Source organism: Pongo abelii, chromosome 9, assembly GCF_028885655.2.
Source record: "Pongo abelii isolate AG06213 chromosome 9, NHGRI_mPonAbe1-v2.0_pri, whole genome shotgun sequence".
NCBI lineage: Eukaryota > Metazoa > Chordata > Mammalia > Primates > Hominidae > Pongo > Pongo abelii.
The window spans coordinates 113,530,959-113,601,100 of NC_071994.2; the positions used below are offsets into that span (position 1 = coordinate 113,530,959).

Below are 70,142 nucleotides of genomic sequence, written 5' to 3' on the forward strand. Positions count from 1 at the left end.
TCTTTAAGAACTGTAACACTCACCGTGAGGGTTCACGGGTTCATTCTTGAAGTCAGCAAGACCAAGAACCCACCAGAAGAAACCAATTCCGGACACAGACTCACTGCAACCTCCACCTCCTGGATTCAAGTGACTCTCCTGCCTCAGCCTCCTGAGTAGCTGTGCCTACAGGCACGAGCCACCATGCATGGCTAATTTTTTGTATTTTTAGTAGAGATGGGGTTTCACCATGTTGCCCAGGCTGGTCTCCAACTCCTGAGCTCAAGTGATCCACCTGCCTTGGCCTCCCAAAGTGTTGGGATACAGGTCTGAGCCACTGTGCCCGGCCTCCCCTGGATTAGTTCTTACAGGAATAGATTAGTTCTTGCTAGAGAAGGTTGTTATAAAAGTGAGATTGCCTCTAGTGTTTTGTATCCTCACATATGTCTGCTTACCTCTTTACCTCTACCTATGTTATGACCCGGCATAAAAGCCCTCACCAGAAGCCAAGCAGATGCTGATGCCACACCCCTTGGACTTCTCAGTCTACAGAGCCATGAAACAAATAAACCTTTCTTTATAAATTATCCAGCTTCAGGTATTCTGTTATAGCAACACAAAATGGATGAAGACAACTACCTTATCATAATAATACTATGATAGTCAAAATAGATAATGTCTGTTAAAATGCTTAAACAGTTTACACATGTAATTTTTACCTCATTAGAGTGATTTATTATTCATTAATATGTAGAGTAGCATTAAGGTATAACAACATAAACATTGAGATCATTAATCAAGGATCCTGAGATTCTACTCTTGTTCTCCATAAATTAGCTGAGTAAATATGGTAAGTCATTTAACATTTGGGCTTCAGGTTTCTTAATCTATAAAAATGACAAAGTATCATTTAGAACCTTCTAGCCAGGAAATATATCATTTTGCGATCTCCTAAATCTAGTTTTTTTCTCACATGCTGGCTCTAAGTTTTTGAGATAGGATCTTGCTCTGTTGCCCAGACTGGAGTGCAGTGGCATGAACATGGCTCACTGCAGCCTTAACCTCCTGGGCTCCAGTGATCCTCCTGCTTCAGTCACTCGAGTAGCAGGGACTACAGGCTCATGTCACCACACCCAGCTATTTAAGAATTTTTTTTTGTAGAGACAGGGTCTCCCTGTATTGCCTAGCCTGATCTCAAAATCCTGAGCTGAAGTGATCCTCCTGCTTGGGACTCTCAAAGTGCTGGGATTGCAGGTGTGAGCCACCATACCCAGCCTTTAAGTTTTCTCCATTAAGAGACTGTTGCATTTTCCCCCTCTGCTCCTGCCTTGCTGAATGAGTTGAGTTCATATACACGATTATTACAAAGTACAACATGCTTAGAAAAATCTGTGACAAATAGAAAGAGGAATCTTTTTTTCTTTTGAAACTTTCACTTATTTTGTTTTGTTTAGTTTTGAGTAGGCAATGCATTTACATTGCCCAAATTTAAAACACTATCACAAGTCACACAATGAGGAGTCCAACTCCCTACCTTACCTGTCTACCCTTTTTCGTGCTCCCATTTTGTTCCTATCTATGCTTCCAGTGTTTTTCTATGCCAAGTTCAAATGATATAAATATAAATTTTCTTATTTTCTCCCTTTTCCTGTTAGACATTTCACTTTTTTCACTTAATAGTATATTCTGGAAATTACCATACATCAGTACGCAGTGAGCCACCTTCTCTCTATTTTTTTTCAGCTTCATATTATTCAGTTGTGGGGCAAAACCATAGTTTATTGAATGAATCTCCTAAAGAAGGACCCTTGTTTCTAACATTTTGCTATTGCAGAAAATGCTGCAAATAAATAACACTGTGCAGACTTCATTTAATATTATGTACAGGTGGATCTGTAGAATACATTCCCAGAAGTGGGAACCCTAGGTTAAAGAGTAAATAAATTTGTGCGTTAAAAAAATGTCATATTGCCCTTAACAAAATTGAGACTATTTTGCACAACTAGCAATGTATCAGAGTGCCTTTTTTCCAACAGCCTCACCAACACAATGTGTTCAAATGTTGAATTTTTAAAAAATCTGGTAGGAAAAATGATATGCAGAGTGATTTTAATTTGCGTGAAGAAGCTTTTAAAGAAAGAGTTGAGAAGCTGAAATTTAAAGTGAGTTTTGACAGAAATAGATTCTTTAAAGTGTCCCCCCAAATAGGAAGCTTCACAGTTAATATTTAAAACCTCTTGTAAATAACAATTGACACTGAAAGAAAGCAAAATATTACTTTGTAATCCAAAGCATATTGTCAGCCAAGTTCAAGGAAGCTTGGTGATTGCTCAATCTTAAATTACTCAATCTTAAACCAGAGAGATGAAATGGTGCATTCGTGAGCAGTGGCCTTGAACTGTTAACTCTCCCAGCACTGTTAACTGGAGTTTCTTCGTTGTTGGGCTCTTATCCATCCTTCATATTAGTAATTCCAAATTAATAACTGCATATTAATAAACTCCAAAGGTGACATTACACATATCTGATGTCTTGAACAAATATCCTAGAGCAAAGTGGCAGAAACAAGATGAGAAACAGAGCTGGAGGAAATTTTGTTTTATATTGAGTCAATTAAACTCCCTCTCTCCCTGTTTCTCTTTCTCTCTCTCTCTCTCTCCACATGCACACACCAGCAGAAGCATTTCTTTCAGATTCAAAGAAATGGAAATGTGTGCATTCCATTCTATTGTCCTCTCAACTCTAAAGGTAAATAAATCAATTTTAAGGAGTTGAATGCTATATAAAATATGTACTATACCTGCTGTGTTTACATGTTATAAAAACTACTATACCAAAGATTATCTAATATCATTTCTTTTGGTAACACCCCAAACCTCATTTAATTTAAATATACACTATACTTTAGTTTATTCATCAGTCAAATGGTAAAGATGCTGATCCCCACCTCATGGGGTTTTTGGTGAAGATTAAATAAGTCAAAACAGCCAGGTGCCGTGGCTCACACCTGTAATCCCAGCACTTTGGGAGGCCAAGATGTGCGGATTGCCTGAGGTCAGGAGTTCAAGACCAGCCTGACCAACATGGAGAAACCCCGTCTCTACTAAAAATACAAAATTAGCTGGACGTGGTGGTGCATGCCTGTAATCCCAGCTACCAGGGAGGCTGAGTCAGGAAAATTGCTTGAAGCTGGGAGGCAGAGGTTGCGGTGAGCCAAGATTGTGCCATTGCACTCCAGCCTGGGTAACAAGAGTGAAACTTTGTCTCAAAAAAAAAAAAAAATTAAGTCAAAACATGTAAAGCATCTAGAAGAATGCATGGCATACAGTAAACACTCAACACATGGTAGCTATTACTATATTTATTCTTTTGTTAGTGAAAATTTTCCTATGACTGCAGACTCTTTGGACATGGCACCTATGGTAGGCATCACACACATTATTTCTAACATGTATGTTGAGGAAAGTCTTGAAACCTTAATTAATGCACAGTTGTCAGAAAAAGCTTGGAAAGTGGAAAAATGAACGAATATACAATTTCGTATATTCGTGTTACAATTCTGTCCTTAGAAAGGACTCTGTCATGGTTAGTGTCAATGCTGAAGTTGTTTGATATATAAACCCAAGTACTGGAAGCAAAATAATGGTCCCCATAGATGTCCATGCCCTAATCCTTGAAATTTGTGAATATGCTCCTTAACATGGCTGAAGGGATTTCACAGATGTGATTCAGGGTAGAGATGGGAGATTATCTTGGGATTATCAGCCTGGGCCCAAATTAATCATAAGCCTTTAAAAGCAGAGAAGTTTTCTTGCTGAGGTCAGAGAGATATGATGACAGAAGAAGGGTCAGGGAGATGTGAGGGGAGGACTTGACTAGCTATTTGGCTTTGAAGATAGAGGAAGCAAGCCAAGAACTCAAATAGCCTCTTGAAGCCAGAAAAGGTAAGGAAACAAAGTCTGTCCTGGAGCCTCCAGAAAGGAGTACAGCCCACCTGATGCCTTGATTTTAGCCCAGTGAGGCCTGTTGCAGATTTCTGACCTACAGAACTGTGAAATAATACATTTGTTACAGCAGCAATAGAGAATGAATACACTACAGTAGCAATCTTTTGCAAGGACATAAAACTTAAGTCCACTTATTACATGTTTTGTACTAAAAAAATTAAAATAAAACATGCCAGGAAGGAATAAACGGCACCACATACTAACATTCATCTGAACTGCAGATGAATTAGATGCACAATATTCTAATTTTTATTCTATAAACAATTTGAGATGGCTTAGTCCAGGTCTGAGGCTAAAGAAAACTTTTGAGCTATGGGCAAGAAAATCAAATCACTGCTATCACTCAAGGGCAATGCCAAATCTGTTTCAACTGGGACTTTCACACTAGATGCACAAATGCGCTGGGTGGTTTTCTTATTCCTGGTGAAAATGGATCTTTGGAAACTCTTGGCAAGAAATAGTTTGGCTCAAATTTCCAAAATTAAAAATATAGCCTAGGCTGGGCGTGGTGGCTCACAATTGTAATCCCAGTGCTTTGGGAGACCAAAGCGGGGTGGATCTCCTGAGGTCTGGAGTTTGAGACCAGCCTGACCAACATGGTGAAACCCCATCTCTACTAAAAATAAAAAATTAGCTGGGCATGGTGCTGTATGCCTGTAATCCCAACTACTAGGGAGGCTGAGGCAGGAGAATCACTTGAACCTGGGAGGCGGAGGTTGCAATGAGCCGAGATCATGCCATTGCCCTCCAGCCTGGGCAACAAGAGTGAAACTCTGTCTCAAAAAAAAAAATATATATACACACACACACACACACACACACACACACACACACGGCCTATGGCCTATACTACATTTCTAAAATTGTTGAGTTAAAGAAGTTTCAGACCTTTTTTTTTTTTTGAGACAGAGTCTTGCTCTTGTCACTCAGCTGGAGTGCAATGGCAGGATCTCGGCTCACTGCAACCTCCGTCTCCCAGGTTCAAGCCATTCTCCTGCCTCAGCCTCCTGAGTAGCTGGGATTACAGGTGCCCACCACCATGCCCGGTTAATTTTTGTATTTTTGGTAGAGACGGGGTTTTGCCATGTTGGCCAGGCTGGTCTTGAACTCCTGACCTTGTGATCTGCCTGCCTCGGCCTCCCAAAGTGCTGGGATTACAGGTGTGAGCCACTGTGCCCGGCCATTTTTTCTGATTTAAATCTTAAATAACATTGTGCAGTTCACTTTTATTAATTAATAATGAGAGTATGAATTAAGAGCTACTCATCCATGTTTCCATGCTGCAGTGCAAGATAGTACTGAAAACATAATATGCCAACCTTAAAATATCAGAACTCTCTACAGAGCTCAGGGGTAGTTAGCCCACATATAAATCCATTTGGAAAATTTCTATCCATTTTCTGAAGTACTTACATTTTAGAATGGAGGTGGGTAAATAGCCTTTATTCTAGCTTATTTCAACTACATTGTGGTCACTATGATACCGATTTTTTGAGACTTACTGAAACTTTATTACCCAGTACATTGTCCATTTTTGTAAGTGTTCCCTTTGTGTTTACTGGGGAATTGGATTATTTGTTAAGTAAACGTTAGTACATGTGTCAAGTTTTCTACATTCTTACTTAATGTTTGATCTATTACTGTGAGTGGTATGTCAAAAAATCTCCGAATGTGATTGTATATTTGTCTATTTTTCCGTGTAATTCTGTCATGTATATGTGTACATACACACAGACACACACACATATAGATTAGATAATTGCAAACTTAGAGTTGCTATATATTCCAGGTTAGTTTAAATGTTTAACATTACATATTAATACATTTATGCTTTATAATGCATTTTCTCTTTGAAAGTCCATTTAATCAGACAGCAATATAGCAAACTAGCTTTATTTTCATTGTATTTACCTAGTATTTCTTTTTCTATTATTTGATATTCAACTTTCTGTGTCTTTATATTTTTGATGTGTCTTTCCTAAATGTGGTAGAGTCAGATTTTTTTTCATCCTAAATGAAAATCAACTTTTCATTGGTGCATTTAACCTACTGACTTTTTATATATTTGACCTTATTTTCAACAATTCATTTCATGCTTTTTAAAATATGTGCTTTTCCTATGATGTTTTTCCTTCCTTTTTTTCTTTCTTTTGGAGTTCAAGTGATGTATTTGTCAGGATAGACGCTGAACTGCTGTAACAAGGAGACTTTAAAATAAATATCTTAACTAGGAGAAATGTTTATTATTCTCTCCCATGCGACAGTTCAGAATAGGGTGGGGCTTGGGCACTGTGCCTTCAACAGTGGTGGGCGGCTCTGCTGCATGAGGTCATACAGGGACCCAGGTTGGTGGATTGACTCTGCCATCTTATTTAGCTTTCATTTTTGGATCTCATTTGATCACTCCAGTTGCCATTTTCTAGCCAATGGGAAAGAAAACTTAGAGGAAAACAAGTAGCTCTCTTGTAAAATGGTTATCTGGTTGCATTCATCACTTCTACTTGCATCCCATTAGCAAAAACTTTGTTATAGGAACACACCTATCTGTAGCAGAAGCTGGGAAAGATGGTCTCTGGCTGGTAAGCCACGTGCTCCACTAAAATTCATGGTATTCCATTATTAAAAGGAGGAAAGGGAGAAAGCATCTTGCCAATAACACTCATTAGCTCTTGTTACTCTGTTCCTGTTCCACATGAATGTTGGTCCAGTAACATAGTTCTATCTTGCTTTTTAAAAAACACCCTCTGATGAGATTATAGTTGTTGTCATTATTTTCCAATTGATCATTGCTTAGATTTACCCACATTGTTGCTAATTTTTTGTATATCATTTTTTCTTGCCTGTTTGTCCCATCTTTTGGGTTCAATTTCACTATTCTTGAAGAATGTTGCATTAGTTATGCGTCTATTACTGCCTAACAAATTACTCCAAAACCTGATGAATTGAAACAGCATTTATTATCTCAGTTTCTGCAGGTTAGAATCTGGCATAGCTTCTCTGGATCCACTGTTTCAGGGTTTTTCTCATAGGCCACAATCAAGGTGTCACCTGGGGACGTGGTCATCTCAAGGCTCAAGTAAGAAAGGAACAGTTTCCTCGCTCACTCCAGTGACTGTTGACAGGATTCGGTTCTTAGACCATTGAAGGGAGGCCTCAGTTTCATTCTGGCTGTTGAGGCCACCCTCAGTTATACCTTTGTTTAGTGAGGGTCTGATGGCAATAAGCTCCATCAGTTTTTAATGTTTTAAAAATATAGCCATGTACTGCATGATGACGTTTTGGTCAACAATGGTCCCATAAGGCTACCATTTTTAGCTCCTCTAATGGAGCTAAAAAATTTCAATCACCTAATGATGTAGCTGTCATCACTGTAGTGCAACACATTACTCACATTTGTGGTGATGCTGTTGTAAATAAACCTACTTCACTGACTTTTTATCACTAATTTAGAGTAATTATAAAAAAGTTGTTTGCTGTAAAACAACCTCAGGCAGGTCCTTCAGAAGGGATTCCAGAAGAAGATATTGTTATCACAGGAGATGACAGCTCCATGCATGTTATTGCACTTGAAGACCTTCCAGTGGGACAAGATGTGGAGGTGGCAGACAGTGATATTGATGATGTTCACCCTGTACAGGCCTAGGCTTATGTGTGTGTGTCTTAGTTTTTTTTTTTTTCTCTGAGACGGATTCTTGCTCTGTCGCTCAGGCTGGAGTGAAGTGGTGCAATCTTGGCTCACTGCAAGCTCCACCTCCTGGGTTCACGCCATTCTCCTGCGTCAGCCTCCCAAGTAGCTGGGACTACAGGTGCCCACAATCACGCCTGGCTAATTTTTTTTTTCCGTATTTTAGTAGAGATGGGGTTTCACCTTGTTAGCCATGAAGGCCTTGATCTCCTGACCTCGTGATGTGCCCGCCTCAGCCTCCCAAAGTGCTGGGATTATAGGCGTGAGCCACAGCACCCGGCCCTGTGTCTTAGTTTTTAACAAAAAAGTTTAAAAAGTAAACCAAAAAAAGTTTTAAAAATAGAAAAAAAGCTTATAGAATAAGAATATAAAGAAATAAAATATTTTTATACTACTGTACAATATGTCTGTGTTTTAACCTGAGTGTTATTACAAACAAGTAAAAAAGCTAGAAAAATGAAAAAAGTATAAAGTAAAAATGTCACAGTAAGCTAAGGTGAATTTGTTATTGAAGAAAGAAAAACATTTTTTATAAATTTGTGTAGCCTAAGTGTACAGTGTTTATAAAGTCTGCAGTAGTGTACTGTAATGTGCCAGGCCTTCACATTCACTCCCACTGGCTCACCCAGAACAATTTCTAGCCATGCAGGCTCTATTCATATTAAGTGACCTGGAAGGTGTACCATATTTAATTTTTTATACTGTATTTTTACTGTACCTTTTCTATATTTAGATATGTTTAAATACACAAATGCTAACTATTGTGTTATAATTACCTACAGTATTCAGTATGGTAACATGCTGAACAGGTTTGTAGCCTAGAATCTATATGCTATTCCATATAGCCTAGTATTCAATAAGCTATATGATCTAGGTTTGTGTAAATACACTCTATGATGTTTGCACAAGGCCAAATAGACTAATGACACATTTCACAGAATGTATCCTCCTCATTAAGTGGCTCAAGACTGTATTTTTTTTTCAGCTTTATTCTAGTTCTTTCTTTCTGGGACTCCAAATAGAAGTAGACCATTTGATTTTGTCCCACAAGTCAATGATGCTAGTTTTTTCTTTTTTCAGTCTTTTTGCTCTTTGTCTATCATTTTGAAAGTTTCTACTGCTGTGTTTTCAAGTTTAGTGACCTTTTCTTCTGTGGTGTTATTGGCTTTCATACATTTTTATACATGCAGAAATTTAAAAACAATTCCAAATAACTCACTGTCAGAATAAACAGAGTGGAAATTTGAAAATATTTAAACTGAAGTCATAAAGATACTGAAATGTAAAGGAAATACATTTCAAACTCATTTGATGTAGCCAAACACACTATTTAAAGGGAATTTAAATTCTCAGAAACATTTAACTATTTTTTTAAAAAAACAAAATTAAAAATTGATGAGCTAAGTACCCAGCTCAAGAAGTTAGAAAAAAAAAGCTGGGTGTAGTGGCACATGCCCGTAGTCCCAGCACACTACAGCCTCAAACTCCTGGGCTTCAGTGATCCTCCCTGCTCAGTTTCCCAAGCAGCTGGGACTACAGGAGTGCACCACAACATTCTGCTAATGTAATTTTTTGGTTTTTTTTTTAGAGAGACAGGGTTTCACTATGTTGCCCAGGCTAGTCTCCAACTCCTAGCCTCATGTGATCCTCCTGTCTCAGCCTCCCAAAGCTGTGGAATTTCAGATGTGAGCCACCATACCCAGACTCAGTTATATCTTTAATTCAAGTTTAGGAAACTCACCAATATCATTAGTTATATTTATAAATAGCCTTGGGGTGGAATGTTAATTTCTTGGGACAAAATCAACTTAGGTCTAATCATATACTTTAAAAAAATTCAGATAATGATATATTCTGACTTTACTCCTAAATTATATAGGTCATGTAGAACCTTAAGCATCTACTATTGAATACAGAGTTGAAAAAATATATACATAAACAATAATAAAATCACAGTGAGAGGTGAAGCCAGCTGGACTTCTGGGTCGGGTGGGGACTTGGAGAACTTTTCTGTCTAGCTAGAGGATTGTAAATGCACCAATCAGCACTCTGTAAAAACACACCAATCAGCGCTCTGTGTCTAGCTAAAGTATTGTAAATTCACCAATCAGCACTCTGTAAAAACGCACCAATCAGTGCTCTGTGTCTAGCTAAAGGATTGTAAATGCACCAATCAGCACTCTGTAAAAGCACACCAATCAGTGCTTTGTGTCTAGCTAAAGGTTTGTTTGTTTGTTTGTTTGTTTTTTGAGATGGAGTCTTGCTCTGTTGCCCAGGCTAGAGTGCAGTGGCGTGATCTTGGCCCACTGCAAGCTCCGCCTCCTGGGTTCACGGCATTCCCCTGCCTCAGCCTCCTGAGTAGGTGGGACTACAGGCGCTTGCTACCATGCCAGGCTAGTTTTTTTTTGCATTTTTAGTGGAGATGGGGTGTCACCGTGTTAGCCTGGATGGTCTCGCTCTCCTGACCTCGTGATCCACCTGCCTCAGCCTCGCAAAGTGCTGGGATTACAGGCATGAGCCACTGTGCCCAGTAGTAGCTAAAGGTTTATAAATGCACTTGTACTGTGTAAAAACGGACCAATCAGCATCTGTAAAATGGACAAATCAGTGCTCTGTAAAATGGACTAATCAGCAGGACATGGGCAGAGCCAAATAAGGAATAAAAGCTGGCCACCCACGCGAGCAGCGGCAACCCGCTTGGGTCTCCTTCCATGTTGCAGAAGCTTTGTTCTTTCGCTCTTCACAATAAATCTTGCTGCTGCCCACTCTTTGGGTCTGCACTAGCTTTATGAGCTGTAACACTCACTGCGGAGGACTGCAGCTTCATTCCTGAAGTCAGTGGGACCACGAACCCAGTGGGAGGAATAAACAACTCTGGATGCACCACCTTTAAGAGCTGTAACACTTACTGCGAAGATCTGTGGCTTCACTCCTGAAATCAGTGAGACCACGAACCCACTGGAAGGATGAAACTCCGGACACATCTGAACATCTGAAGGCACAAACTCCGGACACACCATCTTTAAGAACTGTAACACTCACTGCGAGGTTCTGCAGCTTTATTCTTGAAGTCAGCAAGACCAAGAACCCACCGGAAGGAACCAATTACGGACACAGGAGCATAGTTACACACTTATATCAATAAATATTTATTGACTAAAGGCATATCCAAAGAGTTGCTGTGATAATTAAATGAGATAAATTATTTTTTAACTTTCATTTTAAATTCAGGGTTACATATGCAGCCTTGTTACATAGGTAAACGTGTCATGGGAATTTGTTGTAAATGAGAAAAAAATCATAACGTTCCTAACATAGTTTATAACAAACGTATTAAATGGCTGCTCTATGCAGGGCACTATGCCAGGTGCTGGGGATATGAAGATGACTAAGACAGCATCCCTACTGTTTGGGAGCTTTGGTTTACAGGAGCTATACAAATTACTTGTGATGGAGCAGAAAGTACCATGAAGCTCAGAGTAGATACTCAATAAACATTGAATTTTTATGGCATTATCTTCTTTACAAAGTACTTGCATGAACATTATCACATTCAACACAATGGTTACAAAACGTTTCATGGGAATAAGCAAAAGTTTTAGGTGTTCAGCAGAGGATACGATGACCTGTTGGGATACATAGGCCTGGCTTCCTGGGAAAGACGGCATTTGAGAAGGGTGCTATGGTTCGAATGTTTGTGTCCCCTCCAAAATTCATGTTGAAACTTAATCCCCAATGCAACACTATTAAGAGATAGGGCCTTTAGGAGGTGATTAGGCTATGAAGGCTATACCCTGATAGATGAAATTAATACCTTTGTGAAATGAAATTAAATCTTGGGTTCCCAAACTCATTAAACCAAAGGGAAAAGTCAATCTGGGAAATGTCACTCAAACCTGCCTCCCCCTTTTGGTTCCTAAATAAGATGGCTACAAGATGAAAAGATACACACCAACCTACACACCTCTCCCATATTTTGTCCACAAGGAAATTCCTAGTGAGCTGCACGATCTTTACCCTAAGGTGTTTCTGTTAAAATTTCACCATGGCAATGTAAATCCATAGCTTACATTTACAAGTGCAGTCACCCCCCTGCCAGTCAGACACAATGCACATTTTTTTTTTGAGATGGAGTCTTGCACTGTCACCCAGGCTGGAGTGCAGTGGTGCATTCTTGGCCCACCACAACCTCTGCCTCCTGGGTTCCAGCCATTCTCCTGCCTCAGCCTCCCAGGTAGCTGGGACTACAGTCACATGCCACTATGTTCACTAATTTTTGTATTTTTTAGTAGAGATGGAGTTTCACCATATTGGTCAGGCTGGTCTTGAACTCCTGACCTCATGATCCCCCTGCCTTGGCCTCCCAAAGTGCTGGGATTACAGGCATGAGCCACTGCGCCTGGCCTACAATGCACATCTGATTGTTCCCTTGCCCAATTTCGTCTATGTTATGTTATGTAAAATGCAGATTGCCTGCATCTTTCCTCTGCCGCATTTGTCTATGTCATCTTATGTAAAAAAATGCAGATTCACTGAGCCAGACAAAGGCACGAATGACCATTTTTTCCTACTCCCCTCTTAAATGAGAATTGTGTACTTCTCAATATCCCATGCTTTCCCCTTTAAATTAGGAGCCCTCAACATCATCTTCAGAGAAAGGCATAGACCTCTCTTCCAGGCATGCATCCTTAAATCTGGCAAATAAACCTCTTAAAATGATGGAGATTTGTCTCATCATTTTTCTTGATTGACATCTGGTAACCATGAAGGGACCCTGAGTGAAGGTAGCCCGGCCTGCAGCAACTCTCCTATCTGTGCTTGGTACCAGCTTGGGCATATTATAGCCCAAACTGGTAGGATGACTTGCTGAAGTCCAGGACCTCTCTCCTCCAGGGATCCCTGATCTTCCAGTGTTTTTCAATTGGGGGTCTGATGTTTATTTGCTGTTAAAAAAACTCCTTTTTGTGAGGAGTTTCCACTCACTTCCATCAAGGCAGGCGAGCCTGTCTGCTTCTGCATTGGCGGAGAGCAGTCTTCAGCTTGGGCCCCATCATTAGGTAAGAAACTGGTTTGGAATTCTGTCTTGCAAATTGTTTTTAAGCAAATAAAGTTAGCACTAACAACTAGCTGTTGTTAATTTCTGCTTACACTTGGAGCATTCAGAAATCATATAATTTGTGTGATCATTGCTAGTTTTGCTTAACTGTTTTGTTGTTCGTTTCTGTCTTGTTGGTTTTTGTGTGTGTGTGTTTTGTTCCTTTCCCTTATCAGATTTGACCAGCTCCATACCCTCTAGCTCATGAGTGCAGAATCTTCCACTCTAAAGAAATAAAAGCACCTTGCTTCCTTCAGCCCTTTGGGGCATTCTCAGGCAACTGAGAATCACGTGAGGGTGTCTGGGAAGAATGCTCCCTAAGATGTGCAGCAGCTCTAAGTAGGTTTCCCCCTCAAAAGAACATATTTAGGGTCTAATCTCAGCAAACAGGTGCATATAAGGAGCTGACCCCTCCTGCACCTTGAGCCCCTGACACGCTGTGCCAGGTAGCTGTGACACAGTTTGACTGAACCGGTTCTGGGGGTAATGACCCTGAAAAACTTGGTCTGCAAGCAGCTCACTTTGGGTCCGACACATGTCCTGACTTGGCCAAATCCGAAGGGGAAATCTAAATTATTGGGAATGAATCCTCTAAGTTAGCTAAAACCTCAGCAGCTGTGGAACATAGTTCCACCTTTAGAAACTCTGGCCAGGTATATGCAAAATACTTGTGGTGATTTGTCATGTAAATATTTAACCAAGTGGACCACTATAACTAAAGCAGATTCTAAATTACAGTGGCCTAAATGGGGATTTTTTGAGATGCACAAATTAGTGTACTTGTGAACCAGGATGGAAAATACAGGCACAAAAACTAAACAACCAGAATGAGAGAGCTACTTTCAGTGGTACCTGGAGAGTAAAAGGGGGGAAGATCGCCTCATCTCCCTACAGAAGGCCAACAATCAACTTAGAAAAGATAATCAAGAACTCTCTAATTTTTTCTCTCTCTTAAAGAAACCCCGGGAATCCCTTACTTCCCCCTTGGCACCTCTCCCACCTCCACCAACACCCCAACTGTACCCTGATCTCTCTGAACTTCCCCAACCAGATCTGTACCCTCCTTCTCCTGCATGTTCCAATCTATCATCTTCTCCTCCTTGTCTACCACTGGCTCAAACGAAGACAGTAGAAAGTCTAACTTCAAAGACCCTACCTCCTGCTGATTCTCTCTGGTAGCCCCAGTGGCAGCGCCTCTCATTGGAAGATGTGGAGGAGAGGGACCTTGCAGGGATGTCTCTCATGATCACCCTATTTCAGGAACCCTGGTGATTGTCTACCAACCTAGTCAAAAGCTGAATTATGAGGCATAAAGAATTTCCTGGCTGGGCATGGTGGCTCACACCTGTAATTCCAGCACTTTGGGAGGTCGAGGTGGGTGGATCACGAGGTCAGGAGATTGAGACCATCCTGGCTAACATGGCAAAACCCTGTCTCTACTAAAAATACAAAAAATTAGCCATGTGTGGTGGAACGCACCTGTTATCCCAACTACTCAGGAGGCTGAGGCAGGAGAATCACTTGAACCCAGGAGGTGGAAGTTGCAGTGAACTGAGATTGTGCCACTGCACTCCAGCCTGGGTGACAGAGTGAGACTCTGTCTGAAAAAAAAAAAAAAAAAAAAAGAATTTCCTGACCCCCATAAAGATCCATGTGGGTTTGCCTGAGAATTTGAGCTAATTATTAGAACCTATGACCCAGGTCATTCAGACCTTTATCAGCTAGTCCACATGTTGGTCTCAGAAGTTAAAGCTAAGGAATGGCTGGAAAAATCACAGTGGTCAGACCCTATAGCAGATTTGACCCCTTAAGGCCCAACAGAGTCACAACAACGAGCCCCCCTCAAAATCCAGAAGACAGGCACAAAGATGCACGGAAATGAGCCACTGCTCTGTTAAATATCATTCCTTCAGTGTTCCAAAGCGTTGTGGATTGGAATAAAATCCAACAATGCTGCCAGAACCCAGTTGAATCAGTTTTAGATTATTTTACACATTTTGATAAATGTTGAGACAATATTGCGGGATGTCAGCCGATTGTTTTGAAAACAATAGAAATGGTACATTATTAAGCAAATTTCTTTCTTTCTTTCTTTTTTTTTTTTTTGAGATGGAGTCTCAGTCTGTTGCCCAAGCTGGAGTGCAGTGGCGCTATCTTGGCTCACTGCGACCTCCGGCTTTCGGGTTCAAGCAATTCTCCCGTCTCTGCCTCCCAAGTAGCTGGAATTACAGGCATGCACCATCATGCCTGGCTAATTTTTGTATATTTTTAAAGTAGAGTCGGGGTTTCATGATGTTGGCCAAGCTGGTCTTGAACTCCTGACCTCAGGTGATCCACCGGCCTCTGCCTCCCAAAGTGCTAGGATTACAGGCATGAACCACCATGCCTGGCCAAGTGCAAATTTCTTAAATGAACTACATAATGATTTAGCCACCCTTGTAAAGTGCCACATGACAAATTGGGCCATGGTCAGAACTAATGAACTAGTTAGCTTTGCTGACCAATTATCCCGCACTATGCTAAAAAAGGAAAAACGGAAGATTGCCCGAGTTATGCATTCATAGCTAAAGCAATTAACTTCTCAAACCTCTCAGCCCTGGAAAGATTTTAAGATCCCTCAGTTTGAGGACTCTTCCCACCCTGTCTGTTACTACTGTTAAGAGACCAGGACACCTTAAAAGAGACTACATTATGCGGAAAGGAAAGAAAAGGCAGGTAAGTGCAACTCAGGAAGACTAGGGGTGCTCCAAGGAAGTTCAGGGGTTTCACCTCTCCAAATAGTCTACCCTGACAAAGAAATTGGGAGAGATTAATATAATAATAAACCATGAGCTTACAACTGCCTTAATTGATACAGGAGCAACTATATCTCTTATAAATCCCACCTTATTTAGAAACCCCATTCCTCGGAGTAATGAAAGAATTAACATGGTGGGTGTGTCTAATAAAACTATCTCATGTTTTAAGTCCAAAACTATACCTTACCATTTTGTTAGGTTCAGCTCCCCCGCCACAGGCTCTAAGTGTGACATGCTCAGTCTGTCTCAAGGGTTTCTAATATGCCCTGGGGCCCCTGTCAATCTTTTGGGCCAGGATCTCCTCAACATCCATAATGCCCATATGGCATTATGGCATCATCTTTTTCATCAAAAAGTGAACTCTTTTAAGAATTGGAGCCAGGACACCAAAAATACCAAATTCAAAAACGTCCTGACAATGTACCACAATTTAGTACTAGTAATGTTAAAATGTCACCTTGTGACCAGGAAAGTGAAATGGAGACAGAGAAGGAAATATTAGGGGAGAAGAGAGGACATCGGAATAAAGAGCAGGAAACAGTAAAACTCCTTTTGGCTTCCACAATCTTCCTGTTAACCCCAGAAGCAGAACACTTACTCCAGGATGTCCCCTACCACTTATGGGCTCAGTCACATACAGATATAGAGAAAATATTCTCAGCCACTACTATAAAGGTAGAGATGAACCCAAAGAAACCCCTACCCAACCTTAAACAATATCCCCTATGACAACAAACCATAGACGAAATTGCCCCTATCATATAAGACTATCTGAAAAAGGGGGCTCATTATTCCCTCCACAAGCCCCTGCAACAGCTCTGTGTTTCCTGTAAACAAAACAAAACAAAACAAAAAACAAGTGGGAGAGGATGGAGATTTGTACAGGACTTGAGGGTAATAAAAAATATCATAATACCCAGACACCCAGTAGTCTCCAACCCACATACCTATCGGGGGAACCCGCCCCCGATAATTCACGTAGGTTCTTTTCTATTTTCCCTAAGTGTCAGCTGGTCTGAGAAATAAAGGCAAAGAGTACAAAAGAGAGAAATTTTAAAGCTGGGTGTCCGGGGGAGACATCACATGTCAGCAGGTTCCGTGATGCCCCCTGAGCCGTAAAACCAGCAAGTTTTTGTTACTGATTTTCAAAAGGGGAAGGAGTGTAAGAATAGGGTGTGGGTCACAGAGGTCACATGCTTCACAAGGTAATAAAATATCACAAGGCAAACGGAGGCAGGACGAGATCACAGGACCGGGGTGAAATTAAAATTGCTAATGAAGTTTCGGGCACACATTGTCATTGATAACATCTTATCAGGAAACAGGGTTTGAGAGCAGACAACTGGTCTGACCAAAATTTATTAGGCGGGAATTTCCTCGTCCTAACAATCCTGGGAGCGCTACGGGAGACTGGGGCTTATTTCATCCCTCATCTACAACCGTAAAAGACAGCCATCCCCAAAGCGGCCATTTTAGAGGCCTCCCCTTAGGGACGCATTCTCTTTCTCAGGGATGTTCCTTGCTGAGAAAAAGAATTCAGCGATATTTCTCCTATTTGCTTTTGAAAGAAGAGAAATATGGCTCTGTTCTGCCCGGCCCACAGGCAGCCAGACTTTAAGGTTATCTCCCTTGTTCCCTGAACATTGCTGTTATCCTGTTCTTAAGGTGCCCAGATTTGATATTGTTCAAACACACATGCTCTACAAACAATTTGTGCAGTTAAGGCAATCATCACAGGGTCCTGAGGCGACATACATCCTCCTCAGCTTATAAAGATGACAGGATTAAGAGATTAAAGACAGGCATAGGAAATAATAAGAGTATTGATTGGGGAAGTGATAAATGTCCATGAAATCTTCACAATTTATGTTCAGAGACTGCAGTAAAGACAGGCATAAGAAATTATAAAAGTATTAATTTGGGGAACTAATAAATGTCCATGAAATCTTCACAATCTATGTTCTTCTGCCATGGCTTCAGCTGGTCCCTCCGTTTGGGGTCCCTGACTTCCCACAACACATATCCTTCTATCAGCTCTACCCACCACCAGTCAGTATTTCTCAATTGTGGATCTCTGCAGTGCTTTCTTTAGTACTCCTGTACGTCTGGACAGCCAGTATTTGTTTGCCTTTACTTGGAAAAAATGGCAATATATGTGGACTCTAATCCCCCAAGAGTATACAGAAAGTCCTGTTTACTGTTCTCAAATATTAAAAGTTGATTTAGAGGATTAATTTTTCCCCAGGGCTCAACACTCATCCAGTATGTGCATGACCTTCTCCTTTGTTCAGACATACTCTCTTCCTCTCTGCAAGATAGTCTATATTTAGTCAGCCACCAAGGGACACAAAGTGTCTAAAGACAAACTGCAGCTATGCTTACCGCAATTTAAGTATTTGGGACATATTATCTCAGTCAAAGGACTGAATATTAACCCTGATAGAGTGAGAGGAATTTTAGCTTTCCCAATGCCCACCACCAGGAAACAACTTAGAGGACTTTTGGACCTCGTAGGCTATTGTAGAAACTGGATACCAAATTTCTCCCTTATAGCTCAACCTCTGTATGCATACCTAAAAATTGAACAACCCGATCCCATCATGTGGACTCCAGGGGGAAAATCAGTTGTACAACAATTAAAGGAAATTCTAATGCCCCAGTCTTAGGGCACCCAAACTACAAATTGCCTTTCTCCCTTTTCATACATGAAATCAAAGGTACTGCATCTAGGGTACTGACCCAGAAACTTGGTGATCAGCAGAGACCTAGAGGCTATCATAGCCAACAGCTGGACCCTGTGGCTCAAGGGCTGCCTCCTTGTGTGAGAGCAATAGCAACCATGGCCCTTCTGTACAAGTCTGTTGAAGAAACAAATATGGGTTCCCCCTTTACCATTTTTGTGCTGCATTCTCTTGAAACCCTTCTAAACTGTCATCATACTCAACATCTCTCTGTCAACTGGTTAGCCTCTTATGAAATTCTTCTTTTATCATCTCCCAATATTACCATTTCCCACTGTAATAATCTTAACCTGGCCACTCTTGCTGGGCCCTTCCAACAAAACCTGTCATGACTGTGTTCTGGTAACTGACCTATTTCTCACACCCAGGACAGCCCTACAAGAGATGCCACTGGATAATGCTGAGATAGAATGGTATACAGATGGGTCTTATTTAAGAGGAGAGAATGGAAATTTTAGACCAGGATATGCTGTGGTTTCCTTACTAGAGGTAATTGAAGCCAGTCCTCTTCCCCAAGCCAGATCAGCTCAAGTGGCCAAATTGATTGTCCTGATCTGAACTTGTCAATTAGCAAAAGACAAGGCTGCAAACATTTATACTGACAGTGCTAGGCTTCTGGGGTTGCATATGACTTTGTAAGGCTATGGAAAGAGAGAGGATACTTTAACTTCCTCAGGGCAACTCATAAAAAATGGACAACAAGTATCAGAGCTGTTAGAAGCTATTCTAAAACCAAAACGTTGGCAGTTATAAAAATCCCAGGTCACTGTCAGACACCACAGAAAGTCGGGGTAACCAATTGGCTGATATCACAGTTAAAAGGGCAGCATTTGATCCACCAGCCCCAATTTGGGAAATGGCCATAAAACCTGAAACACTTAAAAACATGTTGAAAGAAACCCAGAACATAGCTCCTACAAAAGAGAAATCTACTTGGAAACAGGCAGGGGGATTTTTGTCTCCTGAAACTAAAATATGGTGTGGACCTAATAATAAACCCATTATTCCAATAGGATGTCAGATGTCCCTTATGGAATATGTTCACAACCTAACCCACTGGAATCCAGATAAAATTACATCCTGGTATAAACAATATTACTGGAAACCATTCTTCACAGTGGCACAAAAAGCTTACTCTTGATGTGCTATTTGTCCCAAATATAATCCAGGAAAACCCCTCCATGGGGCCCAGGGTCATTTTCCCCTTCCGGCCGGACCTTTTGAGATATGGCAGCATGATTTCATCCAGCTGTCATCATCTCAAGGTTATCAGTGTTTTAGTAATGGTCTGCATGTTTTCCCATTGGGTTGAAGCTTTTCCCTGCAGGCAAGCAACAGCCATGGCAGTTGGAAAAATCCTACTAGAAAAAATTACTCCACTATGGGGAGTCCCCTGTGAACTTCACGGTGATAGGAGAACTCACTTTACTGGCTAGATTTTTCAAAATATTTGTACAATTTGGGCATATTTCAACATTTTCAGGGTGCCTACCATCCCCAGTCCTCAGGCCTGGTGGAGAGGACCAATGGAATAATTAAAACACAATTGGCTAAGTTCACAGAGGCATTTCACCTCCCCTGGCCCAAAGCACTCGCCCTAGTGCTGCTTATACTCCAATCCACCCTTCTTGGAAAACATCAACAGTCCCCTTACGAAATTATAACTGGAAGGCCCATATGTATGGGAATGAAAATAACCAATCCAACTTTTCTCAAGGGAGATATATCACAATATTGGGAGGGATTCATTTATCATCTTAAAAAAGCCAAGATTTGGTAAAGAATTCCTTTCACAGTGTGCTCCCTGAAGATAAGGTGCCTGGTCAAGATCTGCAGCCTGGAGATTTTGTCTATTGAAAAAGACATTTAATAAGGGATTCTCTTCAACCTCGATGGAAAGGCCCATACTAGGTACTATTAACTAATCTACGTGCCACAAAATTAGAGAGTATAGCCTTATGGATTCACATCTCTCATCTTAAAAAGACACAAACTCCGGAGTGGACTCTAACTCCTATCAAAGACCTTCACCTCCAGTTCACTAAACATTGACCTTCAACCCAGCATAGAAGCCGATGACAGCTGTGTCGACTGTTTAACCCCAAGATACAGGACCAGGCCTGTATACAAAAGAATGCCTATGTTTATTGTATAATAACCATTACAATTATTGTCCTGGAGCTACTGGCAACTGCTGTCTTACAAAGAACAGGACACTTGCCTTGTCTGATTTAACGTCCTTTTAGTAGCTAAATGAATTTTACAACCTTGCTATTATTGACCCTATATCCCTACACGTTCTTGCCATTTTCACCCACTGACTCCAATGAAACAAACCTGTTTCTACAATGGGCTCAGGATTATGCAGACAGATTCTAAAAGGACACCTGCTGGATATGCAGACTCATGCCTCTTTCCAGTGGCTTCAGCCTGCCATGGTGGGTATCCTCCTTCCAAGGTTAGGACTGAATAGAATACCAAAAATTTATTATATCACAGAAATGGTCTAGTATTCTTAGTGCTGGCATAAGAGAACAAGGAAGATGGGAAAAGTTTTTCAATGGAAAGGACCAGCTCATTAGCTCTCACTTTAGCATCCCCCACAACTAAAAAAAAAGGTGGTAATTATGCCCCAAACAACAGCCCATTTCAAAATGGAATAATGCAAATTTGGGATGAATTTCTCTGGCCCACCCCTTCATTTGGCCAACTCAGCCAAAATGCTGGGAGCAAAGAAACCACACCAAGGGTTTATGGCCAGAAAGTACGAGAAATGTGGGGTGGATACTGGGAGAATGCTGTGACCACATTATCATATTACAAGACACTGACTGGCATGCCACTGATTGGTTGTAGCAACTAGGTATTTATTGGCTAGCTCCAAAGGGGACATATTGGCTGTGTGGTACTAACTTATGGCTGTGGTCACCTCCAGGGTGATTAGGAGAATGTTCCCTAGGTTACGCTTCAGCACAAGGGTGAATAATTCAAACCCTGCCAAAACCAGCAAGCCTTTTTCATTTATGATCTCACTGGACATGTTCAGTATTCCAGGGGCATGATCACTTGAAGATTGAAGCTAAGTATTGAAGATGTTATATGGCATATAGAGGCCTTAATGATTACACCAAAAAGGCCCTAAATGATAGCCAGATGAGTATCTCGTTGCTAAACAATGAGGTCATGCTTTTGAGGAAAGCTGTGCTGCAAAACCATATGGCCTCAGATATACTCACAGCAGCACAGCAGGGGCCTGCACCATCATAAAAGCTGAATGTTGTGTGTATATTCCACATGAATCGAAGAACATAACCCGACTTATGACTGATATGAAAACCCAGATAACCAACCTGTCAGATCCAAAACCCTCACTAATCAATTGGTTGAGTGATTGGTTTGCATCCTGGGGAAGGTGGTGGCAGAAGCTGTTGCTTATAATAGGAATAATAATAATAATAATAATAATTTCTGTTCTGTCCTGTTTCTGCTTACAGTGTTGTTATGGTATGTGCTTGCAAATAAGTCCACACACAACTGATAGGGCTAGGGTAATGATTGCCCAGGGAATTGCTCTAATTGAGGAGGCAGTAATATAACCTGACCCACCTTCCAGGTTTGCTTCCTATTTGTTGCTATACATCTGGCCTAGGTCCATATATACATACATATGTGTGTGTGTGTGTGTGTGTGTGTGTATTTTTTTTCTTTTCCTTCTTTTCTCCCATTTTTTTTTTTATCTTCATGGGACATAATGTCTTAGGAATGAGCCTTCCTAGCAACGTGGGACCTGAACTTCTAGGAGTTAACCACCCTAGTGAGGAGAAACCAGCTCAAAAGAAAAGGAAGAAAAAGCAACCCTAGGCCAGAAAGCTGTATTCCTTCTAAAATGCTTTCTCCAAAAGATTTTAAAGAAAAAGAAGGGAAAATGTGAAAGGAAATTAAATCTTGAGGGACCAAACTCATCAAGCCAAAGGGAAAAGTTAAGCTAGCAACTGGGTCATGCAAACCTGCTTCCCCGTTTTGTTTTCTAAATAAGATGGCTACAAGACTAAAAGCTACATGTCTCTTCCATATTTTGCCCACAAAGAAATTCCTAGTGAGCTGCAAGATCTTTTAAGGTATTTCTGTTAAAATTTCACCATGGCAATGTAAATGGATAGATTATCTTTACAGATGCAGTCACCCTGCTGCCCACCAAACACAAATGAATATCTCATTGTTCCCCTGCCCCATTTTGCCTATGCTATCTTACGTAAAAATGTAGATTTCCTGCATTTTTCCTCTACTCCATTTGTCTATGTCATCTTATATATATAAAAAAGCAGATGCACTGAGCTAGACAAGGGCATGAATGACTATTTTTCCTTATCCCCCTCATACATGAAAATTAGGTACTTCTCAATATCCCACCTTTTCCCCTTTAAATTTGGAGCCTTCAAAATCATCTTCAGAGAAAGGCATAGAAGTGTCTCCTGGGCGTGCATCCTTAACTTTGGCAAATCAATCTCCTAAAATGATTGAGAATTGTCTCATCATTTTTCTCGACTGACACCTTTATAAAAGGGTTGGAGGAAATTAGCATGTTTGCCCTTCCTTCTTGCAGCATGTGAGGACACAGAAACAGGACACCATCTTGGAAGCAGAGACTGGGCCTCTCTATCAGACATTAAACCAGCTGGCACCTGGGCGACCCAGTATCCAGAACTGTGAGAAAATAAATTTCTGTTCTTTACACATTACCCAGTCTGTGTGTTATTTTGTTAAAGCATCATAAATAGAATAAGACAAAAGTCTTCAAACAATGAATGGATTTTGAAAGGAGTAAAAGATGGGCTGGGCATGGTGGCTCACGCCTGTAGTCCCAGCACTTTGGAAAGCTGAAGTGGGCAGATTGCTTGAGCTCAGGAGTTCCAGACTAGCTTGGGCAACATGGCAAAACCTCATCTCTAAGGAAAAAAAGAAAAAAGAAAAGGGATGGAGGGGTGGGAGTTTTATAGACAAAGAAATACATAAGCAAACAGATAAGCAAAAGCACGTCCTCAGTAATTCCATGTTGCTTTATCTGTATTCATGACCATGTTTACAAATCCATTCTGGAATTCTGCTGACTACTGATATTTGCAATTTTTGGCATTACCTCTCATCCACCTTAGAAAACTTGGAGAACATTTTTTCTATCTTTAATCTTCATATACATGCTTAATGAATTCTGATGATTATTAATGGAAAATACATAACATCAATTTATTCACCAATATTTATTAGACCCTTGATGTTCAAGACCCTGTAGCTGGTGCTGTCGGAGTTACTAAGATGAAATATATAAACAACTACTCTATGTGTACGAATAACTACCCTACAAAGCAGAAAGCTATCAAGTGCCTTAAGGGAGTTGAAACCGTATTTGCTACAGGAGGGCTGAGAGAAGAGAGAACACCTACGATGTTTTTTCTTTCCAATTCTCTTCCTACAACTAATTCATCCGACCTTGGAAGTTCGGTCTTATTTAAAAAAAAAAGCTGTTCTTTTACAGCCTTCTCTTCAAGATTACTTGTCAGGGTTTGCTGTGCCCTTCGCAGCTTGAAAGACTTTCTCTTCATCCAACGATTTGAGGCAATTAGGAGCCACTGCCTTCTCTCTGTCATTGGGTTCCAGAAAGCACCATACATTGTCCGCAGAGACTTTACTCATGCTTACACTTTCTTGTTCTGAGTCTTTAAAAATTAGCGGTGTGTGGTGGCACACGCCTGTAGTCCTAGCTACTCGGGAGGCTGAGGCAGGAGAATCACTTGAACCTGGGAGGCGGAGGTTGCAGTGAGCCGAGATTGCACCACTGCACTCCAGCCTGGGCAGAAGAGAGAGACCCCACGTCAGAAAAAGAAAAAAAAAGTATCTGATTGTGTTTAGCATATCGGCAATATCCCCTTGACTTTGGCCTTTAGCCTCTTTATGAGTACCCTGATGGAGGAAGGCCCAGGAAGCGGTAGCCTTCCTGGTTTGTGACGCACTGTTTGTATTGCGTATTAGATTAACATCAGAATGGCCCTGAAGGCTGGAACATCTTATCTGTGTTTGAGAGTTATGGAAACTCTGATCCTCCATGAGAATAATTTTTCCAAGGTCTCAGATCTCTAAAGCAGTAGACCTTGGATCTGAAAATTGCTATTTCTGACCTTAAACCCCATGCATTTCCCACAACATATGAACCATGATAAGGTGTATTTTAAAGTTCATCTTTTCTGGTTTTTGTGAAAGTCTTTTAGAAATCTCAGCTCATCACAAAGTTTCCGGTTCAGTCTCGTGGGTTTCATGTACTCAGCCAGCATTTATTTGCCAGTCAAGGTCTAGGATGGCGATGGCTACCTGTCCTCTGCAGCAGCCCCAAGCCTATTCATTACTGTCATTTACAATTTTATAGTCATAATTATTTCCTTGTATAATAGCATTCTGAGATTTTCCAAAATTTCCCACTGTCTTTGTTTTACAGTGCGTAGAATTCACTTCTGCTCTAACTTGACTCCAAGATGACACAATTTCCCAGTTTTTTTTTTTTAACGGCTGGGGGACGGGAGGATGCGGAACAGAACACAGTGGTCTAGCTAACCGGTTTCGCTAGACGTCCAGCTATCTTTCAAAATATTTTGTTTCTGCATGGCAACTTCAGCCGCTAAAAAAGCACCCAGCTTACGACGGAACCTGGAGGGTTGGTAAAGGCCCCCTGCGCTGGCCCCGCCCCGTGGGACCCGGCGGCGTGGGCGGGAGAGGCGGGGCGGGACCGCGCTCCGCTTGCCAATGTCTTTATAGGTCACCCGGAAGGCACGCGGAGCCTCGGCGCGCTGCTCCCACCAGGGTCTCTCCGCCACTCCTGCCCCGCGCCCCTCGCTGCGGCCTTCGGGCGTCTGCGCCGCAGTTGCCGCCCCCGCCTCTTTGGAGTCTCTCGCGGCTGCAAAGCGCGGCCTGCGTCGCTTCCGGCAGTTCCCGACCGCGGGCGATGGCTGCCGCTGGGGGCGCACGGCTGCTGCGCGCAGCTTCTGCTGTCCTCGGCGGTCCGGCCGGCCGGTGGCTGCACCACGCTGGGTCCCGCGCTGGATCCAGCGCCCTGCTGAGGAGCCGGGGGCCAGGCGGGAGCGCGGAGGCGAGCCGGTCGCTGAGCGTGTCGGCGCGGGCCCGGAGCAGGTAGGGCGCCGTGCGGGCGCGATCGCCGGCGCGGGCCGGGGTCCCCAATGGGTGGCGCCTGGCTCGCTGGGCCGAATGTCTGGTTCCAGTGCCTTCTGCGCGCCGGGCCCACACCCCGGAGGCCTGCCTCTCGCCCGCCTCTTCTGGGGTGCTCTCGCGGCTCCGTCTCGTTGCTCGGTGGCGTCACTGCCTCCCTTCCGTCGCACTGCAAAGTTCCTTCCCGCATCACCCACTCCCGGCAGGAATCGGGGACCCTGGACGCCCAGCTCCCTTTCCCAGCGCCTCCGGTGCCATGAGGAAAGCCGGGACTTTGCTGCTGCTTGTTCTCCGTGTGATTTGTCTGGGATCTGACCTTTGCTCTGCCCGAAACTGGCAGTGACCTTCGCGACAGGCTCCCCTCCTGCTGTCCTGGCCTGACACACCTGCCAGCTGTTTTTTTCAGGGCCTTGCCCTGCTTTGAGAGGACACCCAGGTCCCAGGTCTTTGTCAGGGGGTGTCCAGGTAGAATACACCCAGCCCATACCCTCTGCTGCCCTGTAGGCCCTTTGCTAGTTGCTCAAGTGTTGAAAGTCCCTGCGTTGAAGTAATTCGCCGGGACTTGAAACTTGGCTTTGGCACTGATTGTCTGACGTGCCTAACTTGGTCAGTCCTTAGGAACCCAGTTTCCCCATTTGCAAGTTGGAGATAATAACAGTGTAGACCTCCTATGGTTAATTGAAGAATAAATGAGTTAATACAGCGATACAGGTAGTCTTGTGCCTAGCACGTAGTGAGGGCTCAGTAGATGCCACTTGGTAGCAGCAGCAGCAGCAGCACCCTCTTAGGCTCACAATGTTGAGAGGGTTTTGTAGTAAATATTGAAAGAGATGTGAACAATTTATCCCAAATTTGTTGAAGTTTTAGGTTCTTGGGCATATTTGTTTTTCAAAGACACTCCTTAGATATACTAGAGATAACATTTACACATAATTTCTAGCAACATGGTGGCGATTTATATAATGCAGATCTCTCGACAGCTCTTTGACCGCATGATGTAGGGTAGCAGGAATCGAGAACTAGAGGGAGAGTGTGTTGGATTTGTATGCTGCTTTTTCTAGTTTCTTCTTGAGGTCTCTGAGAGCAGGGTCTAAGACTTTCAATCATCTTTTCCCCACTAATTCCGTTATCTAGTGGGTGCTCCATACATTTTTGTTGTGTGAACTTTGGGGGAAATCAGGGAGAAGGCAAACCAGATTTATTTGTTCCTGTTTCCTCTGCATTTCCCTCCCTGTCTTTGACCAGTGTGGGTGCCTTGCTTTCTGTTATACAATGGATGAGTTTTGGACAACTGTATAAATTGGGACAGATATTGAACATGCTTGTGTAACTGGTATAAGGGAACATGAATGTTTTTGTAATAATTGAGAGTTATCTTTCTCAGATTTGTTTTTTGGATTTGGATATGTCAGGTTGTCTCAAAGGGGAGCACGTCTGTTTCCTCATAATCCTGCTGCCCGCTTTATTGGCACAATTTCTATTCATGGTCTTATCATTCCTCTTACAGACTTTGGAGCTACAACTGGATTTTCCAGTTCTTACTGTGTTAGTGAGACTTGTGCTGTAACTATGGTAACTACTAATCACATATGGCTATTGAAGTTTAACATAATTAAAGGTAAATAAACTTAAAGATTCAGTCTTCCAGTTACACTAGCCACATTTCGAGTTCCCAGTAGCCACATGTGGCTAGTGGCTACTGTATTGGACATTGCAGGTATGTGTAGAACATCTTTGTTATGGCACAAAGTTCTTGTGGAGAGACAGAGCAGTTCTAGAAACTGTAGTTCTGTCTTTGAAGTTTAACAACTCGATAAGCTATCAGTAATTGAGAGTCAGAAAAACTCCTTTTACTCTAAAATACCGTGACACAAGGGGGTTTGCAGTGATTCAGGTAGCAAAGATCTTTCACGTGTATTATTTCATATGACTCTTAAGACAATTCTATGAGGTAGGGAGGGTAGATAAATGGGAATAAAAATTTCATATTAAGTAGCTGGCAAAACTAGGACTAGAACTCAAGAAGTTTTTGTGGATTTTTAAAAAATTTTAAATTTCTATTTATTTTTAAAATTTCAGTAGTTTTGGGAGCACAGGTGGTGTTTGGTTAATGGGTTTGTTCTTTAGTGGTGACTTTGGAGGTGTTGGTGTACTCTTCACCTGAGTGCAGTGGTGCCATCATGGCCCACTGCAGCCTACACCTCCCAGGTTAAGCGATTCTCGTGCCTCAGCCACCCGAATATCTGGGATTACAGGCGCGTGCCACCACATTCGGCTAAGTTTTGTAGTTTTAGTAGAGATGAGATTTCACTGTGTTGACCAGCCTGGTCTTGAACCCCTGGCCTCAAGTAATCTGCCTGCCTCAGCCTCCCAAAGTATTGGGATTACAGGTGTGAGTGACCACTCCCTGCATAGTGTCTACATCTTCTGGCTCTTAGGTTCCATACTCTTTCAACTGAAGAATTACCTTTTTCTTTCGTTTCCGCTTCCTCTCCTTTTCTTTGGTAAACCTGTTAATACTCTTACTTGGCAGTTTTTTGTAGGGCTGTTCACCTTTAATACAGACCAACAGGTTGGGCTTCTTAGCAAAAGGGCTTGGTCTTTAAATAACAGTTATTAATCAGTGTGTGTTGAATTCTACTATTTGTTACGTATTTTGCATACATTGTCAGAACTATGATTAATGTTGTCCAATTTTATAGAAGAGGAGGCTGATGTAAAAGAGATTTCGAATTCCTTTGCTGTAAGCTTAGCTCTAGAGTGCTTCAGAAGAACAGCAACGCTAAAACCTCTGGCTTTCAGTAGTGTGTATAAATGATGGAATTCTTTCTAATGTGCTTCCTGTAACTTCAGCTACCAGGCATTTGTTGATGTCAAATCTCTAGACTTCTCTGCTGGGCTCAGACCCATACCCATATTTCCATCTGGCTTTTAGACATTCTCATCTGGCTTTTTCATTATTAAAAATGAAATTTTTAATTCATTATTTCAGCAGGTCTAAGCTTCAACTTATTTCCGTCTTCCCCAAAGTTCCTTTGGTTCCTGTCTTAAACCTAGGTTAAATGGTACCACCTAATTGCGTGAGCTGGAAATCCCAATGTTTTTCTTCCCCGCTTTTCAGTTTGTCTTATGTAGATGGTCACTAAAACCTTTTGGTCTACCTCCTGGATGTCTGTTAAGTCACTGCGTTCTCTGTCCCTGATTAGTTTGTGCTGTTTTGATAACCTCCAAAGTGGCCTCCCTGCCTCTAGGGTATTTTCATTCTCAGCCATTGTACTTTGAAAAAAATGGCAGTTATTCATGTTGAAAATCATGAATAATATGTGGGAATACTAGTTTTAAAGCATGTTTTCGCTGTGAAAAGAAGTTGGAGAGCGCAGGCCCTTTTGAGGAACATTCCAGTACACATGCACACCCTTTTGATGAGTTTTAATGAATAGAATCCTGTTTTTTTTTCCAGTGTTATAATATTAGGGAGGGCATTATCCAGTGGGGCTTCAGTTGCCTCATTTGTGAAATGGGATCACTGGACTTGATAACTTTCAAGATAGTTATGGCTCTGAAATAATATTTAATTCTGAGTTTTACTTATATTAAAGATTTGTTTGATGGGCTATTGCCATCTATTGGTAGTAGTAAGAATAACAACTCATTATTTTAAGTTGAAGAGAATCTTTTCAAGTGTGAGGTAAAAATTAAAATAACCAATGGTGGAGGAATAAGGATCTAGTTGCTAGTATAATGGCTTCTCAGATTTTGGAGGGATGTTTGTGAGAAGTGAAGGAAATTTAAGTCAGCTAGCTGATAGCTAACATACTATCTTAAAAAACATGTAAGGAGGTATTTATCTTACAGATTCAAACAAATAAACTTTTTCTAGTCCCTTTGATTTGTAAGTATACAATGTGGACTGAAATGAGATGTCAAATACGCAGAAAACTATTAAACAACATGTCTCAGCAATAGTATTCTATGTAGCACTGGAACAGCAATCGCCCTACTGAGAGCAGAATGATTTGCTTTTTTTTTTTTTTGGAGACAGAGTTTCACTCTGCCACCCAGGCTGGAGTGCAGTGGTATGATCTCGGCTCACTGCAACCTCCGCCTTCCGGGTTCAAGCGATTCTCCTGCCTCAGCCTCCCGAGTAGCTGGGATTACAGGCATGTACCACTATGCCTAATTTTTGTATTTTTAGTAGAGACAGGGTTTCACCACGTTGGCCAGGCTGGTCTTGAACTTCTGACCTCAGGTGATCCGCCCACCTTGGCCTCCCAAAGTGCTGGGATTACAGGCGTGAGTCACCATGCCCGGCCATGATTTGCTTTTTAGAAGCTCACTTCAACCCTGGTCTAGTCTTTTATGGACACATTCATGTTTTTCAGAGAGCTGTGTGATGACGTTTTTTTGTTTTTTTGGTTTTTTTTTGAGGCAGGGCCTTGAGCTGTTGCCCAGGTTAGAGTGCAATGGTGTAATCACGGCTCACTGCAGCCCTGAACTTCTGGGATCAGGTGATCCACCTCAGCCCCCTGAGTAGCTGGTACTATGGGCAAATACCACCATGCCCTTTATTTTTCACACACCTACAACCATCTCATTTTTATTTTTATTTTTTGTAGCAATAGGGTCTCTCTGTGTTGCTTAGGCTGGTCTCAAACTCCTGGGCTCAAGCAGTCCCCTGCCTCAGCCTCCCAAAGTGCTAGGAGTACAGGTATGAGCCACCACACTTGGCCTTTTCTTTTTTAAATGACAGGGTCTTGCTGTGTTGCCCAGGCTGGAGTGCAGTGGTGCAATCATATCCCATTGCAGCCTCTTCCTCCTCCTGGGCTCAAGGGATCCTCCCGTTTCAGCCTCCCAATTAGCTGGGACTACAGATCACATCACCACACCTGGCTAATTATTTTATTTTTTGTAAAGATGGGATCTTGCCATGTTGCCCAGGCTGGTCTCAAACTTCTGGCGTCAAACGATCTTCCCACTTCAGCTTCTTGAAGTACTGGGGTTACAGGTGCAAGCTACTGCACTGGCTTGTATGAGAATAAAATAGAGTTCATGAGTGATAATAATTCCCAAATGTCACAGTTGTGACTATTAGGGAGACATATACTGAGGTCACCAGGTGGCGTTGACCAGGTAGTCATTGCCATTTCCTGTAAGGTAGTAGAGCTTATTTCCTGGTAGGTGGGTAGATATATATGCCTTTGATTTGTCATGCCTTCTTCCCAAATAAGCTTTGGAAAGAAAAGAAAATACTTTCGGCTAGGCATGGTGGCTCAGGCCTGTAATCTCAGAGTTTTAGGAGGCCAAGTTGAGAAGATTGCTTGAGGCCAGGAATTTGAGACCAGCTTGAGCAACATGGTGACACCCCGTCACTACAAAAAATAAAAATAAAAAAAATTAGCCAGGCGTGGTGCTGGGCACCTGTATTCCCATCTACTCTGGAGGTCTTATAGGCTTTTAAACCAATTATTTTAAATTATGTTTTGAAATTACTAAAAATACTAAAGAACTGCTTTCTTTTCCAGCTCAGAAGATAAAATAACAGTCCACTTTATAAACCGTGATGGTGAAACATTAACAACCAAAGGAAAAGTTGGTGATTCTCTGCTAGATGTTGTGGTTGAAAATAATCTAGATATTGATGGCTTTGGTGAGTATGAAACATTTCTTAAAATGCATAAGTGAAACTGTTAGGTTTCAAATTTTTATTTTGTGTTTTTTTTTTTTTTTGGAAGAAGTTTAACGTATAGCATGCTATGTAAAATATTAACATTCAGGATGTGTTACTGTTATATTCTTGTTTATAAAGAATAATAGAGTGACACCGTTGTTCTGTTCTTTGTACATTTAAATAAGTCATGGCCAGAAATCTGCTGTGGCCTCATTAGCTTACTGTTTATGTGTGTGATGCAAAGCTGACGGTAGGGAGTAGAGTTAAAAGATACCAGGTTAGAGAGAATAAATGTCATAGCACAGAGGGGTACTTAAATATCTTGAATGTCAGCTCACCTTCCTAGGAAAGGTAACTTATCCTAGAAAGTGATTTATTTAGAAAGTTTTCATTTTTAGACTTCTAACCATATGCCTTAACTACACGTGCAAAGCCTGTGTTCCTGCAACTGCCCTTTTACACTTCTTCAGGCGTACCCTGTATATCACCTGTCAGTTTTGTTCAAGCACTGTGTGTTTAGATTAGCAGTTCTCAGAGGGTTTCCTTGACCATTAGCATTAGTGTCACCTGGGAAATGCAGATTCTCAGACACTCCTCCCCGACCCGACACCCCCGCCCCCGCTCCAGACTTACTGAGTCACGAAGTCTGGGATAGTTCCAGCATTGTGTGTTGTAACAGCTGTCTGTGTGATTTTGATGCATGTTCAAGTTTGAGAACCACTGGTCTGGAATAAGGTTCAAGGAGCGTATCTGACTCTGCTTCTTTCAAGGCACTGTTCACATTACCCTTTAAAGAACCATTTCTAGATCAGAATTAATTTATCTTTCTTCTGTTTTCCCATGATGTTTTATATCTACCTCTGTTTGTTAATGCTTATAACAGTTTTCCTTTTTAGAGAGAATGGGTATCTTTCTTATTAGATTATTAGTTTTTGAAAGACTGTACTCCATGAGGTTACCTGAGTCACCTCATGGAGTAGGCTTTGTCCAGAGTTGGCACTCAATAATATTTGCTGAATATCTTTTTAAAAATTTTTTGAGACAGGATCTCGCTCTGTCACCCAGGCTGGAGTGCAGTCGTGCACTCACAGTTCACTGCAGCCTCGACCTCCTGGACTCAAGTGATCCTCCCGACTCCGCCTCCTGAGTAGCTGGGACTGCAGGTGCACCATCACAGCTGGCTGAATTTTGTATTTCTTGTAGAGACAGGGTTTTGCCACATTTCCCAGCCTGGTCTTGAACTCCTGGGCTCAGGAGTTCTTCCTGCCTTGATCAAGATCAAGAGATCTTCCTGCCTTGGCCTCCCAAAGTGCTGGCATTACAGGCATGAGCCACCATGCCCAGCCTTGAATATCTAAATCTAATTTTTTTTTGCTAGTTTTAAAATAATTATAACAACTAGAATTTGAGTGTATACTATATTCCAGCATATGTTAAATGAAGTAGATTTTTTTTTTAACTCTCCATTTGATAGTTGAAGAAACTTGAGTCTCATGGAAATTAAGTTTCCCTGGTTATACATGCAGCAAGTGAGAGGGCTAAGACTCAAACCTGTCTTGAAGTCAAGATGGTATATCTCATTGTGGTTTTGATTTGTATTTCTCTGGTGATTAGTGATGTTGAACATTTTTCCGTATGTATATTGGCTGCCTTTATGTCTGTGTCTTCTTTTGAGAGGTGTCTGTTCATGTCTTTTTATTTTCCAACTTTTATTTAGATTCAGGGAGTACATGTGCAGGTTTGTTAAATGGATGTATCATGTGATGCTGAAGTCTGGAGTATGAGTGATTCTGTCACCTAGGCAGTAGGCTTAGAAACCAATAGGTAGTTTTCTCCTTGCCCCTCTCCCTTCCCCCTCTGGTAGTGCACAGTATCTACTGTTCCCATCTTTGTGTCCATGGGACCCAGTATTTAGCTTGCACTTATAAGTGAGAACACTTTGCTTTTCTGGTTCTGTGTTAATTTACTCGGGATAATGGCCTTGAGCTGTATCCATGTTGCTGGAAAGGACATAGTTTTATTCTTTTTATGGCTCCGTATTCCGTGGTATATGTGTACTACATTTTCTTTATCCAATCCACCATTGACAGGCACCCAGATTGATTCCATATCTTTGCTAGTATGAATAGTGCTGAGGTAAACATACGAGAGCATGTGTCTTTTGGTAGAATGATTTGTTTTCTCTTGGGTATGTACCCAGTACTGGGATTGCTTGGTTGAATGGTAGTTCCATTTTTAGTTCTTTGAGAAATCTCCAAACTGCTTTCCACAGTGGCTTAACTAATTTACATTCCCACCAGCACTGTCTAAGTGTTTCGTTTTCTCCGCAGCCTTGCCAACATCTGTAATTTTTTGACTTTTTAATGATATTCTTTATGACTGGTGCAAGATGGTATCTCATTGTGGTTTTGATTTGCAGAGTATTTTTTCATGTTTCATGTTTGTTGACCACTTGTATGTCTTCTTTTTTTAATATGTATTTATTTATTTTTGAGACGAAGTCTTACTGTCACCCAGGCTGGAGTGCAGTGGCGCAGACTGGGCTCACTGCAACCTTCGCCTCCCAAGTTCAAGCGATTCTCCTGCCTCAGTCTCCTGAGTAGCTGGAATTACAAAGGTGTGCCACCACGGCCAGCAAATTTTTATATTTTTAGTAGTTTTATATTTTTATAATTTTATAATTATTTTAAAATTTTATATTTTTAGTTTTGCTGCATTGACCAGGCTGGTCTTGAATTCCTGACCTCAAATGATCTGCCTACCTCGGCCTCCCAAAGTGCTGGGATTACAGGCGTGAGCCACCATGCCTGACCTCTGCGTGCTTTTTAATGAAGTTATTTTTTTTCGCTTGTTGATCTATTTAAGTTCCCTATTGATTCTGGATATTAGACCTTTGTTGGATGCATAGTTTGTGAATATTTTCTCTCATCCTGTAGGGCGTTTACTTTGTTTTTTTGTTTGTTTTTTGAGACGGAGTCTTGTTCTGTCACCCAGGCTAGAGTGCAATGATGTGATCTCGGCTCACTGAAACCTCCACCTCCTGGGTTCAAGTGATTCTCCTGCCTCAGCCTCTTGAGTAGCTGGGATTACAGGCACTCACTACCACGCCCAGCTAATGTTTGTATTTTTAGTAGAGATAGGGTTTCACCATGTTGGCCAGGCTGGTCTGGAACTCCTGACCTCAAGTGATCTGCCCACCTTGGCCTCCCAAGTGCTGGGATTACAGGTGTCAGCCACCATGCCTGCTCTGCGCACATTTTCCCCCCCCCGAGACAGAGTCTCACTCTGTTGCCCAGGTTGGAGTACAGTGCCACTATCTTGGCTCACTGTACCCTTCCCCTCCCGGGTTAAAGCAATTCTCCTACCTCAGCTTCCTGAGTACCTGGGATTACAGGTGCATGCTACCATGCCCGGCTAATTTTTTTTGTATTTTTAGTAGGGATGGGGTTTCCCATGTTGGCCAGGCTGGTCTCGAACTCCTGACCTCATGATCTGCCCGACTTGGCCTCCCAAAGTGCTGGGATTACAGGTGTGAGCCACCACACCCGGCCCTCTGCCCACTTTTTAATGAGGTTATTTTTTTTTTGCTTGTTGATCTGTTTAAGTTCCCTATAGATTCTGGATATTAGACCTTTGTTGGATGCATAGTTTGTGAATATTTTTTCTCATTTTGTAGGGTGTTTACTTTGTTGATAGTTTCTCTAATGTGTCGAAGCTCTTTAATCAGGTCCCATTTGTCAATTTTTGTTTTTATTGCAATTGATTTTGAGGACTTAGTCATAAAAATTCTTTGCCAAGGCCAATTTCCAGGAGAGCATTTCTGAGGTTTTCTTCTAGGACTTTTGTAGCTTTAGGTCTTACATTTAAGTCTTTAATCTATTTTGAGTTAAATTTTGTATACAGTGATAGGTAGGGGTCTAGTTTCATTCTTCTGCATATAATAGCCAGCAATCCCAGCACTGTTTACTGAATAGGGAGTTCTTTCCTCATTGCTTATTTTTGTTGACTTTGTCAAAGATCAGATTTTCTAGATGTATGGCTTTATTTTTCGGGTCTCTATTCTGTTCCTTTGGTCTGTGTGTCTAGGTTTTCTAGGTTGTGTGCATAGGGGTGCTGATAATAGTCTGTAGGATCTTTGTATCTTTATGGGATTGGTTGTAATGCCATCTTTGTCATTTCTAATTGTGCTTATTTGGATCATCTCTTTTTTTCTTTGTTAATCTAGCTAGTGGTCTATCCATTTTGTTTATTCTTTCAGAAAAGCAACTTTTGGTTTTGTTGGTCCTTTGTATAGATTTTTGGGTCTCAGTTTTGTTCAGTTCTGCTCTGAGTTTAGTTATTTCTTCTGCTAGCTTTGGGTTTTTTGTTTTTCAAGTTCTTCTAGGTTAATTTTAGATTGTTAATTTGAGATCTTTCTAACTTCTCAATATAGGCGTTCAGTGCTCTAAACTTCATCTTAACACTACTTTTGCGGCATCCCAGAGATTTTGGTATCTGTGTCTCTGCTTTTATTTATTTCAAAGAATTTTTTGATTTCTGCCATATGGTGGAGCCGCTTTAGCTGGTAGAAATATTTTCTGATCTTTGACAGAAGTGGGTAAACCATGCTATTATTTGTGTGCATTGGAAGTTGTGGCTGTTGTGCTGTTGAAAAAATTTAAATCTTAATATGTCGTAACAGTGTTAACTAAACTTTCATTTAGTGATGGTGTGGTACTGAAATATGTCCCAAATCAATAACGTTGGAATGGATGCTAAACATGATCTAACACAAAAAAAGGCTAAACAATCAGCCTGATGTTTGGTGCTGTTAATTTAGGTGTAGATACTGTAAAGACAAAAGTACTTAGAAAATAGGATTTTAAAAAGGCATTACAGTAGGAATATTTTTAAGCTCACCAAAAAATCAGTTGGTGAAGGGTAATGGAAAACAATACTGGTGGTCTGGCTGTGTCCACACCCAAATCTCGTCTTGAATTCCCACCTGTTGTAGGAGGGATCCAGTGGGAGGTAATTGAATCCTGGGGGCAGGTCTTTCTTATGCTGTTCTTGTGATAGTGAATAAGTCTCACAAGATCTGACAATTTTATAAGAGGGAGTTTCCCTGCACAAGCTCTCTGCATGCCTGCTGCCATCCGTGTAAGATATGACTTGCTTCTCCTTGCCTTCTGCCAGTATTGTGAGGCTTCCTCAGCCAGTATTGTGTTAAAAAGTCCATTAAACACTTTTTCCTGTATAAATTACCCAGTTTCGGATATGTCTTTGTCAGCAGAGTGAAAATGGACTAATAAAGCAAATTGGTACGAGGAGTAGGGTGCTGCTGAAAAGATACCCCAAATGTGGAAGCGACTTTGGAACTGGGTAACAGGCAGACACTGGAACAGTTTGGAGGGCTCAGGAGAAGATAGGAAAATATGGGAAAGTTTGGAACTCCCTGGAGACTTGTGGAATGGCTTTGGCCAAAATGCTGATAATGATATGGACAATGAAATTCAGGCTGAGGTGGTCTCAGATGGAGATGAGGAACTTGTTGGGAATTGGAGTAAAGGTGACTCTTGCTATGTGTTAGCAAAAAGACTAGCGCATTTTGCCCCTGCCCTAGAGATTTGTGGAACTTTGAACTTAAGAGGTGATAGGGTATCTGGCAGAAGAAATTTCTAAGCAGCAAATCATTCAAGAGGTGACTTGGGTGCTGTTAAAGGCATTCAGTTTTAAAAGGAAACAGAGCATAAAAAAAGTTTGGAAAATTTGCAGCCTGACAATGCGATAGAAAAGAAAACCCCATTTTCTGGGGAGAGATTCAAGCTGGCTGCAGAAATTTGGATAAGGAATGAGGAGCTGAAAGTTAATTCCTGAGATACTGGGGAAAATGTCTCCAGGGCATGTCAGAGATCTTCATGGCAGCCCCTCCCATCACAGGCCTGGAAGCCTAGGAGGAAAAAGTGGTTTTGTGGGCTGGGCCCAGGGCCCCCTTGCTGTGTACAGCCTAGGGACTTGGTGCCCTGTGTCCTAGCTGTCCCAGCTGTGGCTGAAAGGGGCCAATGTAGAGCTAGGGCTGTGGCTTCAGAGTGTGCAAACCTCAAGCCTTGGTAGCTTCCATGTGGTATTGAGCCTGCTAGTGTACAGAAGTCAAGAATTGGGGCTTGGGAACCTCCGCCTAGATTTCAGAGGATGTATGGAAATGCCTAGATGTTCCAGGCAGTAGTTTTCTGCAGGGGCAGGGCTCTCATGGAGAACTTGTGCTAGGGCAGTGCAGAAGGGAAATGTAGGGTTGGAGCCCCCACACAGAGTCCCTATTGGGGCACTGCCTAGTGGAGCTGTGAGAAGAGGGCCACTGCCCTCCAAACCTCAGAATGGTAGATCCACTGACAGCTTGCATGGTATGCCTGGAAAAGCCACAGACACTCAATGCCAGCCCATGAAAGCAGCCAGGAGGGAGGCTGTATCCTGCAAAGCCACAGGGGTGGAGCTGCCCAAGACCACGGGAACCCAGCTCTTGCATCAGTGTGACCTGGATGTGAGACATGGAGTTAAAGGAGATCATTTTGGAGCTTTAAGATTTGACTGCCCCGCTGGATTTTGGACTTGCATGGGGTCTGTAGCTCCTTTGTTTTGGCTGATTTCTCCCATTTGGAATGGCTATATTTACCCAATGCCTGTACCCCCTTTGTATCTAGGAAGTAACTAACTTGCTTTTGATTTTACAGGCTCATAGGCAGAAGGGACTTGCCTTGTCTTGGATGAGACTTTGGACTGTGGACTTTTGAAGTAATGCTGAAATGAGTTAAGACTGTTGGAAAGGCATGATTGGTTTTGAAATGTGAGGATATGAGATTTGGGAGGGACCAGGGGCAGAATGATATGGTCTAGCCGTGTCCCCTCCTATCCAGACCTCATCTTGAATTCCCATGGGTTGTGGGAGGGACCCAGTGGTAGGTAATTGAATCTTGGGGGCAGGTCTTTCCCATGCTGTTCTCCTGATAGTGAATAAGACCTCACAATATCTGACAGTTTTATAAGGGGAGGGGGGTTCCCTGCACAAGCTCTCTGCCTGCTGCCATCCATGTAAGATGTGACTTGTTCCTCCTTGCCTTCCACCAGGATTGTGAGGCTTCCCCAGCCATTGTGGAACTGTAAGTTCATTAAACCCTTTTTCCTGTATAAATTACCCAGTTTCAGGTATGTCTTTATCAGCAGCATGAAAATGGACTAATACAACTGGTTACATAGTTAAAGGCACAAAACTGTGGCAGTGTACCTCGGTCTGCAATGGCTAATGTTTATGGGTGCTGAAAATTCATCTTTACCCCTGCCCTGCCCCGCTACCTTTTTTTTTTTCTGTAGGAAAATTATCTCAACTTAAGTTTTAAATTATGTGAAGCTTTCAGCACTAGCATCTTTTGTATAAAAAAAGATGATTGGATTTAGATTATCTTCCTTCCCCACTACATCATTTAACATGCCATCTGTTGTTTTTTGACTTTTTAATAATATCCTTTTTTTTTTTTTGAGACGTAGTTTCGCTCTTTTTGCCCAGGCTGGAATGCAATGGCACGATCTCGGCTCATTGCAACCTCTGCCTCCCTGGTTCAAGTGATTCTCCTGCCTCAGCCTCCTGAGTAGCTGGGATTACAGGTGTCTACCACCACGCCCACCTAATTTTTAAAATATTTTTAGCAGAGACAGGGTTTCACCATGTTGGGCAGGCTGGTTTCGAACTCCTGACCTCAAGTGATCTGCCTGCCTTGGCCTCCCAAAGTGCTAGAATTACAGGTGTGAGCCACTACGCCTGGCCAACAGCTAATGCCCTTTCTGATTGGTGTGAGATGGTATCTCACTGTGGTTTTGATTTGCGTTTCTCTGATGATTAGTGATGTGCAGCATTTTTTTCATGTTTGTTGGCTGCTTGTATGGCTTTTTTTGAGAAGTGTCTGTTCATGTCCTTTGCCTATTTTTTTAATGAGGTTGTTTTTTGCTTGTTGATTTAAGTTCCCTATAGATTCTGGATATTAGACCTTTGTTAGATGCATAGTTGGTAAATATTTTCTCCCACTCTGTAGGTTGTCTGTTTACTTTGTTGATAGTTTCTTTTGCTGTCTAGAAGCTCTTTGTTTAATTAGATCCCACTTACCAATTTTTGCTTTTGTTGCAATTGCTTTTGGAGACTTAGCCAAAAATCCTTTGCCAATCCAATGTCTAGAAGAGTATTTCCTTGATTGTCTTTTTTATAGTTTGAGGTCTTACATTTAAATCTTTGATCCATTTTGGGTTAATATTTGTATATGGTGAAAGGTAGGGAGTCCAAGTTCAGACTTCTGCCTATGGCTAGCCAGGCATTCCAGCACCATTATTGAATACGGAGTCTCTTAAAAAGAGTAAGTGCTGTCTGGGTGCGTTGGCTCATGCCTGTAATCCTGGCACTTTGGGAGGCCAAGGCAGTCAGATCACTTGAGGTCAGGAGTTTGAGACTAGCCTGGCCAGCATGGTGAAACCCCATCTGTACTAAAAATACAAAAAATTAGCCAGGTGTGGTGGCATACACTTGTAGTCCCAGCTACTTGGGAGGCTGAGGCACCAGAATCACTTGAATCTGGGAGGCGGAGGTTGCAGTGAGCTGAGATCGCGCCTCTGTAATCCACCCTGGGTGACTGAGCAAGACTGTCTCCAAAAAAAAAAAAGAAAAAAAAAAATATATATATTTGCAGAACAACCTCTGAGCTGCTACTCTGGGCACACTGCCTATGGGATAGCCGTGCTCCACAAGGAGTCCTACTTCTGTTGCTGCTGTACGCTGCTGCTTCAATGAAAGTTGCTACTTAACATGACCGACCCGCCCTGAATCATTTCCTGGGCAAAGCTAAGAACCTTCCTGGGCTAAGCCCCAGTTTTGGGGCCTGTCTACCCTGCATCAATTCTATATGAATTTTAGAATAGATTTTTATAATTCTGTGAAAAATGATGTTGGTAGTTTGATAGGAATAGTGTTGAATCTGTAAATTGCTTTGGGCAGTATTATTTGCTTATTTTTCTGATGAGGTATTATTTTTATAGGTTAGCAAAAGCTCTTTAAATGTCCTATTTGATAAAAATTGTGAAGACGAAAATTTTAAACATTTATTTAAATGGCTTCCAACTGCTATTTTACATGAAGTTACATATTCTCAAAATAGTGTAAAATGCTTTTTGCGTAAATAATTTGTGTGGATTGCTTTATATTAATTTCTTCTAAATTAAAACATAAGTATTATGATCTTAATACTTGAACGTATTCTTTTAAGTTTTTAAAAGTATTTTTTTCTTCATCACTTGTGACTATATATTACAGTACAGTTTTTTTAAACCGCAGGTGACAACTATTACAGGGTCATGAAATCAATTTAGTCACTCCCAACTAGCATTTTAAAGAAATCAAAAAGAGCAGAACATATAAAAGCATACCATCTTTTGCGAGGGTATTATCTTAGGAAATGTTTATTTAGCTATTTTACAAGTATATATGTACTGGGTCATGATGTAAAATGAAATTCGTACTGTGAGTCACTGTTAAATAAAGTTTTTTCTGAAAGTCATTGGTTGGAATGGAAGAATGTCCTGCTTGGGCTTCCTTCCCAGCTCTATCACTTTTTCAGCTTTGTGACCTTGGGTTGGGTATCTAACCTACTCATAACTCATCTTTTCATCTGTAAAGCAGGGATAATATTAATATCTACCTCATAAAGTTGCTGTAAAGATCAAATGGGTAAATCCAAGCAAGTCCTAAATAAATATTAGCTAATATTGTTAACATAGGTATTAATACAGATTCATTGTTCATTATAGCAAATTTTAAAAATACATTTAAAAAGAATTTAACACTTCATATCATCACACAGAGATAAGCACTGAAATAATCTTTTTTCCCAATACCCAAGAAATATAGAACATTTAATGTAAATTTTAAAAATTCTGCTGGTATCATAGAAATTCGCATATTCAGACTCAGAAGAAAAGCTTTAAAGATCAAGTATCCTGACTTGTCCACAAATCTTTGTATTTAAAGATAAGTTTGAGATAAGTAAGCTAAACTAGATTCACCAAAGATAGAGTTAAGCCTAAGCTTCTTTCTAGAATAAAGATGAGAGAAATGAAATCAGGAAGGGTGCAATGTTATCGTTATAAAGAAGAGCTTCTTACCACAACATTATGGGGGCAGCTGTTTCATTAATTCCTAAGGCTAAATGCAGGAGCCCATCTAAATATTGCACTTGTCATAAGTCATCCAGATGAACACCGTACTCCAAACATGGATGACTGAAGTATTTAGTTTCTTTACAGTTTCTCCGTGGGTGATCTCATCCGTTCTGTGACCTTAAATCCTTTCTAGATGTTGATAAACTCTTAAATTTACATCCTTAGCTCAGACCTCTCCTCTGAGCCCTGATTTACAGATCTAACTTCTTGCTTTACATCTCTTCTTGGAAATCTAATATATTTAAAACAGCTTTTGGCTTTTTTCCTCCTGATGAAACCTGTGCTTCCTCGAGTCTTTCCTATCTCAGTAATGAGCACCACCTGGCTGCTCGAACCTGAAACCGTAGAGCACCATTCCTTCCTCTTTCTCCCCAACCTGACATCCAGTCCATTGGCACCTCCGGCCAGTTGTGCCCCCAAGATTCGCCTCCAGCACGTCCTGTTGGCTCCATCCCTACAGTCCGCACGTGGGGCTGGCCAGCCACTGTGCGCCTGGAGATGTGCTAACCTGCTTCTGCCCTGGAGTTTAACAGCCAGGTAATTTGTCCTAACAGAAATCAGACATGTCAGTTCCCTGATTAAAAGCCATGAGTGGGCCAGGCACAGTGGCTGACGCCTGTAATCCCAGCACTTTGGGAGGCCTAGGTGGGCGGATCACAAGGTCACCAGTTTGAGACCAGCCTGGGCAACATGGTGAAAACCCGTCTCTACTAAAAATACAAAAATTAGCCAGCTGTGGTGGCATGCACGTGTAATTTCAGCTACTTGGGAGGCCGAGGCAGGAGAATTGCTTTAACCCAGGAGTCAGAGGTTGCAGTGAGCCGAGATTGCACCATTGCACTCCAGCCTGGGTTACAGAGTAAGACTCCATCTTGAAAAAAAAAAAAAAAACCGAGATGGGCGGATCACGAGGTCAAGAGATCAAGACCATCCTGGCCAACATAATGAAACCCCGTCTCTACTAAAAATACAAAAAAAAACCAGCTGGGCATGGTGGTGCATGCCTGTAATCCCAGCTACTTGGGAGGCTGAGGCAGGAGAATTCCTTGAACCAGGGAGTCGGAGGTTGCAGTGAGCCAAGATTGCACCACTGCACTCCAGTCTGGCAGCAAAGTGAGACTCCTTCAAAAAAACAAACAAACAAACAAAAAACCACGAGTGTCTTCCTTTGCACATAGGATAAAATCTGTATTCCCAGCCGTAAAAGTCTCTGCATTATCTGGCCCCATCTGCCACTCTTCCTCTTTTTTGTTTTTTTCTCATTGTTCTTTGTCCCACTTTGGTGATACTGGTCTTTTCTCAAGAGCTTGAACTCACCCAGAATTCCTACTTTTGAGACTTTGTGTATACTTTACCCTCTCCCTGAGACACATCCCTCTCTCTCTCCCATCCCCAAAATTTAGCTTTTCATCTATCGAATCTCAATTTATATACTTCCTTAGCAAGGCTTTGCCCAGCCACCCAGTCCAAAGTAGTGGTTCTCTTGTTACCCTGAACCCATTATCCTCCTTCTCGGCATCTTGTTCACTTGTTTCATAGTATTTGTCAGTTTAGTAATTATGTATTTCTTGTGTATCTTTCCAGTAGACTGCAATGAGGGATAAAGTCATTCCTGTTTAATTCCTCATTATATATGAAATGAAGTAATAAGTGAACAAATGAATAAAAAGGGACAGTCATAAATTTTGGAAACAGTTCAAACTTATAAACATTCTCATTGCCAACTTTTATATTAATATAGATCTTTTGGATGATGCAGGTACCTGTTTTCAGAGTGTATCATAATATTCTGTCACTAGGGGGCAGTTACACACCTGAGATTCAACTTACCTAGTTTACTCTCAAGACATTTTTTTCTTCAATATTACCTATTCATGTGTCTGTTTTAAGGGAAATTATACAAATTGGAAGATCCTGATTGTGTTTGTATAAGTTTATATTTATTCCCCTCATGCTTGAGTCCCTATTGATATAATGTATTTCTGACTACGCTAGATCAATCTTTAGAAAATTAGATTTTGTTTACACATAATTTCCATTTCTAATATATAATATTCCCACACAGCCATCCTCTAGATTTTTGTTTGGGAAAGGGGTTAGGTGTCGGGGTGGGCAATTGTATTGTCAGCATCGTAGTAGATAATACAAAATGATCTTAATATGAGATGCACACACACGAAATGTCTTTTCCCGTTGGCAAACACTCAAGTTACATGAAAGGAAAGGAGCAGCAGTCTGCAGAGATCTGACTTTCTCTAGGAATTAATTTCACAGCTACAACTTCTGAGGATTTGCCCAAGTATTTACTATCATTATTCCTGTTTTAAAAAAATGAAACTTGGTTCATGAGTTCACCAACCTTGAAATTAGTAAGCATGCTTTACTATTCTTCATGTTACTTTATATGCATATATTTGAAATTGTGCAGATTAACAGTATTGAGATTCTTACTCTAGCAAAATCAGAAGGATTGTGAAAACCAAAACTGTTGTCAGGAATCCTATAATTTTAAGCTGGCAGGCTGTGTGAGTTGTAAATTTTACGTTTGTTACTGCAGCTAAAGATGGACCATTTTAGCTAATAAACAAATCCCTGCCATCCTTTGTCAGCACCATGTGAACCGTGCTGTTTATAGACATTTGAATATCTGTTTGATTTTCTTGACTATGGTGATGATATTTTAAACTGTGGTTATAATTTAAAATCATTTTTAAAGCCTGTATCAGTTTCAGCCAAGCATTAAGTGCTAATACTGAAAAATGTATCTGAAAATGAGTTATTTTGGAATAGAGGTTAGATATAACAAAATGCTAGGAAGAAAGCCAAAAACCTGTCATGATACATACTACTGTTATTTTAGGAGAAAGCACTCTGAATTGTTAGCCAGTATGTCAACAAAATCAAAGCAGTACTAAAATGTATATACTTTTAAGTTCATGAAAATTGTTGTATAACCAAGCCAGGATGGTGGCTAAAATGCTGGCACCAGGGGCTAATATCAGTGCTGCTGTAAGGTGTTCCTAAATCCGGTTATTATCTGTGCTAAGGCATGAAGTATGTTATTATTATTAATTTTAGTTGGCAGATCATAATTGTATTTATGGGGTAGGTACAGTGTAATGTTTTGATACATGTATACAATGTGGAATGATTAACTTAAGCTAATAAACATATCCTTCACCTCACTTATTTTTTGTGATGAGACCTCTGAAATTTACTGTTAGTAACTTTTGAAATACACAATACATTATTATTAACTGCAATCACCATGCTGTTGCTATAGATTTTTTAAAATTAATTTTTTATAATATTTTGAGACAGAGTCTCACTCTGTCACTCAGGCTGGAGTGCAGTGGCATGATGTTGGCTCACTGCAGCCTCCACCTCCTGGGTTGAAGTGATTCTTGTGCCTCAGCCTTCCTAGTAGCTGGGATTATAGGTGAGCACCACCACACCTGGCTAATTTTTGTATTTTTAGTAAAGATGGGGTATCACCACGTTGGCCAGGCTGGTCTCGAATACCTGACCTCAAACAGTTTGCCTGCCTCAGCCTCCCAAAGTACTGGGTTTACAGGCATGAGCCACTGTGCTCGCCCTGTGCTAGAGATCTTAAACACAAATTCCTCCTAACTGAAACTTTGTAGCCTTCGAACAGCACATGCTCATTTCATTTCCTCACCCCTACTCCCATCTGCTGGTAACTACCATTCTATTTTCTAAGGCAGTGGCCCCCAACCTTTTTGGCACTAGGGACTGGTTTCGTGGAAGACAAATTTTCCATGGACAAGGTTGGGGTTGGGATGGATTTGGGATGATTCAAGTGCATTACATTTATTGTGCACTTTATTTCTATTATTATTACACTGTATCATATAATGAAATAATTATACAACTCATCATAAGGTAGAATCAGTGGGAGCCCTGAGCTTGTTTTCCTGCAACTAGATCTAGGTCCCATCTGGAGGTGATGGGAGACAGTAACAGATCATCAGGCATTAGATTCTCATAAGGAGGGTGCACCCTAGATCCCCCACATGCACAGTTCACAGTAGGGTTCTCATCCTATGAGAATCTAATGCAGCTGCTGATCTGACAGAGGTGGAGCTCAGACGGTAATGTGAGCAATGGGGAGCGGTTGTAAATACAGATGAAGCTTCCCTCGCTTGCCCTCTGCTCACCTGCTGTGTGGCCTGTGGCCCGGGACTGCTGTAAGACATGATGTATTTTTGGTTATTTGAAAGGTGGACATAGTAATGAAAAGAATTTTACTTCAAACGTTTGTTCTACTTAAGTATATTTTAAAACAAAAATGTTTGAGGATTTTAGATTTTTAAACTTTGGGAATCCATTTTTCTATTTTGTTTCTTTGAGAAAATAATTCTTGAAATATGAGACTTGTACAATTTTCAAAATCTTTGAGAATGCATTTCTCATAAAACATGATCACTTTGTGTTTACATATATGTGTATATCCATGTATATATACACATTTACATACATGTATACACATAGACATACACATTTTCCCTATTCATTTACTTTTATATAGCGAACCACTTACAAAGACACTAAAAGCTGACAGCCACCAATATTACTCTGGGGCTGTGTATATAATAAGCTATGTAACTTTTGCACCTCATTCCTTCATATACATCATATATTAGTATACCCATATTGTGATCAGCTGCAAGTTTGAGCCTTGTAGTTGTTGTTTGTTACTTTTATATCCTTTATTCTTTTATAGTTTTATAGGTTATCTTCCACTGTTTGTTTTGTAGGGTTCTCTGTGTATATGAAAAGCGGAAAAAAAAAAGCTCCCCATTTTGTGAATAGGTTTTGTTTCCATAATCTATTTTCAGGTCAGCTGCTTGTTATTCGGAATTTGTTTTCCCATAAAAATGATGTTGGCTAAATTTTTGAGCCAACACACAGAACGTGTTTCTTCACAACTGACTTAATCACCATTTATAGCTTGTTTTTTGGGATAAAATGCGTTGTACCTTCTAACTCTTGTAATTGTAGCTGCTGCTGCTTCTTTCTTCTACTTTTTTAAAGAGACAGGATCTCATGCCAGTCAGAATGGTGATTATTAAAAAGTCAAGAAACAACAGATGTGGTGAGGTTACAGAGAAATATGAACACTTTTACACTGTTGGTGGGAATGTAAATTAGTTCAACCATTGTGGAAGACAGAGTGGTGATTCCTCCAAGATTTAGAACTGGAAATACCATTTGACCCAGCAATCTCATTACTGGGTATATACCCAAAGGAATATAAATCATTCTGTTATAAAGATACATGCACGTATATGTTCATTGTAGCACTATTCGCAATAGCAAAGACATAGAATCAACCCAAATGCCAATCAATAATGATAGGCTGGATAAAGAATGCACATATCCGTGGAATACTATGCAGCCATAGAAGGAATAAGATCATGTCCTTTGCAGGGACATGGATGGAGCTGGAAGCCATTATCCTCAGCAAACTAATGCAGGAACAGAAAACCAAATACTGCATGTTCTCACTTATAAGTGGGAGCTGAAAAAAGAGAACACATGGACACAAGGAAGGGAACAACACTTATTGGGGCCTGTTGGTGGGAGGGCGCAGAGGGGAGAGCATTAGGGAAAAGAGCTAATGCATGTGGGGCTTAATATCTAGGTGATGGGTTGATAGGTGCAGCAAACCACCATGGCACACATTTACCTGTGTAACCTGCACATCCTGCACATGTACCCCAAAGCTTGAAACAAACAAACAAAAAGAGGTGGGATCTCGCTTTGTCACCCAGGCTGAAGTGTAGTGGCATGATCATAGCTCACTGCAGCCTTGACCTCCTGGGCTCAGGTGATCCTCCTGCCTCAGCCTCCCAAGTAGCTGGGACTGCAGGTGTGAGCCACCACACCCAGCTAATTTTTAAAATTTTTTAGAAATGGGATCTTGGTATGTTGCCCAGGCTGTTCTCAAACTCCTGTCCTCAAGAGATCCTCATACAGTGGCCTCCCAAAGTGCTGGGATTATAGGCATGAACCACCATGCCAAGCCTGTACCTTCTAATCCCAGATCAGGACCCACCCTACACACACGAACACACACACACACACATACACCAGGAACACCTTAACTCCCTGGACCCACCCTACACACACACACACACACACACACACACACAGATACGCACATACGCAAAAAACAGAGACTCCTTTCTCTGTGTTGCACCCGAGTCTGATAGTGGGAATATATGCATGGGTGATTCTTAGTGCAGAAGATATCATGGTGGATAGGAGCCTGGGAATTCTGTGATGCTGAAGAAAACTTAGAAGATGAGGCCTAATAACAATGTTATCTACTTTGTTTCTGCGGATAGCCTTTGGCATCTGAGGCTGTGGCTCTAGTGCGGTTGGGAGCTATAGGGATGCTCATTATGGCTCTGAACTCTCTGTGTCAAAAGAGATAGAGAATTGGTGGCAGTTCTCATGTTTTAACTGGAAATAAGAAGGCAGTGCCAGATCAATTCTGTGCAAAATAAGGTGCTGATAAAGGGAATCTACAAAAAACTCTATAACTAACATCATGCTTAATGGTGAAAAATGGATGTCTTTCCTGTAAAATTGGAGACAAGGCAAGGATGTCTACTTTCACCACTCCTATTTAACATCACACTGGATGTCTTAACCAGTGTGTTAAGGCCAGAGAAAGAAAGAAAAGGCACATAGATTGAAAAAAATAAAACTGGTTTTAGATGACATGATTGTTTATGAAGAAAGTCACAAGGAATCTACAAAAACATTCTTAGAACTAATAAGTAAGTTTAGCAAGGTCCTAGAATATAAGGTCAACACACACACACACACACACACACACACACACATCAGTTGTATTGCTGTGTACTTAACAGTGAATGTTTGGAAATGAAAACTAAAAAAAAAAACCATTTATAATAGCTTCCTGAAATGAAAATTTTAGGTTTAAATCTAACAAAATGTTTATGGAAAAGCAAAGAAACTAGAATAGCCAAAACAATTTTAAAAGAAGAATAGTTAGAAGAAGTACAGTACAGGCCTTCAGACTTACAATGACACCACAGTGATGAAGACGGTATAGTATCAGCAGAGAGACAAGCAAACATGTAGATCAATGAAACAGAATAAAGAGTTCAGTGATGGACCCATAAAAGATGGGCAGTTTTTTTGGTAACAGCTTTATTGAGATATCATTCAAATACCAAACAATTCACCTGTTTAAAGTATACAGTGAATTTTTTTAGTATATTCAGAGTTGTGCAACATCACCTTAAAACATTTTCATCACTTCAAAAGGAAACCCCATACTCTTTAGCTAGCACCTCTCAATCCCCCATTTCCCTAGCCCTGAGCAGCCACTACTTTCTGTATCTATAGATTTGCCTATTCTGGACATTTCACATCAATGGAATCATATAATATGTGGTCCTTTGTGAGCGGCTTTCACTTAACATAATGTTTTCAACGTTCATCTGTGTTTTAGTGTGTATACTTTATTCCTTTTTGTGGCCAAATAATATTTCATTTTATGGATGTATACCACATTTTCTTTATCTCTTTATCACTTGAGAGATATTTGGGTTGTTTCCACCTCTTGGCAATGGCCAATTGGTGTTTGACAGAGGTGCAAAGCAATTAGTGAAGAAAGGGTATTCTTTTCAACAAATGATGTTGAATCAATTGGATATTCATGTGGGAAAAAAAGGTGCATCAACCTAAACCTCACATCTTATAAAAACATTAATGCAAAATTGACTTAGATCTAAATGTAGAACTTAGAACTGTAAACTCCTAAAAGAAAGAACAAGAAAAAATCTTTAGGACCTGTGGGTAGGTAGGCAAAGAATTCTTAGACATGACTGGAAAAGAATTTATATATAAATTCTTATATATAAGAAAAATAAATTAGAGTTAATCAAAATTAAAAACTTTTGTTCTTCCAAAGACACTGTTAAGGGACTGAAAAGCCAAACTACAGACTGGGAGAAAATACTTGTAAATCACATATCCAATGAAAGGACTTGTATCCCGACTATGTAAAAAGCTCTCCAAACTTAACAGTAAGAAAACAACCCAATTAAAAAATGGGCAAAAGATATGAACAGACACTTCACCAAGGAGAATTTAGAGATGGCAAATAAGCTCATGAAAAGATTGAGGGGCATCTGGACCTGGACTTGTATGTGTGAACAACTCTGTGTTGTTTAGAGTTTTCTTCTAGAGGCACAAGAGACTAATGGTGATGCCATTCTCCCAAGTGGCTTTGGGAAAAAAATGAGGCAAAGTTAAAAAAAAAAAAAGACATTTTACACCTTTAATTTCTCGGAGAAAATGTGAATGAAAGTCACAATGTGACACCACCAGATACCTACTAGAAACAAACTATGGGACATTCAAACAGTGGAATGCTTCTTAGCAATGAAAGGGAGCAAACTATAGATACATGCAACACATTGGATGAATCTCAAGGGCATTGTGTTGAGTGAAAGAAGCCAGTTTCAGTCATACACTGTATGATTCTATTTATATGAACATTCTGGAAAAGACTAAACTACAGTGATAGAGAACAGATTAGTGGTTACCAGGGGTTAGGGATGGGGTAGACTGTGACAACAAAGCAACAGCAAAAGGGAATTAAAAGTTTTAGGCTGATGAAGCTGCTCTGTACCCTCAGTGTGGTGGTGGTTACACAAGTCTATACATACATTAAAACTCATAGAACTGGCCAGGTGCGGTGGCTCACGCCTGTAACCCCAGCACTTTGGGAGGCTGAGGCAGGCAGATCACCTGAGGTCAGGAGTTTGAGACCAGCCTGGACAACATGGTGAAACCCCGTCTCTGCTAAAAATACAAAAATTAGCCAGGCGTGGTGGTGGCTCATGCCTGTAATCTCAGCTACTCCAAGAGGCTGAGGCAGGAGAATCACTTGAACTCAGGAGGCGGAGGTTGCTGTGAGCCGAGATCGTACCATTATACTCCAGTCCAGGCAACAAGAGTAAGACTCTGTCTCAAAAAACAAACAAACAAAACAAAACAAAAAACCTCATAGAACTGAACACTGAAAGAGACAACTAGTAATTGGAGGACATAGCTATCATGAAATTGCCAATATTTTATGAGATAAATAAAACAGAAAAGGAGTAACTCTTTTTTTTTTTCTTAAATAGCCTCTTGTTCTTCTTACAGTTTTAGGCTCTTTTTTATACCCAAATATTTACCTTATTTTTGCAGGTTTTTTTTTTTCCTCCTAAATACCCTTTTTGGTTAAGTGTCTCCAATATTCTCTAAAATTCTTTATTTTTTAATAAACCATATAGGTTAAATCTCAAAACAAACTCTAGAAAACTACTCATCTGTCTTCTTATGGGTTTTTGCAAGATTGAAAGTTTCTTTTTACTTTTTTGTTTTTTAAATTTTTCTTTGAGCCCTGACCATGGCAAGGACAGAACAGTTCCTAAGTGCCATCCATGGAGTCTTGGAAACCCTTGCTACAGATCGTTTCTGTAGTGATAGTTGTTCTAACACAGTCTGACCATTAGCTTTCTCTGGTTTAGTGTTAGCTCTCTCACATAGGCTGGTTTCATTCTGAGTCTTATAGTTTCTATTATATTTGAACTTCTTCCTAGTACAAAGAATAAGAAAGGATAAATTGTAGGCAAGTTTTTGTGGCAGAAAAGGTTCAAAAAGGACCATAAAATAATGAGGGATCATGAATGTGATGTGTTCATTTAAAGAATAAATACGGGACTAGAATATATAATAGGAACTTAGTGTGTAGGCACCAAAAGTTAATCTGTAAATATTCAGCATTTTTCAAATTCTTATTAGAATAATCTCTTCAGCGCTGAGCTTAGCAACTTAAGCAAGATGTGGAAATAATTGCCAGGGTTCCTGAGAAGAGCCATGAAATTTAAATAAGAGAATAGAATAATACCTTTAAGAGAAGGTTAAAAGAACTGAAGCTTCCTAGGGAAGAGGGGGAGAATTTGAAGCCTATGAACAGCTAGAACAGGATGGTAACTCTTCATTTTGACTGGCCACTGGTACAAAAAGCAATGTCCTTTGTTTTTCAGGAGGGATTTGTTGGCATATGAGCCTTTTCTCTCCATTTAATATGTAAGTAAGGTAACTTACATTATTGTATGGTGGTACAATAATTATTAGTTGCCTACAGCATTGGGAAACTTTAAGTTGAAGTCATAACTCATCTCTAACTAGTGGTATGACCTTAGTCCATTTCTTTAACTTCTGGGGCTTAATTCTTAATTCCTCTTATGTTTACAAATAAAGTTGAATTACTCTAAGAGTTTCTGTAACTTCCAGATAATAATAATAATGTTTACCAACACTTACATAGTACATACTATCTGCCAGTCATGGTTGCCAGTATATATATTCATATATATTAAGTATACAGTCATGTGTAATTCTTGGAACTACTATGTGAGGTTAGTATAGTTACTCTTGAGGAAACTGAGACATGGAAGGTAAAGTAGCCCAAGGTGACAGGGTTAGTAAAAAGGAAAGCTGTGGTTGAAGGGAGGAAGTCTGGCTAAGAGCCCATGCCCCTAACTCTGAACTTCACTGTATGGTCTCCCTCTCCTATAATTCTATTATTGCTTTGAATTGGATTTAATAAAAATGAAGATTTAGAGAAACTTCACAATGGTGTTTTTTTATTTTTGAGATGCAGTCTCACTCTGTCACCCAGGCTGGAGTGCAGTGGGGCGATTTCGGCTTACTGCATCCTCTGCTTCCCAGGTTCAAGTGATTCTTCTGCCTCAGCCTCCCGAGTAGCTGGGATTACAGGTGTGCACCACCACGCCCAGCTAGTTTTTGTATTTTTAGTAGAGACAGGGTTTCACTGTGTTAGCCAGGCTGGTCTCGAACCTCACGTGATCCATCTGCCTCGGCCTCCCGAAGTGCTGGGTAACAGGTGTGAGCCACCATGCACGGCCTGTTTTTTTTGTTTCCTTACAGTAAAATATGAATAATAAATGCTTAAATTATAAGGAAGGAACAACTCTAGTTAAAATGATCCATTCAGAGGAAAATTAAGAAGGTTACTAGTTGTTAACAGTGGTTGTGTATATTTCATATAATGTTTAGTGACCAAAAGAGAATATAAATCAAAATGAAGTTACTCTGAGAACTCTACATTCTTTGAAATTGTACAGTGGCTTTAAAAAACTATGTAAAAACAAACCCAAATCACTGTTTTTAAAGTCAGATTTAACCAGACTGTGATTCTGCACGCCTCTGTTGTCAGGTCCTCCCCTGGGATACTAATGTGTTCTGGATGCCATATTTTAAGAAAAGCCCAACTGGCCTGAGGGATGGGATTTAGAACTGTGTTATGTAAGAAACAGTGGAAGGACTTAGTGGAAGGACCTGGGGATGCTCAGCTGGGAGAAGGAAGAATGATCTCAAATAAATGAAAAGCTATCCTTTAGAAGGATTAAACTCCATGGGTTAGCGTTGGACCAGTAGGTGCTAGTTACAGAGTGGCAGACTTTAGCTTGGTGGAAGCCAGCCGAATGCAAAATTGGCTGACTTATGTGGTGTCGGTTTCTTTGTCAGGAGATTTTCAAGCGAAGGCTGAGTAATACCAGGAAAGGGATGTTACAGAGCAGATTCGTCCTGGTTTAGTTGGACAAGGTGACGTTTTAGTTCTCTCATCACAGTGTCTGGCATACGATATGTACTCAGTAAACAACTGTTAAATTAATGACTTAAAAAATGGAACAGGATAAATATTCTGATTATTTAAGACCACAGTGACGTATTTTAAAATGACTTGATTCTGTCCAAAGTACAAGGAGAGATTGAGAGGGAAGAACATTTAACTTAATTTAGCTATAGGTTTGATTGCTTTCTAGTTCCTCTTATATACCATAACTTTCATCGCTATTATGTCAGTAATTACTATGTAAGTTTAAAATTGCACACATCTTTATATGTATGCATGTCTCAGCTTATTAACTTGTAAGCTCTCTATTAGGACTATATTTTCATAGGTATTCCTTCACAGCATCAAGCCAGAACCTTTGCGAAATAATATAATGTGAGGGATTTCAAACTCATGCGTGTGTGTGCATGCGCATGTGGCAGGAGATGGAGGGTTGTTGCCCCTCTTCTCTTCATTTTCACCTTTCATTTGTGTACTCTTTTCTTTTTTTTTTTTTTTGAGACAGAGTCTTACTCTGTCACCCCGGCTAGAGTGTAACTTCAGCTCACTGTAACCTCCACCTCCCGGGTTCAAGTATTTCTTCTGCCTCAGCTTCCCTAGTAGCTGGGACTACAAGTGTGTGCCACCATGCCTGGCTAATTTTTGTCTTAATTTTAGTAAAGACGGGATTTCGCCATATTGGTCATGCTGGTCACGAACTCCTGACCTCAAGTGATCTGCCTGCTTTGGCCTCCCAAAGCGCTGGGATTACAGGTGTGAGCCACCGTGCCCGGCCTCACTTATGTATTCTAATGCTGATTCTAACATTTAGAAGCCTTTACTGAACCAGGTTTGAATCGTCTGATGTAGAGGGGACTATGTTCAGTGTTTATTGCTTTTGTCAGGTGCATGTGAGGGAACCCTGGCTTGTTCAACCTGTCACCTCATCTTTGAAGATCACATATATGAGAAGTTAGATGCAATCACTGATGAGGAGAATGACATGCTCGATCTGGCATATGGACTAACAGACAGGTAAGATTTTTGGACTGCTTCAATTGTAATAATAATCTGGGAACATAGATGTTTTATTATGTTGTCTATGTAAGACCAGACCCATGAATGTAATAGTGTTCTACCGGGTTAAATAACAGTCACAGATTTTGAGTATTCAGATATGTGGCATTTCTCTTTGTTTTCACTGTTCTACAGTTTAGACCTTATGAAACTTTACAAAAGTAAAAAAAATTAATTGGAAGTATAAGTTCTAGATCCTAACACCTCTTCTTTAGTCTCTTTTTACTCCAGGAACTAATATGTATCACAACTGAATGGAGGGGTTAAATCTAATGCTTTTATATTTGATATTTTATATTTGATAATTGAACACAATTATAGTGGAAAGTTTCACCTATTTGAGAGAACAGAATTTTTAAAGAAACTTAATATATAATAGTAATTATGTTAAAATGAATAGCTCTTTTTCTAAGTGTACCTTAATCAGAGCTTATTCTTGTTATTAATTAATAGAGTTACTCTTAAAAGTGGTGAGATTTACAGTAGCAAGTGACATCAAGTGATATCTTATTTTTTAAAAAAATTATCTAGTCTTTCGATTGGAGTCAATGAAGGTAGCTAGCCGATATACTGTTTCAAGCAGTAAGATAATGAGGGCATATATTACTTAATTAAGGTTGGCTTTGTTTAACTCTAGTTTGGTGACCTTAATGACAAATAATTTTTAAAAAATTAAAGATAATAGTAATAATAGTTTTATTTCATGTGTATTATATAGCTACAATTTTGTTATACACTTTTAATATAAACTCATTATATTGAGTTATATAATATATATTATACAATATATATAATATATATAATATATATTATATTATAGTATATTATAATATAATCCTCATTATATTATATTAAATGAGGATTAAACCTCATTTAATCCTCACAAACATTTTCAGGTCATCTGTATTTATTTAGAGGAGAAGAATCATTTTGTTCCTTTTATAGTTCATTTTCCTCTTGGTGGATGTGAGACTGATAACCCTGGGAAGAGAAACTGTTGAAATATCTCTTTGGACACCAAAGCAGAGTGGATTGTGGCTACTGTCTGCCTGTCCTCTCACATCTTCAGTGCCGTGTTCTCTGTGAGCACCTCCTTTTTGCCCCTTAACACAGAAACTAAATCCAATGACTGTATTAGTTTGGTTCTGAGAGTTGTGTCTCTTAATAAGAGAGTTCAGTCATAGCTAACTGCTTGCCCTTTTATACAGTTACAATTTGTGGATGCATGTAATAGATAATATTCTAATTGAAAAGAAAGGAAAAAGGGAGAGCTACAGTTAGATACAAAAGGTCTATAATAAATGTAAGCTAGCAAGAGTATTGATGAGAAAATTTCCAAGTTTTAGAGCTACATAATAGCAAGGAATAGCTTTTATAGTGTTTTATAGCTGGTATTCTTAAGTATACAGCATTTTAGTAGAAATACTTTGTGGGAAAGAGTATGATGAGTTTCACAGGTAGCATTTACAAAACACATTGACATATTTGGAATGGAAAGAATTTTGTTCAAAGCTAGTAACCACATGTAAACTTATTTTTAGGGTATCAGAAAGTTTCAGAAAAAGAAATAAGGAAATTCAGCCTTTTAGTTCATATACTTATTTTAAATATGTAAATATTTTTAATTTTTAAGCAAAAGCACCATCATTTCAATTTTTTTTTTTTTTGAGACAGAGTCTTGCTTTGTCACCCTTGTTGGAGTGCAGTGACACGATCTTGGCTCACTGCAACCTCTGCCTCCTGGGTTCAAGCAATTTTCCTGCCTCAGCCTCCCGAGTAGCTGGGATTACAGGTGCCTGCCACCATGCCTGGCTAATTTTTGTATTTTTAGTAGAGATGGGGTTTCACCATGTTGGCCAGGTTGTCTTGAACTCCTGACCTCATGATCTGCCTGCCTTGGCCTCCTGAAGTGCTGGGATTACAGGCGTGAGCCACCGTGCCTGGCTTCAGTGTTTTGTTGGTTGTCCTTAACCTTGATTGTTGATGGATGGATGGATGATACATGGACAGCCTCATTGTTTTTTTTCATACTGGTTACCTCTCTCCCTTTTCCCATTAGAGGAGCAGCCATGTCTTATTTTACCATTGTATCTCCAATGCCAGATTCACAATAGAGGTCACCAACTGCTTGAGGAATTAATAGTTGATGGAAAGGGAGATTCAGGAATTACCTGTGAGTTTACATTGGATGATTGTCATTGCTCCCTGCCACCAGTTTGCATGGATAATCTACACAGAGGCTTCAGATTCCTTATATGTAAGATGAGGATAATAATAGTACCTACCTCACAGTATTGCTGTGTGGAGTTAATGTGGAAATATATGTGAAGCTGTCAGAACAGTGCTTGGTGGAGAAAGCATTCATTAAATGGTAGTTGTTAGCATTGTAACTACCATCATATTGACCTATCCATTGGGAACTTAAGTGCCTAGGCACTTAAATATTATTTCTAACCTTCAGGGTTAGGCAGTACTATCACCATATTGTAGGTGGGGAAACAAGGTTTAGTTATCGCGGATTTGCTTAAGGCTGCACAGCTAGTGGGTAACACCCCTGATTTAAATCCAGCTAGGTTGGGCCCCAAAGCCCTTAGTCTTACTATTTCAAGCTGCTTCTCTGAGTTGAAAACCAAACCCTAGAACTAAAGTAAACCCAATACCCAGTATATTTTCACCATCAGGGATATGTGGCAAGAGTGACTGGAGAAAATACCTTCCAGGTTTGCAGAAGTGTCAAAATGTTGTGGGACTCAAAGTGTGAAATCAGGGGAGCCTTGTCTGTCTCCTTCTCTAGAAGTATGAGACACCGTCTATACTGGTGGATCTTGGAGCCAGAGATCTTTAAGGAGGTAGAAGAAGTAGGAGAGCGAGAAACTAGCCACGGAGCGCCACTGCCTTATTTTCTAGAGTGAGCAGGAGCTTTTTGTTCCGTCTCTTTCTGTGTTCCCATAACAGACTTACTGTTCTTCTATCACCACACTTGTGGTACCCTGCCATGTTTCACTGATAACTGTTTCCATCTCTGTTTCCCTTACAAAAGTAACCATTCCTTGAAGACCAGCATCATCTTGCTCTCTGTATATGAATACCAAGAGTAACCAACACTCTCTAGAGCTCACTGCTGTCTTAATGAATTTGTCCAAATTGGCTTGCCACTTTTTCTCTCTTGCAGACAGAGCTTAATGCGTAATTGAGTATTGTGAAGGCTGTTTCCAATTCTACAAATAAAGAACTCTTGGTAGAGGGGATTTTTTTCTGTTAGTAATCAGTATTTCTCATGGTTAAGCATACTCCTTCACTCCAAAACTTCCTGGTGGTTCCTCCTTGCTCACCAGTGAGACACAAGCCCCTTAACTGATATTCACAGTTGCCTGTGGCTCTGGCCGCTCTTCTGGCCCATCATTCCCCTTGTGCTTGTTTACGCTGTGCGGCAACCAAGCTAAAACACCCATCTTGCCTTAAATATGACTTGAGCTTCTCTGCATTGTGTTGCCTTTGCCTCACATACTTTTCTCCTTTATCTTTTACTAAATAGTAAATAGTAAATCCTACCTATCCTCCAAAGCCCATTGTGGACACCACCTCCGTGGCCAGAAGTAAGCGCTTTCTTCTTAGACCTCTCAGAGCCGTTAGGCTGTCTCCCTCCGTGGCATTTACCACCGTCTCACGTATTAACTATCTGAATGTGTCTCATCTCATCCCTTTGATTGAAAGTTTACTCATTAATGCTGGCATTAGCAACCAATCTTCACAGCAGTCCTGTAAGGAATTCTCCTACTCATCTTGAAGATTAGGTTAGGAAACCAGCATTGGTGAGGTTAAGCAAATTGCCTGTGAACATGGTGTATTAAGTGCTGGATTCTGTACTGCTGGTGTCTTTGGCTGTAACTCTGATGCCGTCTCTTTAGTGTATCCTAATGCCCCGAAAATAAGAGGTGTTCAGTAAGAAAGTGTGGAGTTGAGTTGTTCTTCCTCACTGACGTTTAGTATTGTGCCTTTAGGTGCTCAGTAAATGCTTGATGAATACATTAATAAAACCAAGACCTGAATATCACATTTCATCAAATCGAAGACATGTTGACTGTAAGATTAACATTTCTTTTTATGTGCCACTAAGGAAGAAAAAAGCACTGCTAATTCAAATATGGCACAGTGTTATCACTTACCATATTTTCTGCATATTGAAAGAGTTATTAGACTTATCTAGACATAGATTTGAATTATATATCACTGCTAAGAAAATAAAATGGCTGAGCGCGGTGGCTCATGCCTGTAATCCCAACACTTTGGGAGGCTGAGGTGGATAGATCACTTGAGCCCAGAAGGTTGAGACCAGCCTAAGCAACATGGTGAAACTTTGTCTCTACAAAAAATACAAAAATTATTCAAGCATGGTGGTGCATGCCTGTAGTCCCAGCTACTTAGGAGGATGAGGTGGGAGGATCACCAGGATCTGGGAGGTGGAGGTTGCAGTGAGCTGAAATCATGCCAGTGCACTCCAGCCTGGGTGACAGAGCCAGACCCTGTCTTAAAAAAGAAAAAAAAAAGGAAAATAAACACAAAATAAAATTAGTAGTAATCCTGCAAAAAAAAGGAAATTATAGTCATTCTTAAAGTGACAAATATTTATTAATTCCAAATTTACACCCTGCTTTCTTTCTGTATTCTTCTTCATTTTCATTTTGTAATCTTTTTAGACTTATTTTGAAAAGTAGGTAAATTCGACATGTGGTACTTACATACTTTGCATAACTAAGTTGAAGAGACCCCATATGAATATTGTCACCGAATTTGTAGCTGTGACATGACCATTACCTGACAGTGTAGCAGTGATTGTAAGATTCCATTGATTTTAAGATGCTTCTTGATTTTCAGAGATGGTAAAAATTTAAGAAAAAATATGCTCTTATAATTGATGACTGAAGTCTATGTATTTATTCCAGATTTCTTCTTTTAAAGGCTTTAAAAAGTGTAGCTTTCTTTTGTAGTCTGTGTGGTTTTAATTATCTAGAAATTGATTAATCATTTTCTTGGCCTTGCTAATAACCTCAGTTCTCCACCATTGTGCCTTCTGATTGTTTCCTTGCTTGTCAGCTCTTTGACCAAAAAATATTGGTCTCGTGAAACAGTTAATAGATAATAGGAACCAAAGGCTAAAATGAAGCTTTGGTACACCAGGTTTATTGTATTCATATTTACCTTTTGTTACTCTCTAGTTGATAGGGTTGGTTATATCTGTTTTGACATAAAGAAAATTTAAAAGGTTAATAAGTTCCCTGACTGCTTTGGGTAAGAAAACATAAAGACTATCTTAAACAACTGCATTGCCTTGTGAATATATATACGTAATACTAAACCATACCTTCCCTCTTTTCCATACAGATCACGGTTGGGCTGCCAAATCTGTTTGACAAAATCTATGGACAATATGACTGTTCGAGTGCCTGAAACAGTGGCTGATGCCAGACAATCCATTGATGTGGGCAAGACCTCCTGAACTAGAACAAATGGGAATATTTTCATGGAATTTTACCTATTTTTATAATTATTATTTCTTAAAATGATTAAATGAGAACATGGATGAGTGGACTTCGTATTATGACTAGCTTAACTATTTTAATTCACCTTGCATAACTACTGAATTTTGTCATTCTTGAAAGTATGCAATTTTTATTTTGGTTATATTACAAAAATGTCAATCAAATATTAAAAAATAGTTAATGTGATAGAAAAACCTTACATATTTTTTTCTTATGTTTGTTTAGCGACTTTAGTGAAATGTTTTCATATAATCTCATCTGTTTACCTAGAAGATAAGTTAAGGAAATACATTATTATTCCTGTTTGATGTGGGTGAAGGCAGAGATCTAACCTGGCTTGTTTAGGGCCATACCACTAATTAGAAAATCTGTACTAGAACCTGTGTCTTATTACTATAAGCTATGTGTTCAGACTGAAACTGGAGAAAATTATGACTAGTTTATTTATAGTAGTAGTTAAATCTGAATGTGTATGGACAAAAATATTTAATTGCTCAGTAAACTGCTAAACTTCAAAGATAGTTATTAACCTTATAAATAAATATTTCAAAATTTTGATTCTGAAGTCTAAGTCTGAACGTAGACATTATAACGCTATCAAAGAAGTTTGATCTCTGTTTTGACTAAACTAGAGGAAAAATGATTGGATGTGTTTATTCTTTTCTAAGCAGAATGGTTTAACTTTGTACTCTTTGAAAAATAATGCTGATTTATAAATCTCTGCCTATAACAGAATGGAAACCTTATGAATGAATTGTGTTTCTCTGTCCTGAGCTGGAGAAGGGAATGAGCAGGCTGACATGTTGCACAGCCCCAGGTGGCGCCATTCTCTCACACAAGGATGGAGCTGTAGGGTGAGCAGCGTGGGCTGCAGTGTGTCAGTCCCAGGAGGGAGGGAGTGGCGAGCACCACAGATTACCACGTATGTGTGGAAGACATTCGTATCCTTATCTTTACTGTAAATAAATTCATAAAAGTTAACAAAGCGGTACACAGTATGGTTTTTGGAAATATGATAAAACATCAACTAACTTGGACTAATTGTGAGGAAGAGCAGAACAAATTAGTAGAAAGAGGTTATAAGACAATGGAGTTAGCTTCATGTGTATTATTGCAGCTTGATCATCTATATAAATATTTGTCTAGTACAATGCTTGACATACAGCATTGTGTTATGCCCATTGGGGACACAGAGGTGAACAAGACAAGGAGTGCCATCAGGGAATTCACCTTTTATTAGGAAAATATAAAATATGTATGTATGGGCAGATAATTTGCTTGAACTAAACTGACTAGTTCTGCAAAATAAGATTTTAAACTAATTCATATGTAAAAAGTGATTAGGAAGAACTTGAAGTATCATTTGATGCTTAATAACTATTGAGTAGTTTTTTTTTTTTTTTGTGGGGGGAGGGGGGACAGGGTCTTACTCTGTCACTCAGGCCAGAGTGCAATAGTATGATCTCGGCTCACTGCAACTTCTGCCTCCCAGTTTCAAGGGATTCTCGTGCCTCAGCCTCCCAAGTAGCTGGTACTACAGGCACGGACCACCACGCCTGGCTAATTTTTGTATTTTTTCTAGGGACAGGGTTTTACCACGTTGCCCAGGCTGGTCTTGAACTTTTGAGCTCAAGTGATCCACCCACCTCAGCCTCCCAAAATGCTGGGATTACACAGATGTGAGCCACCATGCTTGGCCATAACTATTGAATGCTTTCTATGTGGAGAGTGCTTGTCTTAATTTTCTGTTGTTATAATAGAATACCACAGACTGGGTAATTTATAAAGAAAAGAGATTTATTTGGATCATGGTTCTGGAGGCTGGGAGGTCCAAGAGCATGGTACCAGCATCTGCTTGGCATCTGGTGATGGCTTTCTTGCTGCATCATTACATGGTGGAAGGGCAAGAGAATGCGAGTGAGAGCAAGTGGGCAAAATGATTATCCTTTTATCAGGAGCCCACTTCTGACATAACTAACCCACACCTGAGATAACGGCATTAATCCATTCATGAGGGCTCTGCTCTTAAAGGAGATCACCTCTTAAAGGACCCACCTTTCAATGCCATTACACTGGCAATTTAATTTCAACATGAGTTTTGGAGGGGACATTCAAACCATAGCAGTGCTACAATTTTAAAGTACTTCAAAGCCAATTTATTCTCTTAATTAGCTTCATTATTCTTGTCTTTGTGTGTGGATTACCTAAACTCTCCTTCCAGAGCTACTTTAATGATTATATTCAACCAAAGCACTCTAAAATTTAGAGTATAAATTGTCTTATATTTCAAATTAGAAAAGTTCAAATGAAGTTTGTGTTATTATATAAAACCTTCTAAAATTATTAAATGGAGGATATAATCTATAATTGGTTTGTATAAAGGTGATTTTTCAGTTTGAAAAAATCCTTCTATATTTGATATATGTGTGTTGTAGGTAAATGTGTTGGTTTATCTATTGCTGCAAAACAAATTCCCCCAAAACTTAGTAACTTAAAACAAGAATCTTGTATTGTTTCAGACAGTTCCTATGAGTCAAGAATTCAGAGTACGGAGCAGGGATAGCTTGTCTCTGCTCCACAATGTATAGGTCTTAAGCCAGATGACTCAAAGGCCAGGTTCTGGAATCATCTTCAGACATATTCTTCATATGACTGGTGTCTGCTGTTGGCATCAGCTGGGGGGTCTAGGAGAAGATACTGGCTGGAACACCCACACATGGCTTCTCTGTGTGGCCTGGACTTCCTCACAACCTGGCTCCTGGGTTCCAAGGACGGGCATCCTCAGAAGAGCATGCATGCCAGGCAGAACTGGATCCTGTTGATGAGCTAGTTGTGGAAGTGACACAGTATCACTCCCAACTATTCTTTTCATTAGAAGTGAAGCACTAAGTCTGGCCCATCATCAGAAGGGAGGGGTTTCCAAGTATTTGGAGATATCAGAGTAACTGTTAACTTATTGGCCCCTTATCTCCTGTGAATATTGGCCTTTTAACTAACAGTGTTCTAAACTTGAGAGGAGCTAGCTTTTTCTCTTATGTTTGAAAGATTCTTGTGTCTGCTTTAATATGATGGCTCACTTGCTTTATTCTATAACTCCCAACATTTTGCTTCCTGACTGCTGATTTAAATGAAAGGAAAAAATAGTGGGCTCTCTTTCAATGCTGTGTAATTTTTTAAAAAATCTTTTGTAGTCATTTTTCCACCAAGAAAGGCATCTTCCTTTGATATAGAGTTCTATGTAATTATTGATTATGTGCTAATACTTAATATTGCATTTGGCTTTCACAGATAAAACCAACCTATAATTAAGTAATTCAGAACCACTGAATTTCTTAAGTGAGCCGTTCTAAGGAATTCTAAACCTTTTGCCTTTAACTGTGAAAATACTGTCTAATTTTTCTGTCTCAAAGGACAGCTTTCCTATTTTCTTACTAGCTATTTAAGTATCATATGATGATCCATGTGGTCACTGTAGCGGTCGTTCAACAGTTACTAGAATGATTATATTTATTTGAAAAGCTGTTTTCTAGGAGAGACTTCGACTACTCATATGTTTCCCCATCTTTTCTTTTTCTTCTTTTGCACAAATCTCTTAATTGTTTTTCCTTCCTTAAACTACCTGAAATTTTGTGGTAAGCCACATTTTGGATCAGAATTTGTTAGATGGCTTTCTTATTTATAGCACAACTTATTGTTCTATTACCCAAAAAAATAGGAATAATGTATTTTACATTACTAAAACTTTATAAAGTAAATAAACCACAGTAAGACATTCAAACATTACATATAAACTTTGTTTTCTATTAGAGAAATATTAAAGAGTAGAAATATGATCTTGGTTAGGCAATGACAGGATTCTTTTAGTGTGTCAGTATGTCACATGATATCAAGTTATTTTTATCAGATTTTTTTCTGTTTATAATTTCTAGAATCTGAAAAATTAGAAAACCAGCTGGCAGGAGGAAGGCATGATCAGTAGCAGTCACAAATACATGTGGCTATAATAGAATAGAAATGGGGAGTTAAAGGATAATTTAAATCTACCAGTAGCAGCTTCCAAGGGGAGTTGATAGAAAGGATCTCACGGTGAGGGGCATCACTGCCTCAGTGACTGTTAGTAGTAAACTATCTAATAGAGGTCTCTTTCCTTTTTCCTTTGACTCCCATTTGCTTATTATCTAAGATATTATTTGTTATTTAATTTTTAGACTTGATTTGATAGTAATATAAAATTAAGCAGAGCCTTTTGCCTTTCTGGCTCCCTTGCTTACTAGTCATTTCTGAAATCATCAGCACTCAGCTTGGTTTACCTCAGTGGCTTTTATCACTCTCTTGTCTGTCCCATTACTCTGCTTCAGGCCGCCCTTTAGAGCATTTACTACATATGGCATATGTAGCATGTACTCCATGTAGCAGTTAGCGCATCAGCAGTTTTCATCATCAGTTTTTCCCTGATAGAATAGCACCTACTTTTTTTTTTTTTTTTTTTAGACAGAGTCTTGCTCTCTTGCCCAGGCTAGAGTGCAGTGGCATGATCTGTGCTCACTGCAACCTCTGCCCCACTTGTTTCAAGCAATTCTCAGGCCTCAGCCTCCCGAGTAGCTGGGACTACAGCCGAACACCACCAAGCCTGGGTAATTTTTTGTATTTTTAGTAGAGATGGGGTTTCACCTTGTTGGCCAGGCTGGTCTCAAACTCCTGACCTCAAGTGATCCACCCTCCTCCGCCTCCCAGAGTGCTGGGATTACAGGCCTGAGCTACTGTGCCTGGCCAGCACTTGCTCTTTTTAAGAATAAGGACTCTGTTGTGTTCAATTTTATAAGTGCAGTGTCTATCATAGTATTTAGCCCACAATAGGTATATAGTAAGTGTTTGAATTAATCAAATCCTGGTCTTACAAGGAATCTGCTTCTAGCATTTGGCTCTGTGGCAGTCACTTGTTATGGATGGGACTACATAAGCTCAATACAGACCAATATACTGAGCTTGCATCCTAATTAAACAGGAGTCAGGTATTACATAGGAATGTTTTTTTGAAAAATGAGGTAATTTCCACTGCATTGAAAAGGACAGTGTTCAATTCATCAACTTTTTTTTTTTTAACATATCTTGGAGGAAACCGCCTTCAAATGAGCTGAATACAGGTCCCTCTGCTAGTTTTGATCTTGTAGGTCAGTGGTTCTGAGGCATGAGTGCTAAAGGTCCTAAGGTGGCACATGGACTCCACCTTCCTGCATCACGTGTTTCCGTTATGATCATGCCTCCAGATGAGTGCTCCTCCATCACTTGGAAGCACCTGGCCTCATGCATTTCTGATAGGCCTTGGTGATGTCTTAACCAGTCTTAGGCTTCCCGTGGATTCTAATGAGGATTCCTCAAGGTATGGGAAAGGGCTAGGTGGTCCACAGAATATTCTCCCCAAGCAAGCAAGCCAAAGACTGAGAATTACAGAAAAACACTTTTCTTAGTATTTTTTAATTTTAACCTTTTTCTTTCATACAGCTTTATTTGTTTCTTATCTGAACTCTAAGGACTGAATGAGCCTCAGAGAGATAGCAAAGTCAGCTCTCTTGTGTAGTAGGGGAAAAGCATCAAATATATCATGTGAAGACTTGGATACTGTTTAAAAATTATCTGAAAATTGGAAATGAAGAACTGCATGTGTCTCTTCAAAGTCGTATATAGAGGATTGTCTACCTGACTATCCTGAAGGATCACTTGACGTTTTATTAGGATGGGGGTTAGCAAACTGTGTCATAATACAGTTTTATGGGAACACAACCATGCTCATTCATTCCTTACTGTGAATAGGTGCTTTCATACTACAGTGGCAACGTTGAAGAGTTGTGACAACGACCATATGGCCTATAAGGCCTAGCATATTTGCTCTCTGGCTCTACGCAGTTTAAGTTTGCTGACCCCTGGGCTAGGGGAAGGTGACTTTGACTTACTGCATACAATTGATTAGTACCCAAACTTTCTAAAGTTAGATGTTAACTTAGAAAAAATTGATAAGTTTCAAAAAATTTCTCTTTGGTAGGGAAGGTAACTCCAAGAGTTAACGGTTGTCTTGCTTGAAGGGCGTTATCCAGTTTTGTTTCAATCTCTGCAGTCTTATTTCCCACTGACATTCTTTTTTCCATTGATTGCATGTGTCAGTTTCTCATGTCCTTCTTTGAGCCACCCATTGTCATTCTGCAGGTCCCTTCATTAATGAATTAAATAAATCTTAGACACACGCTCACTATATATTCCTATGAGAGTCTTTATTGTATGGAGAATTATATGTTGTCTCCTTGAGGCTTGGCAGTGCCTCTTGAATGTAGTCATTTAACCCTCTTGGGCCTCAGGTAACTTCTCTGTTAAGTGGAAATAATTATACCCAGTAACTTAGCCAAATTACTGGCTCACCCAAATAATAATTGGACATAGTTTTGTAATTAAGTTAAAAGATGTTATGTTTATGAAACAGTTTTGTTAACTGCAAAGCGCTATTTGATTGTTGGATATTGCTTCTTGAAAAAATATAGATCTTAGGTATTAAAGAATAGGTAGAAGCCTGTTAGGTATGAATTATGAACAGATATTTGATTCTTTGACTTCTCCATTCAGAATAGTTATTTTTAAAAAGCAAACGTAAAGATCTTTCTACTCTTAAGCCTAACCACTCATCTGATGAGTGTACTGAAAATAGAAGTGGTTTATTGCAATATGTCAGAGAAGTATTCTACTGATAACCACCCATACATGAAATCTTAAAGAAGTAGTTATGAGTTGGAAATTTCTAGGTTGTAATCAGAAGAGGGAGCAAATGACAGAATACAGCTGTGCATTGTTTGGAAGTGGGCTAGAAAGAATTCATTGCCTCTTTAATTGAAGAAAAGCAAAGAGTGATACTAATCAAAGTAAAAGAAGGGAAGTACTCATAGCTGAAAATGGAACTATAAATTGTTTGCTTTTTAGAGCAACATCAGTTCTTGAAACCCATACAGTTCCTTATAATATTCCAAAACAAACTGCCATATGGAAACCTGTTGAGAAAGGAATAATAGCACTCTACCCTCCTCCCCAGCCACTAAATTGAAACATGCATGAAAATTTAATGTAGTTTTTAAATCAAGCTCAGAATTTTTTTTTTTTTTTTTTTTTTTTTTTTTTTTGAGACGGAGCCTCGCTCTGTCTCCCAGGCTGGAGTGCAGTGGTGCGATCTCAGCTCACTGCAAGCTCTGCCTCCCGGTTTCATGCCATTCTCCTGCCTCAGCCTCCCGAGTAGCTGGGACTACAGCTTGGCTAGTTTTTTTTTGTATTTTTGGTAGAGACAGGGTTCCACCATGTTAGCCAGGATGGTCTCAATCTCTCCTGACCTTGTGATCCGCCCACCTCGGCCTCCCAAAGTGCTGGGATTACCAGCGTGAGCCACCGCGCCCAGCCCAGAAAAAAAATTTTTACATATTTTTTGACAATCTGATCTAATTTTTTGAAGTATGAACATTGGGTAGATCTTGCCCAGTAGATAAACCATTCTTTTTTATTTTATATTGTTTTATTATTTTTGAGACGGAGTCTTGCTCTGTCACCCAGGCTGGAGTGGAGTGGCACAATCTTGGCTCACTGCAACCTCTGACTCCCGGGTTCAAGCAATTCTCCTGCCTCAGCCTCCTGAGTAGCTGGGATTACAGGTGCACACCACCACACCCAGCTAATTTTATTTTTAGTAGAGACGAGATTTCACCATGTTAGCCAGGCTGGTCTTGTACTCCTGACCTCAAGTGATCCACCCGCCTTGGCCTCCCAGCTCATGCTGATATTACAGGCATGAGCCACAACACCCAGCCAAGAAACCATTCTTTGAGCACAAGTGAATATACTTTGGAGAAAATTTTAATAATCCTGGCAGGGCTACATTCAACATAATTCTGTTATGGGGGAAGGCAGCATGCTTTGGCTGCTCAGTGAGCTATGTTCTGTACAACCAAGTGAAATTGCTAAAAAAAGATTCTCCTGTATACAGTAACTTAAAGTGATGCAGTCTACTTCAGATCTGAGTTACAAAATCAAAAGTGACAGCTCCTATGTTCTTTTAAAGTCCAATCTCTTTTATTCATTGTTGTGCTCCAAATGCCTTGAGTACCTGATGTAGAGTAGGTGGCCAATAAATATTGGTTGAATTTCTTGAATGAATCTTTTATGAAAAGATCTACTTTGCTCATCTCTGTGCCCCAATAGCAGAAGCTTGAGGAGAAGGAGAAAATCTTGGGTCAGAGCTTTTGATTAATATGTGTGATTCTATTAAATGGGTTCACTAAACCAAAAAAAGCAAAGGAAAACAGTTAAACCAAGAGTTCTTGAGGTTAAAGTCTTGTGATGATTAAAATCATCATCCTAAGATGATGATGACATAAACTTTCAAGTATTTTCCTGTCTTTATTGCTTTTGTAAGTTGGTCAAACTCTTCAGTTCTTTTAAGAAGACTGCCAGAATTTACAAAACTGTTGATGTACACAGTGGAGTGGACATACTTTGACCCAGCACCCACCTCTACCAGCCTCTACTTGTATGTCCTGAGGTGCACTGCAAAGTGGCTACACTTGTGGGATATAGAGGTTTCTTTTATTGTAGAGGACAAAAGAGAGGGTGACCCCGGGAAGCTGATTTTCCTGGCTTTTCTTTCCTCCACCAGGGACTAAAACCTACGTCCAACCATTGTGCCAGCTCTCAGTCAGCCAGCCTGTTACTTTTGGGCAGTACTCATTGCACAGTCTTGGAGCTCTTCTGCAACCCTGGTGAAACCCCATCATTTGGAGGCCATGGCCTCATCTTGATGTAGTTAAAGTACACACCTCAAAATGCCCATCATCAGGCTCAGAATCCATGCTGAGTGGCAGAATAACAGCTGATCACAAGGTATTAGATTATGAAATGACCTGTTGGAAATGACCTGTTGGCACTCTTCTGTCTCCATTATTACCCAACTTTTTAATGCTATAAGTCCAATTTTGTGGATCAACTACAGCCTTCCAAGACAAAAGTTGTTTGGAGAGAGAGCAAAGAAAAAACTGAGCAGGAAATAAGTAAGCCAACAGTCATCACCTAATGCAACTGCACAGAAAAGCTGAAAAATATTTTAAGTCATTTCAAAATGTTTGTAGATATCAAAGAGCCAAACCATCTGGGTGAAATATTCCATTACTCTTCTTTCTTTTGTAGGGGCATTAATTTTGAACTGGAAAAATCTCACCCCTGCCGAAGTTAACATACTTTGTACTTAACACCTCATTCAAAACTGTCAAGCAAGTTAAGTTCCAATTAGTAATAAAACTTAGAAGTTCATAGCCATTAATGTTTTTGTTTCAAACATTTGCCCATGAGGCTTGAAAAGGAGAGGAATCCCTCCCTGTCCCACTCATACTTCCTGCCAAAATATTAATTCCATTCTAGCTCCTCCCCTATGCCAGGAAAGTCATGCCCTCCTCATTCATATCTTTTTTTATATATTCTATCCAGGTGCTTTACCTTCTGCACTAATTCTCTGGGGTGCTCTGCCTACCCTCTCTCCTTACCTGAGTCTACGCTTTTCTGTGTCCTCTCCTTTGGGTAGTGCCTACGCTGCCCTCCTTTTCCAAGGTGTCTTCCATGCCTAGCCAAATACTGGCCCCAGATAGTTAGCAGGGGAGAGCTTATTGGTAGGATTCCTTAATCTTGAAAGAAATGATCAGTTTGGTCACCAGAAAAACCCAGACTGGAGATTGAGGACTATGATTTGAATGAGGAGGAGACATCCAAGAATGTTTAGGGTCAGTCTCTGAAGATCAAGTCACCTGTAAAGGCCATGAGGGACTGGCAAATGAGATTATGTCCCCTTGAGAGGAAGGAGGACTGGAGGTGACAGGAGCTGCTGTTTCACTCTAGCTTGCTATTTCCAAATAGCAGAGCAGGACACTATTTTCAGAATTTTAGAAAGAGAAGCCAGAATCTAAATTTTTTTTTTTGAGATGGAGTCTCACTCTGTCGCCCAGGCTGGAGTGCAGTGGCTCAATCTCAGCTCACTGCAAACTCCACCTCCATGGTTCACACCATTCTCCTGCCTCAGCCTCCTGAGTAGCTGGGACTACAGGCGCCCACCACCACGCCTGGCTAATTTTTTGTATTTTTAGTAGAGCCGGGGTTTCACCGTGTTAGCCAGGATGGTCTCAATCTCCTGACTTCGTGATCCACCCATCTCAGCCTCCCTAAGTGCTGGGATTACAGGTGTGAGCCACCGCTCCCGGCCACTGGAACCTAAATTTTGAAGTGAAATCTGATTTTTATATGTTCACAAGGATTTTAAGTAGTTTTAGTTTGTTTTTAATATTACATGGGAGGAATAAAACATCCATGACAGATACAATGGGCTGCAACCTCTGGTCTAGAGGATC

General features: G+C 40.3%; 1 protein-coding gene across 1 annotated transcript; it reads left to right on the forward strand.

Moving 5' to 3' along the window:
- Nucleotides 1-23,347: 23,347 nt before the first annotated feature.
- On the forward strand, nucleotides 23,348-60,712 carry FDX1 (ferredoxin 1). Its single transcript, XM_009247037.4, has 4 exons — nucleotides 23,348-25,481; nucleotides 31,040-31,164; nucleotides 54,016-54,145; nucleotides 59,570-60,712. Exons 1-4 carry the CDS (start codon nucleotides 25,297-25,299, stop codon nucleotides 59,682-59,684), a joined length of 555 nt encoding a protein of 184 aa, XP_009245312.1. The 5' UTR covers nucleotides 23,348-25,296; the 3' UTR covers nucleotides 59,685-60,712.
- The last annotated feature ends 9,430 nt before the right edge of the window (nucleotides 60,713-70,142 follow it).

Bases quoted from the DNA above. Each gene is read 5' to 3' on its own strand.
- FDX1 (XM_009247037.4), top strand. From the start codon at position 25,297: ATGGCTGCCGCTGGGGGCGCACGGCTGCTGCGCGCAGCTTCTGCTGTC. The intron at 25,482-31,039 runs GTAGGGCGCCGT...TTTCTTTTCCAG, and splicing joins TCGGCGCGGGCCCGGAGCAG to CTCAGAAGATAAAATAACAG. The intron at 54,146-59,569 runs GTAAGATTTTTG...TTTTCCATACAG, and splicing joins GCATATGGACTAACAGACAG to ATCACGGTTGGGCTGCCAAA.